General features: G+C 45.1%; 1 protein-coding gene across 1 annotated transcript; it reads right to left on the reverse strand.

Moving 5' to 3' along the window:
- Positions 1-42,800: 42,800 nt before the first annotated feature.
- On the reverse strand, positions 42,801-60,133 carry DIABLO (diablo IAP-binding mitochondrial protein). Its single transcript, XM_077293143.1, has 6 exons — positions 59,978-60,133; positions 58,640-58,754; positions 57,810-57,938; positions 50,418-50,528; positions 46,321-46,417; positions 42,801-43,087 (listed from the first exon to the last, which is right to left on the reverse strand). The coding sequence occupies exons 1-6, from the start codon at positions 60,025-60,027 to the stop codon at positions 42,873-42,875; spliced, it is 717 nt and encodes a 238-aa protein (XP_077149258.1). The 5' UTR covers positions 60,028-60,133; the 3' UTR covers positions 42,801-42,872.
- Positions 60,134-72,089: the final 11,956 nt, after the last annotated feature.

Consider the following 72,089-nt stretch of genomic DNA (forward strand, 5'->3'; position numbering starts at 1 on the left):
GTAGGACATTATTGCAAGAAAGCTTGGCTGAGTAGATTACACAAGAAGGAAAGCACACAGCAAGTCAGCAGGATCTGGGAGCAACATGGCAGATGTGACAACCTACATGGTGAGCTGCAGCGTGTGCTACATGTTCGCAGATCGACCAGAAGAAGAATCCAATTTCACCTGTCAGAAGTGTAGACTAGTGGCCCTTTTAGAAGAAAAGGTGCGGGATCTGGAAGAAAGAATAGCAACTTTGAAACTCATCAAAGAGAATGAAGACTTCCTAGACAGAACAGAAGCATCTCTACTGGTCACAGAAGGTGAAAAAAGTGTCAGAGGACCTCCAAAAGCAGATGAGTGGAAGCATGTGACCAAAAGAAGCAAGAAGACCATGGAGAAATCACCAACCACACAACTGAAGAACCGATATCAAATCTTTGTAGAGGTTGAAGATGGCACACCTAAGGATGAAGCACTACCAGCAAGCAAAAAAGAAAAAGGTACACAGCAACAAGTGACAGCAAAAAGTACAGCCAAGAAGCAACGAAGAGTGGTGGTGGTGGGAGACTCACTACTGAGAGGCACAGAAGCAGCCATCTGCAGACCGGACATAACCGCAAGAGAAGTATGCTGCCTTCCAGGTGCGATGATCAAGGATGTGACTGATAGGATACCAAAGCTCTTCAGCTCCAAGGACGTCCACCCATTTCTTCTGATACATGTTGGCACCAATTACACCGCAAGGAAGGACCTACCGACAATCTGCAAGGACTTTGAAGAGTTGGGGAAAAAAGTAAAGGAACTGGATGCTCAGGTAGTTTTTTCTTCTATCCTTCCAGTAGACGGGCATGGCACCAGGAGATGGAACAGGATCCTTGATGCGAACAACTGGCTAAAACGATGGTGCAGACAACAAGGATTCGGATTCCTGGACCACGGTGTGAATTACTTGTACGATGGACTCCTCGCCAGAGACGGACTACATCTCAACAAACCTGGGAAACACACATTCGCCAGAAGACTCGCTACACTCATCAGGAGGGCGTTAAACTAGAAGAAGAGGGGACGGGAAGAAAAACATTAGACTCGAACAAAGAAGACCCAGGAAAACATACTCAGAAGGGAGGTAAGAACATTTCTAAAACAATCCACAGCGAGGAGATTGGAACAAAACAAAATCCTCTAAACTGCATGCTCGCAAATGCCAGAAGCCTGACAAACAAGATGGAAGAACTAGAAGCAGAAATATCTACAGGTAACTTTGACATAGTGGGAATAACCGAGACATGGTTAGATGAAAGCTATGACTGGGCAGTTAACTTACAGGGTTACAGTCTGTTTAGAAAGGATCGTAAAAATCGGAGAGGAGGAGGGGTTTGTCTCTATGTAAAGTCTTGTCTAAAGTCCACTTTAAGGGAGGATATTAGCGAAGGGAATGAGGATGTCGAGTCCATATGGGTCGAAATTCATGGAGGGAAAAATGGTAACAAAATTCTCATTGGGGTCTGTTACAAACCCCCAAATATAACAGAAATCATGGAAAGTCTACTTCTAAAGCAGATAGATGAAGCTGCAACCCATAATGAGGTCCTGGTTATGGGGGACTTTAACTACCCGGATATTAACTGGGAAACAGAAACCTGTGAAACCCATAAAGGCAACAGGTTTCTGCTAATAACCAAGAAAAATTATCTTTCACAATTGGTGCAGAATCCAACCAGAGGAGCAGCACTTTTAGACCTAATACTATCTAATAGACCTGACAGAATAACAAATCTGCAGGTGGTCGGGCATCTAGGAAATAGCGACCACAATATTGTACAGTTTCACCTGTCTTTCACTAGGGGGACTTGTCAGGGAGTCACAAAAACACTGAACTTTAGGAAGGCAAAGTTTGACCAGCTTAGAGATGCCCTTAATCTGGTAGACTGGGACAATATCCTCAGAAATAAGAATACAGATAATAAATGGAAAATGTTTAAGAACATCCTAAATAGGCACTGTAAGCGGTTTATACCTTGTGGGAATAAAAGGACTAGAAATAGGAAAAACCCAATGTGGCTAAACAAAGAAGTAAGACAGGCAATTAACAGTAAAAAGAAAGCATTTGCACTACTAAAGCAGGATGGCACCATTGAAGCTCTAAAAAACTATAGGGAGAAAAATACTTTATCTAAAAAACTAATTAAAGCTGCCAAAAAGCAAACAGAGAAGCACATTGCTAAGGAGAGTAAAACTAATCCCAAACTGTTCTTCAACTATATCAATAGTAAAAGAATAAAAACTGAAAATGTAGGCCCCTTAAAAAACAGTGAGGAAAGAATGGTTGTAGATGACGAGGAAAAGGCTAACATATTAAACACCTTCTTCTCCACGGTATTCACGGTGGAAAATGAAATGCTAGGTGAAATCCCAAGAAACAATGAAAACCCTATATTAAGGGTCACCAATCTAACCCAAGAAGAGGTGCGAAACCGGCTAAATAAGATTAAAATAGATAAATCTCCGGGTCCGGATGGCATACACCCACGAGTACTAAGAGAACTAAGTAATGTAATAGATAAACCATTATTTCTTATTTTTAGGGACTCTATAGCGACGGGGTCTGTTCCGCAGGACTGGCGCATAGCAAATGTGGTGCCAATATTCAAAAAGGGCTCTAAAAGTGAACCTGGAAATTATAGGCCAGTAAGTCTAACCTCTACTGTTGGTAAAATATTTGAAGGGTTTCTGAAGGATGTTATTCTGGATTATCTCAATGAGAATAACTGTTTAACTCCATATCAGCATGGGTTTATGAGAAATCGCTCATGTCAAACCAATCTAATCAGTTTTTATGAAGAGGTAAGCTATAGGCTAGACCACGGTGAGTCATTGGACGTGGTATATCTCGATTTTTCCAAAGCGTTTGATACCGTGCCGCACAAGAGGTTGGTACACAAAATGAGAATGCTTGGTCTGGGGGAAAATGTGTGTAAATGGGTTAGTAACTGGCTTAGTGATAGAAAGCAGAGGGTGGTTATAAATGGTATAGTCTCTAACTGGGTCACTGTGACCAGTGGGGTACCGCAGGGGTCGGTATTGGGACCTGTTCTCTTCAACATATTCATTAATGATCTGGTAGAAGGTTTACACAGTAAAATATTGATATTTGCAGATGATACAAAACTATGTAAAGCAGTTAATACAAGAGAAGATAGTATTCTGCTACAGATGGATCTGGATAAGTTGGAAACTTGGGCTGAAAGGTGGCAGATGAGGTTTAACAATGATAAATGTAAGGTTATACACATGGGAAGAAGGAATCAATATCACCATTACACACTGAACGGGAAACCACTGGGTAAATCTGACAGGGAGAAGGACTTGGGGATCCTAGTTAATGATAAACTTACCTGGAGCAGCCAGTGCCAGGCAGCAGCTGCCAAGGCAAACAGGATCATGGGGTGCATTAAAAGAGGTCTGGATACACATGATGAGAGCATTATACTGCCTCTGTACAAATCCCTAGTTAGACCGCACATGGAGTACTGTGTCCAGTTTTGGGCACCGGTGCTCAGGAAGGATATAATGGAACTAGAGAGAGTACAAAGGAGGGCAACAAAGTTAATAAAGGGGATGGGAGAACTACAATACCCAGATAGATTAGCGAAATTAGGATTATTTAGTCTAGAAAAAAGACGACTGAGGGGCGATCTAATAACCATGTATAAGTATATAAGGGGACAATACAAATATCTCGCTGAGGATCTGTTTATACCAAGGAAGGTGACGGGCACAAGGGGGCATTCTTTGCGTCTGGAGGAGAGAAGGTTTTTCCACCAACATAGAAGAGGATTCTTTACTGTTAGGGCAGTGAGAATCTGGAATTGCTTGCCTGAGGAGGTGGTGATGGCGAACTCAGTCGAGGGGTTCAAGAGAGGCCTGGATGTCTTCCTGGAGCAGAACAATATTGTATCATACAATTATTAGGTTCTGTAGAAGGATGTAGATCTGGGGATTTATTATGATGGAATATAGGAATATAGGCTGAATGGATGGACAAATGTCTTTTTTCGGCCTTACTAACTATGTTACTATGTTACTATGTTACTATGTATGGATAGTGTAGGGTGCGTGTCCCCTGTCCGGATTAGGCTACTTTCACATTTCCGTCTCCTGGGCTCCGTCGCAATCCATCGTTATGGGCAAAAAAACGGATCCTGCAAATGTGCTCGCAGGATGCGTTCTTTGCCCATAGACTTGTATTATTGACGGATCGCAACGGATGGGCACACGTCGCATCCGTCATGCGATGGATCTGTCGTGTTTTGGCGGACGCGACGCACAAAAAAAGTTCAATGTAACGTTTTTTTGTGCGACGTGTCCGCCATTTCCGACCGCGCATGCGCGGCCGGAACTTTGCCCCCTCCTCCCCGCTCATCACAATGGGCAGCGGATGCGTTGTAAAACTGCATCCGCTGCCCACGTTATGCTAAATTTAGCACAACGTCCGTCTGGCCGACGGTTTGCGACGGCCCCGTACCGACGGAAGTGTGAAAGTAGCCTTACATCCGAATTAGCTGCAGATTGGATGCTGCGTATTTGTAGTCCCATCGGACGATGCCTGCACACACACCCCAAAAGACCCCCTGCACAGCCCCGCACACACCCGAACAGTCCCGCACACACCCGAACAGCCCGCAGACCCCGCCCGCACACATATACACGCATACAGTCACCGCCCACACAATTCCCTCCTCCCGAACTGCAGCATTTCTCGGACCCACATCCGCAGCAAAACTGCAGATCTTTTTTACATCTGTGGTTTTGCTGCGGATGTGCCCGACTCAATGAAAGTCTAAGGCCGGAGTCACATTACAGCGAGATACGGCTGAGTCTCGCAGGTTAAAAACAAGCTCTGGCACTGGCACTCCGGAGCGGAGCGTGTAGCTCCATGTATTGCTGTGCGGCTGCACGCTCCGCTCTGGAGTGCCGGTGCCAGAGCTTGTTTTTAACCTGCGAGACTTGCACATATCTTGCTGTGTGTGATCCCGGCCTAAGGGTGCAGAAACGCTGCAGTTCGGCACAAAAGAAGTGACATGCTGCGGAAAAAAAAAAGCTGCGTTTCGGTGCGGCTTTATCCGCAGCATGTGCACAACAAGTCTGCGGCTCCCATAGACTTACATTGGTTGTGCACTACACTGCGGATTTGATGCAATTCTGTGCAGCAAAAAACCCTGTGGATCTGCAATCAAATCCACAACGTGTGCACACAGCCTTAGCATTTAGTGAACCTAGCAAAAAAGCCAAGCAAAAAACAAGTGTGGGATTGCACTTTTTTTGCAATTTCATCGCACTTTGAATTTTTTTCTCACATTTTCTGTTACGCGACATGGTAAAACCAATGGTGTCGTTCAAAAGTAGAACTTGTCCCGCATAAGATAAGCCCTCACATTTCCATATTGACGGAAAAATTATGGCTCTGGAAAGAAGGGGAGCGATAAACGAAAAAAGCTCCAGGGGTGAAGGGGTTTAGAAACATGGATATGGACATATCTATGGAAATAGACGTAGATAGATAGATATATCTGTATGTATCTATCTATCCCATATCTATCTATCTATCTATCTATCTATCTATCTATCTATCTATCTATCTATCTATCTATCTATCTGTGTGTGTAATGGAGTGTGGGTTGGACAAATGTAAAAGAGGAGGTTGGACAGAAATGACATCACAAATCTTTTTGAAGATAGAGGGTGGAGAGGAGGGAGGGGTTTGGGTGTGTTTTGGAGTGGGTGTGGTAGGTTCGTGCTTAGTAGCAGTGCAATGCATCATGGAACTTGTAGTATTAGAGCACAATAACTCAGGAGAAAGGAAATTGTCGATTAACCCCATGAGAGCTGGATCCAGCACTGAAGATGTGCTGCTACAGCATGATAAAAGGTAATATTGCTAAAATAAAGACAGTGGATGTTTTCAGTGGCACATAATAGCAAGATTTATGAAAAAATTTTTTTTATTGTAGTGGACAACTTCTTTAAGGCTGGTTTCACACTTGCGTTTTGATCTGCAGCGTTTTAGCGCTAAAAAACGCATGCTTTTTTTTCTATACTAAACATTAAAAAACGCATGTGTTTTTTTGCATGCGATTTGACGCATTTTCGGCAACGCATGCGTTTTTTGACGCGTGCGTTTAGTTGCAGAAATACAACCTGTAGTAATTTCTAGCGGCGTTTTTTTGCCGCAAAAAAAACGCATGCATTTATTCGCGGCAAAAAAATGTATTGCTGTCTATGTAAACGCATGCGTTTTTAAGCACATTTGCTTGCGTTAAAAACGCATGCGTTTTTATAGAAAAACACAAGAAAACACAAGAAAAAACAAGAAAACCCTAACCCTAATCACAAAAAAAAACAAGAAACCATAACCCTACCCCTAACCCTACCCCTAACCCTGACAAGCCACCCCCCACCATCAAGGTGATAAAGGGATACAAACTCTAACCCTAACCCTACCAATAACCCTACCCCTAACCCTATATGACAGTCAATACTCTACGAGTGTATATTTTTAGTACTCTATAGCAATACCATATATCTTGGGGTGTCCACATTGAACAAAGCTTTTTATTAGAAGAATGTCCTGGTCACCAGGTCAACATAATAGCCAATTCCTATGGATCCCTAGGGTTAGGGTTAGGGTTAGGATCCCTTTATCACCTTGATGGTGGGGGGTGGCTTGTCAGGGTTAGGGTTAGGGTTTGGATCCCTTTATCACCTTGATGGTGGGGGGTGGCTTGTCAGGGTTAGGGTACCATTACACAAAACGATTTACCAACGATCACGACCAGCGATACGACCTGGCCGTGATCGTTGGTAAGTCGTTGTGTGGTCGCTGGAGAGCTGTCACACAGACAGCTCTCCAGCGACCAACGATGCCGAAGTCCCCGGGTAACCAGGGTAAACATCGGGTTACTAAGCGCAGGGCCATGCTTAGTAACCCAATGTTTACCCTGGTTACCAGCGTAAACGTAAAATTAAAAAAACACATACTCACATTCCGGTGCCTGCGTCCGCTTCCCTGCACTCCTCCTGCATCCTGTGTAAGCGCCGGCCAAAGCAGAGCGGTGACGTCACCGCTGTGCTCTGCTTTCACTTTACGGCCAGCGCTCACAGTCAGTGCGGGAAGCAGACGGCTAGGGACCTGACAGACACCGGAATGTAAGTATGTACTGTTTGGTTTTTTTTACATTTACGATGGTAACCAGGGTAAACATCGGGTTACTAAGCGTGGCCCTGCGCTTAGTAACCCGATGTTTACCCTGGTTACAAGCGAACGCATCGCTGGATCGGTGTCACACACACCGATCCAGCGATGACAGCGGGAGATCCAGCGACGAAATAAAGTTTCAAACGATCTGCTACGACGTACGATTCTCAGCGGGGTCCCTGATCGCCACTGCGTGTCAGACACAGCGATATCGTATGGATATCGCTAAAACGTCACGGATCGTGCCGTCGTAGCGATCAAAGTGCCAATGTGAGACGGTACCCTTAGGGGTAGGGTTTGTATCCCTTTATCACCTTGATGGTGGGGGGGTGGCTTGTCAGGGTTAGGGGTAGGGTTAGGGTTTGGATCCCTTTATCACCTTGATGGTGGGGGGTGGCTTGTCAGGGTTAGGGGTAGGGTTTGGATCCCTTTATCACCTTGATGGTGGGGGGTGGCTTGTCAGGGTTAGGGTTAGGGTTTGTATCCCTTTATCACCTTGATGGTGGGGGGTGGCTTGTCAGGGTTAGGGTTAAGGTTTGGATCCCTGTTATGACCCCAATGGCGAGGGTCTCAGAGGAACGTGGAAGTCTGCAGAATACAAAAATCCAGCTCATAGGGCAGTGGTAACTGGGTTGACCATATATCTACTCCTAACGCCAACACTAGAAGTAGCCGGGGATCATTCCTACGTTGATTCTAGATGACACGCGCCAGCCGGAGAATCTAGCTACCCCTAGTAGAGGAAAACAAAGACCTTTCTTGCCTCCAGAGAAGGGGACCCCAAAGCTGGATAGAAGCCCCCCACAAATAATGACGGTGAGGTAAGAGGAAATGACAAACACAGAAATGAACCAGGTTTAGCACAGAGAGGCCCGCTTACTGATAGCAGAATAAAGAAAGGTAACTTATATGGTCAACAAAAACCCTATCAAAATCCACACTGGAAATTCAAGAACCCCCGAACCGTCTAACGGTCCGGGGGGAGAACACCAGCCCCCTAGAGCTTCCAGCAAAGGTCAGGATATAGATTTGGAACAAGCTGGACAAAAATACAAAACCAAAACAAATAGCAAAAAGCAAAAGGCAGACTTAGCTGAGATAACTGGAACCAGGATCAGTAGACAAGAGCACAGCAGACTAGCTCTGATAACTACGTTGCCAGGCATTGAACTGAAGGTCCAGGGAGCTTATATAGCAACACCCCTAACTAACGACCCAGGTGCGGATAAAAGGAATGACAGAAAAACCAGAGTCAAAAAACTAGTAACCACTAGAGGGAGCAAAAAGCAAATTCACAACAGTACCCCCCCCTTAGTGAGGGGTCACCGAACCCTCACCACGACCACCAGGGCGATCAGGATGAGCGGCATGAAAGGCACGAACTAAATCGGCCGCATGAACATCAGAGGCGACCACCCAGGAATTATCCTCCTGACCATAGCCCTTCCACTTGACCAGGTACTGAAGCCTCCGCCTGGAGAGGCGAGAATCCAAGATCTTCTCCACCACGTACTCCAACTCGCCCTCAACCAACACCGGAGCAGGAGGCTCAGCAGAAGGAACTACAGGCACAATGTACCGCCGCAACAAGGACCTATGAAATACATTGTGAATAGCAAACGACACAGGAAGATCCAGACGAAAAGATACAGGATTAAGGATTTCCAATATCTTGTAAGGCCCAATAAAACGAGGTTTAAATTTGGGAGAGGAGACCTTCATAGGAACAAAGCGGGAAGAAAGCCACACCAAATCCCCAACGCGTAGTCGGGGACCCACACCGCGGCGGCGGTTGGCAAAGCGCTGAGCCTTCTCCTGTGACAACTTCAAGTTGTCCACCACATGATTCCAGATCTGCTGCAACCTATCCACCACAGAATCCACCCCAGGACAGTCAGAAGGCTCCACATGACCCGAAGAAAAGCGAGGATGGAAACCAGAGTTGCAGAAAAAAGGCGAAACCAAGGTGGCGGAACTAGCCCGATTATTAAGGGCAAACTCAGCCAACGGCAAGAATGTCACCCAATCGTCCTGATCAGCAGAGACAAAACACCTCAAATAAGCCTCCAAAGTCTGATTGGTTCGCTCCGTCTGTCCATTAGTCTGAGGATGGAAAGCAGACGAAAACGACAAATCAATGCCCATCCTACTACAAAAGGATCGCCAGAACCTGGAAACGAACTGGGATCCTCTGTCTGACACAATATTCTCAGGGATGCCGTGCAAACGAACCACGTTCTGGAAAAACACAGGAACCAGATCGGAAGAGGAAGGCAGCTTAGGCAAAGGAACCAAATGGACCATCTTGGAGAAGCGATCACATATCACCCAGATAACGGACATGCCCTGAGATAGCGGAAGATCAGAAATGAAATCCATGGAGATATGTGTCCAAGGTCTCTTCGGGACAGGCAAGGGCAAGAGCAAACCGCTGGCACGAGAACAGCAAGGCTTAGCTCGAGCACAAGTCCCACAGGACTGCACAAATGACCGCACATCCTTTGACAAGGAAGGCCACCAAAAGGACCTGGCCACCAGATCTCTGGTGCCAAAAATTCCCGGGTGACCTGCCAACACCGAGGAATGAACCTCGGAAATGACTCTGCTGGTCCACTTATCCGGGACAAACAGTCTGTCAGGTGGACAAGACTCAGGCCTATCAGCCTGAAATCTCTGCAACACACGTCGCAGATCCGGAGAAATAGCTGACAAGATAACTCCATCTTTAAGAATACCAACAGGATCAGCGACTCCAGGAGCATCAGGCACAAAGCTCCTAGAAAGAGCATCGGCCTTCACATTCTTTGAACCTGGTAAATACGAGACAACAAAATCAAAGCGGGAGAAAAACAATGACCAGCGGGCCTGTCTCGGATTAAGGCGTTTAGCAGACTCGAGATACATCAGATTTTTGTGATCAGTCAAGACCACCACACGATGCTTAGCACCCTCGAGCCAATGACGCCACTCCTCAAATGCCCACTTCATGGCCAACAACTCCCGATTGCCCACATCATAATTTCGCTCGGCAGGCGAAAACTTCCTAGAGAAAAAGGCACAAGGTTTCATAACAGAGCAACCAGGGCCTCTCTGCGACAAAACGGCCCCTGCCCCAATCTCCGAAGCATCCACCTCAACCTGAAAGGGAAGTGAGACGTCAGGCTGGCACAAAACAGGCGCCGAAGTAAACCGGCGTTTCAACTCCTGGAAAGCCTCCACGGCAGCAGGAGCCCAGTTAGCTACATCGGAGCCCTTCTTGGTCATATCCGTCAAAGGTTTCACAATGCTAGAAAAATTAGCGATAAAACGACGGTAGAAGTTAGCGAAGCCCAAGAACTTCTGAAGACTCTTAACTGACGAGGGCTGAGTCCAATCAAGAATAGCTCGGACCTTGACTGGGTCCATCTCCACAGCAGAAGGGGAAAAAATGAACCCCAAAAAGGGAACCTTCTGTACACCAAAGAGACACTTTGAGCCCTTGACAAACAAAGAATTTTCACGCAAAATTTTAAAGACCAACCTGACCTGCTCCACATGCGAATTCCAATTATCAGAAAAAAACAAAATATCATCCAGATAAACAATCAAAAATTTATCCAGATACTTCCGGAAAATGTCATGCATAAAGGACTGAAAAACTGAAGGCGCATTGGAGAGCCCAAAAGGCATCACCAAGTACTCAAAATGACCTTCGGGCGTATTGAATGCGGTTTTCCATTCATCACCTTGCTTAATGCGCACAAGGTTGTACGCACCACGAAGGTCTATCTTGGTGAACCACTTGGCACCCTTAATCCGGGCAAACAAGTCAGACAACAGCGGTAAAGGATACTGAAATTTGACAGTGATCTTATTCAAAAGCCGATAATCAATACAAGGTCTCAAAGATCCGTCCTTTTTTGCCACAAAAAAGAATCCCGCACCAAGAGGGGAAGAAGACGGACGAATATGTCCTTTTTCCAGAGACTCCTTGATATATGAACGCATAGCGGTATGTTCAGGTACCGACAGATTAAACAGTCTTCCCTTAGGAAATTTACTGCCTGGGATCAAATCTATAGCACAGTCACAGTCCCTATGAGGAGGCAGTGCACTGGACTCAGACTCACTGAAGACATCCTGATAATCAGACAAATACTCCGGAACTTCCGAAGGCGTAGAAGAAGCAATAGACACAGGCAGGGAATCCTCATGAATACCACGACAGCCCCAACTTGAGACTGACATAGCCTTCCAGTCCAGGACTGGATTATGGGTCTGTAACCATGGCAGCCCTAAAACAACCAAATCATGCATTTTATGTAAAACCAGGAAACGTATCACCTCGCGGTGTTCAGGAGTCATGCACATGGTAACCTGAGTCCAATACTGCGGTTTATTTGCTGCCAATGGTGTAGCATCAATACCCCTAAGAGGAATAGGATTTTCTAATGGTTCAAGAGTAAATCCACAGCGCTTAGCAAATGAGAGATCCATGAGACTCAGGGCAGCACCTGAATCTACAAACGCCATGACAGGATAAGATGACAGTGAGCAAATCAAAGTTACAGACAGAATAAATTTAGGTTGCAAATTACCAACGGTGACAGGACTAACAACCTTAGCTATACGTTTAGAGCATGCTGAGATAACATGTGTAGAATCACCACAGTAGTAGCACAAGCCATTCCGGCGTCTATGAATTTTCCGCTCATTTCTAGTCAGGATTCTATCACATTGCATTAAATCAGGTGTCTGTTCAGACAACACCATGAGGGAATTTGCGGTTTTTCTATCACATTGCACCGAATTAGGTGTCTGTTCAGACAACACCATGAGGGAATTTGCGGTTTTGCGCTCCCGCAACCGCCGGTCAATTTGAATAGCCAGTGCCATAGTATCATTCAGACCTGTGGGAATGGGAAAACCCACCATAACATTCTTAATGGCTTCAGAAAGGCCATTTCTAAAATTAGCGGCCAGTGCACACTCGTTCCAATGTGTCAGCACGGACCATTTCCGAAATTTTTGGCAATACACTTCAGCCTCGTCCTGCCCCTGAGACATAGCCAGCAAGGCCTTTTCTGCCTGAATCTCAAGATTGGGTTCCTCATAAAGTAAACCGAGCGCCAGAAAAAACGCATCAAGATCAGCCAATGCCGGATCTCCTGGCGCCAGCGAAAAAGCCCAATCCTGAGGGTCGCCCCGTAAGAACGAAATCACAATTTTAACTTGCTGAGCAGAATCTCCAGATGAACAGGGTCTCAGGGACAAAAACAATTTACAATTATTCACGAAATTCCTAAACTTAAACCTGTCTCCGGAAAACAGTTCAGGAATCGGTATTTTAGGTTCTGACCTAGGATTTCTGATAACATAGTCTTGTATGCCCTGCACACGAGTAGCCAGCTGGTCCACACTTGTAATCAAGGTCTGGACATTCATGTCTGCAGCAAGCATAGCCACTCTGAGGTAAAGGGGAAGGAGAAAAAAAAAAACTCAGAATCTTCTTTCTTATAATCCCTCTTCTGCAATGCATTAAACATTTAATACTGGCCTGGCAAACTGTTATGACCCCAATGGCGAGGGTCTCAGAGGAACGTGGAAGTCTGCAGAATACAAAAATCCAGCTCATAGGGCAGTGGTAACTGGGTTGACCATATATCTACTCCTAACGCCAACACTAGAAGTAGCCGGGGATCATTCCTACGTTGATTCTAGATGACACGCGCCAGCCGGAGAATCTAGCTACCCCTAGTAGAGGAAAACAAAGACCTTTCTTGCCTCCAGAGAAGGGGACCCCAAAGCTGGATAGAAGCCCCCCACAAATAATGACGGTGAGGTAAGAGGAAATGACAAACACAGAAATGAACCAGGTTTAGCACAGAGAGGCCCGCTTACTGATAGCAGAATAAAGAAAGGTAACTTATATGGTCAACAAAAACCCTATCAAAATCCACACTGGAAATTCAAGAACCCCCGAACCGTCTAACGGTCCGGGGGGAGAACACCAGCCCCCTAGAGCTTCCAGCAAAGGTCAGGATATAGATTTGGAACAAGCTGGACAAAAATACAAAACCAAAACAAATAGCAAAAAGCAAAAGGCAGACTTAGCTGAGATAACTGGAACCAGGATCAGTAGACAAGAGCACAGCAGACTAGCTCTGATAACTACGTTGCCAGGCATTGAACTGAAGGTCCAGGGAGCTTATATAGCAACACCCCTAACTAACGACCCAGGTGCGGATAAAAGGAATGACAGAAAAACCAGAGTCAAAAAACTAGTAACCACTAGAGGGAGCAAAAAGCAAATTCACAACAGATCCCTTTATTACCTTGATGGTGGGGGGTGGCTTATCAGTGACCTGGTGACCAGGACATTCTAATAAAAAGCTACCCCTAACCCTAACCCTAGGGATCCTAACCCTAACCCTATCCATAACCCTAACCCTAACCCTAGCTATTTCTATTTATAGTGGGTTTTCTAGTTGATTTTGATGATTGGCAGCTGTCACACACTTCTCAGCATGCGTTTAAAAAACGCAAACGCATGAAAAAACGCATGTAAACGCGGCAAAACGCCGTGTTTTTTTTTCTGCATGCAAAAACGCATGCGTCTAAAAAACGCGGCGTTTTGCCGCGTTTACATGCGTTTTTTCACCACATGCGTTTTTTTTTTAAAACGCTGCAGATCAAAACGCAAGTGTGAAACCAGCCTAAGAAAAAAGCAAAAAAAAGGAATAAGGGACCCGACTGCTCAGTTTCAGTATATATGGATATATATGGAGACGCTGTGTGGTTATAACCTACAAGAGTTAAAGTGGTACTATAAGTACTGGGTCTAATGGTATGAGATGTAGCTGGAATGTACATATGCGTGTACTATCTTAAAAAAGGAAATACCTGTTTGCAGTGTATAGAACCAGTATAGGAAAAATGCCCGTATTTGAGCTCACAGATATAAGATGCTGAAGTCACTAAAATTGCAATAAACCTTATATTACATGATATGGAGAAAGGACAAAAAAGGAAAGAAAAATGCTGCTGACCTCACTTACCAGAAAATGCCAAGTATTATGCCAATGGAAGAGGGGACAACAAACGGTGACGGCCGAAATGACCACCTTTAAATGTATAAAATCACTAGGTAAGTATGACAAAAACAGACCCTTGTGAAGTAACCACTAATCTGCTCACCTGTACAGTGGGAGCATAGGGAAATATACTCTATATTGTACTTGTAGGGTATCAGCCAGAAGGTGGGGTAGTCTGTAATGTAATAATATAGGTATAAAGAATATTGCGGTCTAAAATTAAGGGGTAAAATGAAGTAAAGGAAAAAATAAAAAAAATAAAAGTATTACCGGTGGTGGACAGTGGCAATAAGCCCAAATAAAACTGGATCTTGTTGTATGGATACGTCTGTATGACGTCTGAAAGAGATTTGGATATTATGTACAAAAATCCACACAATTGAGTTAAACAGTATGGTGGGAATTATAAAAAGAGGGTTCTTACCGGTGGTAGGTGGTGGCAGTTGTGCCCCTATCCAATACGGTATCCGCCGCTGTTGGGTGGAGGGCAGCGTGTGTGATAGCACCTAAAATGGTCAGGAGGCGGGATTAACGTCCACGCCGAAACCGGAAATTCATCACTGGAAGTGATGTTACTGTGCGTTCCACCGGGTAGCAATGATTCCTTTCCACTGAAAGGAAGTGGGCATAATGCGTTCCACCGGGTAGCGATATATGCATTCCACTGTGGAGTATAGGGTATGCAGTACTTATGATATAGTAGGACATGTAGAAGGGGAGCAAAATTAAAAGAAAAGGAGTATTTGGCTACTGATAGCTAAAGGAGTCCTATGGCAGTCGAGCAGGAGGGAGGATGCAGGGAAGTCCAAGGGAAAAAAACATTCGGGTAGTGAATTGCGAGACTTGATCAGTATAAACGGCTCTGTGGGAAGAAGACAAATTGATTAATAAAGGTAAAACGACCAAACAGGATTTATCAGACATAACTCTAAAGGGGATAATTAACCGTACATGGTCAACGAACCAGATTAATGGAATGTATGGACATGCCCATTTGTACACATAGTTATATGAATATCATTATAAGTTTGGATCTCATGAAGAAAAACGTTACTTCATAAGTGGAGGAGATGTAGGTAATAAGTAATGATACCATGTAGCAGTGATATCAAGTAGACATAAATAAAAGATAACATGTCGTATTCCCTATTGAGACCCCTTGGTGACAGGGTCTGCAATTCGTGGATCCAAAAGGCCTCTTTCCTCTTGAGGGAACGTATGCGGTCGCCCCCCCCCCCCAGGCTGGTTATTGGTACATGCTCGATGACTTGAAAGTTAAGCTGTGAGTTATTGTGTCCCATTGTAATAAAATGATATGGTAATGGCAATAGCATATTCTTGTACCTGATAATAGACTTGTGTTTGGAGATACGGTCCTTGATGGGTTGTCGTTTCGCCGACATATAGTAATATAGTAAATCACAAGGACACTTGATCAGGTGTACAAAGTATGTGGTGTCACAGGTGTAATAGTCCTTAATGTTGTACTTCTTGCCAGAATGTGGATGATGAAGGATATTGCCTTTCAGGATATTGTTGCATTGGTTGCAATGTAAACAAGGATAGGTTCCGGTTTTAGGGGCTTGAAGGAACCTTTTGCACTGTGGTGCATCGTCTGGTGCCAATGTCAGCTTTTATTAATGAATCACAAATATTGGGGGGACGTTTATAGCAACGTAAGAAGTGTTCATTAAATTTTGGAATATCAGGGTGTGCAATCTGTAAGAGACTCCAATGTTTTCTAATGGTTTTGTGTAATATGTGTACATAAGGGTGGTATGTGTGTACAAAAGGCACGCGTTTCTCCACTGAACGGCGGACATGTGTAGATGGCTTGGTAGCATCTGTTAATAGGTTGGGAGGATAGCCCGTTCCCTGAACTTTGTGTACATCTCGATAAACCTCATAGTATTGTTTGACGGATCAGTGATAATCCTTTCTAATCTTTTAAATTGTGACCTAGGGATCGATTTTTTTATGGATAAGGGATGAAGGCTTTGGAAGTGGAGAAGGCTATTGCGGTCTGTCGGCTTAGTATAGAGATCTGTACTTAGTATGCCATTCTCATCTTTAAGAACCATTGTATCAAGGAAATTGACCTGGTGAGTATTACTAGTGATCATAAAAGACAAGCCAGGCCATGCTGAATTGAGTTTTTGAAAAAAGAGGTCCAGAGTTTGGGATGTGCCCGTCCAAATACAGAATACATCGTCAATGTATCTTTTCCAAATTATGCAATGGGATTGAAAGAGAGGATTTGCATATACGATTTCTTCCTCAAATGTGAGCCACTATACTGCAAATATAAATCAATCCCGCCCGCCCACCACATTACCACACACAATCCCGCCCTCCCACCACATTACCACACACAATCCCGCCCCCCCACCACATTACCACACATAATCCCGCCCCCCCACATTACCACACGAGGCTCCGTCCCCACACATTACCATACAAGGCTCCGTCCTCACACATTACCACATGAGGCTCCGTACCCACACATTACCACAGGAGGTTCCATCCCCACACATTACCATACAAGGCTCCGTCCTCACACATTACCACACGAGGCTCTGTCCCCACACATTACCATACGAGGCTCCGTCCTCACACATTACCACACGAGGCTCTGTCCCCACACATTACCATACAAGGCTCCATCCCTCCACATTACCACACGAGGCTCCGTCCCCACACATTACCATACGAGGCTCCATCCCTCCACATTACCACACGAGGCTCCGTCCCCACACATTACCATACGAGGCTCCATCCCTCCACATTACCACACAAGGCTCTGTCCCCACACATTACCACACGAGGCTCCGTCCCCACACATTACCACACGAGGCTCCATCCCTCCACATTACCACACGAGGCTGCGTCCCCACACATTACCACACGAGGCTCCGTCCTCACACATTACCACATGAGGCTGCATACCCACACATTACTACACGAGGCTCCGTCCCCACACATTACCATACAAGGCTCCGTCCTCACACATTACCACATGAGGCTCCGTACCCACACATTACCACACGAGGTTCCATCCCCCCACATTACCACACGAGGCTCTGTCCTCACACATTACCACACGAGGCTCCGTCCCCACACATTACCATACAAGGCTCCGTCCTCACACATTATCACACGAGGCTCTGTCCCCACACATTACCATACGAGGCTCTGTCCTCACACATTACCACACGAGGCTCTGTCCCCACACATTACCATACGAGGCTCCATCCCTCCACATTACCACACAAGGCTCTGTCCCCACACATTACCACACGAGGCTCCGTCCCCACACATTACCACACGAGGCTCCATCCCTCCACATTACCACACGAGGCTGCGTCCCCACACATTACCACACGAGGCTCTGTCCTCACACATTACCACACGAGGCTCTGTCCCCACACATTACCATACGAGGCTCTATCCCTCCACATTACCACACAAGGCTCTGTCCCCACACATTACCACACGAGGCTCCGTCCCCACACATTACCACACGAGGCTCCGTCCTCACACATTACCACACAAGGCTCCGTCCTCACACATTACCACACGAATCCAGTTTGCTTTTGATTTTACTCTGTGAATAAAATGTATTAGTATTATTCTGATTTTTAATTATTATTACTGTTATTAACTTCATTTTAAGTTAATTTACCACCAGCGTAAGCGCTATTGAATGTTGTCATTATTTACTTTAGTTTAATCACTAGCAGCGTTAATTAGATAGCAATGAGCATGCCGAACGTTAGCTGGCTGGAAACAGCTAGTGTGATATATTACGCTAAATATACCTGCAATCTCATTTACATAGGACTGACCTCATGTGAACTATGTGTTAGGACACGGAAACACTTGAGATATATCTTAGCCGCCAGAGAGGAAAGTGATATAAAGGTTTTAAAAACTATACCAAGGCACTTCAAGGAGAAACACAATTGTAATCCTAAAGAACTTAGAATTTGTGGCATTGTTAGGGTTCATGCTGGAATAAGGGGCGGTGATTTGAAACGTCTACTATTTCATCGTGAATGTAGACGGATCACTATTCTGGACACATTAGTGCCTTATGGATTGAATGAACAACTCAGCTTTGCTTCATTCCTTTAGTCTCATTGTGTCTCTGGATTTTTTTTAATTTTTGTGTGTCTGTCATTTTAACTTATATTTATTGTTTATTTTTCTTTTTAGTTATCTTTGATGGGATATAGTGATTTATGTTGTGCCACATCACTTATATATCACATGAAAATTCTTCATGTTGTGGGGACCAAATTACCTCCTAATATATAGTGGTGAAGATATGGATCATCTCCAAATAACAGAAAAATGCCTATGATGAAAGGAACTGTATCTATTTCATTTGGGGTTGTTCACATACTTTTTCATATATATTATGTGTTCAGTGGCGTATCCAGGGGGGGGGGCAGCCTGGGCATGTGCCCTGGGCGCAGCCGACAGGGGGGCGCCAGCGGGCCACCTGATGATGCGGCGGTCCAAGGAGGCTCCTCGTCGGCGGCATTCTGCCGCCCCCACACTGAGATACTCACCTGCTCCTTGCGGCGCGGTCCCTGCAGGTCTCCGGTTCCCCGGCGCCCCAGCTTCTTCCTGTACTGAGCGGTCACATGGTACCACTCATTACAGTAATGAATATGCGGCTCCACCTCCCATAGGGGTGGAGCCGCATATTCATTACTGTAATGAGCGGTAACGGTGACCGCTCAGTACAGGGAGAAGCTGCAGCGCCGCCCCGGGGAAGCAGGGACTGCACCGCGCCAGGAGCAGGTGAGTATAACGGGGAGGGGAGCGCCGCGCTGCACGATATTCACCTGCTCCTCGTTCCGACGCTGCTCCGTCTTCAGCAGTGACACTGAGGTCAGAGGGTGCGGTGACGTGGTTAGTGCACGCCCTCTGCCTGAGCGTCAGTGCTGAAGACGGAGCAGCGCTGGAATGAGGAGCAGCCGAGCAGGTGAATATTGAAAGTGCCGGGGGCCTGAGCGACGGAGAGGTGAGTATGTGATTTTTTTTTTATCGCAGCAACAGCAAATGGGGCAAGTGTCTGTATGGGGCATCTTATGGGGCCATAATCAAAGTTTCCGCAGCACTGTATGAGGCAAATATATTTATGGAGCATCTTATGGGGCATAATCAACGTTTCTGCAGCACTATATGGGGCAAACATTTATGGAGCATCTTATGGGCCATAATCAACGTTTCTGCAGCACTATATGGGGCAAATATATTTATGGAGCATCTTATGGGGCATAATCAACGTTTCTGCAGCACTATACGGGGCAAACATTTATGGAGCATCTTATGGGGCATAATCAACGTTTCTGCAGCACTATATGGGGCAAATATATTTATGGAGCATCTTATGGGCCATAATCAACGTTTCTGCAGCACTATATGGGCAAATATATTTATGGAGCATCTTATGGGGCATAATCAACGTTTCTGCAGCACTATATGGGGCAAACATATTTATGGAGCATCTTATGGGGCCATAATTAACGTTTGTGGAGCACTATATTGGGCAAATGTGTCTATGGAGGATCTTATGGGGCCATTATTAACCTTTATGCAGGATTATATGGGGCTCTTGATTCAATATGGATATTCAAAAACACTTAACCTACTGATGTCTTAAATACTTTTACTTTTATTGGTATCTATTTTAACATTATGGGGATTCAGGAATGTACCTTGGCTTGGTCATACAGTTTCAATAGAGTTAAGGTTCAAATGGGGGAGGTTGGGGAAGGGGGCGCCAAACTGATCCTTTGCCCCGGGTGCAGGAAAGGCTAGATACACCTCTGTATGTGTTTGTTATTGATATATATGCAATTGTTTGGAATGAGCGGAGGAATGTATTCATACACTTTTCCTCACTTCAATTTTGTCCTTATTGGATTATATATAATCATTTGTCTGTAATGGATAATCCTATGTGATTTAATTATTTATTTCATTTTTATATTATCCTGCCCATTGCTCTACTTATAGTTATGCACTTTATCATACATGTTGCACTTTCTTCACTCATGTCTTTATTGGATTAATTCTACCCGTTCTGGGTAGTTGGTGTCTTTATACTCACGTCTCTATTTAGATTCCTCTGCAGTGGACATGTGCGCATGCCCGTGATGCTTGCGTTCCCGGAGCATCGCCGCTGGTGCCAGACATATGATGCTTGCGGGTCACGGTTGCTAGGGGAATGGCTCCCTGACCCCTCGCGTCACGGGGAAGCCTAGCGGTGATGCAATTTCCGGCACTCGTGTCGCGTGCACATGCGCCGCCTCATTTGTCCCGCAATTGACATTAGGTGATGCTGGCATATAAAAAACCTGTTGTGACACACTCTGCTACGGCCCCTCAAAGAAGCCAACACGAAACGCGCGTAGGGGCTGGCAGTCCGCTTCCACACTGCGACCATTATGGATGAGGATCACTCTTTGGCTAACCTCTTTGATTAGTTGTTCTTAAAGACATATATACACCTTATTACATGGCTTATTAGTCAAAAGAACTTGATTCCTCAGGTTGGATTTTACTCTATTAGTGTGGTTTCTGGACTTTTTACCTGTGCCCTCTCTGCTTTAGATACCCATGTAATGGTTATGTGTGTCTAATTGTACTTCTGTAATTTTTATTCTGTTACATGAACTGATATTTAATAAATGTCATTTTGTATTCATTCTTGAAGACAGTAGTCTTGGCTCCAAATTTTTCAAATTTTGCATGCGTTATGGAGTTTTGCTGTCAATACTTCTAGATTTTGTACAATACTTTTATTGCTCTGATCTATATATTTAATAAGTAAGCTTGTAGATATCAAACATTAATGATGAACTACATCCTGTCTCATACTTCACATTATAGCATTAATCTTGTTAGTGATTGTGTGTGTGTGTGTGTGTTGCTTCTTCATATTATTGGTACTAAGCTTGTTTTTGTGGCAACTTCTAAAATTAGGCTTCAAATTATGACCACAGAGAGCAGATAGTTGAAAAAGTGCTCTATAGATGTAATCATTGCTTTTTTATACTGCAATTATAATTTTCTTCAGGCTTCATTTTATCCCCGAGGAGCAGTAGGTTGTACTCAGCTTTTTGCTGAAATAGTTACCTTATTAGAGTTCTCAAATACGAAAGGAAAAACCTATAATACAAATTTTAGTTTTCATTTTTCAAGTGTACCAGCAAAAAAAAAAAATTATATATAGATCTACTGTATAATTGTCTAAGGGTCAATTCCGTCTGTCTGTCCTTCTGTCTGTCACGGATATTCATTGGTCGCGGCCTCTGTCTGTCATGGAAATCGGCCACGACCAATCAGCGACGGGCACAGTCCGGCGGCAAAATGGCAGCTCCATACTCCCCTCCAGTCACCGCTCACACAGGGTTAATGGCAGCGGTAACGGACCGCGTGATGCCGCTGGTAATGCACTCCGTTACCGCTGCTATTAACCCTGTGTGACCAACTTTTTACTATTGATGCTGCCTATGCGGCATCAATAGTAAAAAGATCTATTGTTAAAAATAATTAAAAAATAAAAAATAGTTATATACTCACCGTTTGTCGGCCCCTCGGATCCAGAACCGGCCTTTCCCGCTCCTCGCGATGCTCCGGTGACCGCTCCATGCATTGCGGTCTCGTGAGATGACGACGTAGCGGTCTCGCGAGACCGCACGTCATCATCTCACGAGACCACAATGCACTCTTGGGACCGGAGCGCGCGAGGAGCATCGGTAAACGCTTCGCCTGGATCCGGGGCCAACGGAAGGTGAGTATATAACTATTTTTTATTTTAATTCTTTTTTTTTTTTTTAACAGGGATATGATGCCCATATTGCTATATACTGCGTGGGCTGTGCAATATACTACGTGGGCTGTGCAATGTACTACGTGGGCTGTGCAATGTACTACGTGGGCTGTGCAATGTACTGCGTGGGCTGTGCTATATCCTACGTGGGCTGTGCAATATACTACGTGGGCTGTGCAATATACTACGTGGCTGTACAATATACTGCTTGGTCTGTGCAATATACTGCGTGGGCTGTGCTATATACTGCGTGGGCTGTGCTATATACTGCATGGGCTGTGCTATATACTGCGTGGGCTGTGCTATATACTGCGTGGGCTGTGCAATGAACATCGTGGGCTGTGCAATGTACTACGTGGGCTGTGCAATGTACTATGTGGGCTGTGCAATGTACTACGTGGGCTGTGCAATGTACTACGTGGGCTGTGCAATATACTACGTGGGCTGTGCAATGTATTACATGGGCTGTGCAATGTACTGCGTGGGCTGTGCAATGTACTGCGTGGGCTGTGCAATGTACTGCGTGGGCTGTGCTATACACTACGTGGGCTGTGTTATACACTACATGGGCTGTTATACACTTCGTGGCCTGTGTTATACACTACGTGGGGCTGTTATATACTGCGTACGTGGGCTGTTATAAACTACGTGGCTGTGTTATATGCTATGTGGGCTGTTATACACTCCGTGGGCTGTGCTATATACTACGTGGCTGTGCTATATACTCCGTGGGCTGTGTTATATACTACGTGGCTGTGTTATATACTACGTGGCTGTGCTATATACTACGTGGCTGTGCAATATACTACGTGGCTGTGCAATATACTACGTGGGCTGTTATATACTACATGGCCGGCCCCGAACAATCAGCGACAGGTGCAGTCCGGCCGCGAATTGGCGCAGGATTTGAACCACGCTTCGCTAATTGGTTGCGGCCAGCCGAATCGTGTGTATTCAATGTATTATTCTAAAATCTTCATAAATAAACTACATACATATTCTAGAATACCCGATGCGTTAGAATCGGGCTACCATCTAGTATATATAATATATATATACATGCGCACACACACACACACACACACACACACACACACACACACACGCAGGTGCTTCTCCTATTATATAGGTGAAACTCATATATAGAGTCCTTACAGAGTGATGTATTTCAAGTGTTTATTTCTGTTAATGTTGATGATTATGGCTTACAGCCAATGAAAGCCTAAAAGTTAATATATCAGTAAATTATGATAATTAACAAAAAACACATGCAAAGGCTTCCTAAGCGTATAAAAAGGTCCCTTAGTCTGTTTCAGTAGGCTCCACAATCATGGGGAAGACTGCTGACTTGAAATATGTCCAGAAGGCAGTCATTGACACACTCCACAAGGAAGGTAAGCCACAAAAGGTAATTGCTAAATAAGCTAGCTGTTCACAGAGTGCTGTATCCAACACATCCCTTTCTTTTCCAATGAGATAATTTTCCAGCTCTGAGGCCACGTGCACACGTTCAGTATTTTTAGCGTTTTTTTGCTATAAAAACGTGATAAAAATGCGAAAAAAATGCTTACATATGCCTCCCATTATTTTAAGTGTATTCCGCATTTCTTGTGCAAATGTTGCATTTTTTTCCGCGAAAAAAATCGCATCGCGGAAAAAAAGCAACATGTTCATTACATTTGCGGAATTGCGGTGATTCCGCACACCTAGGAATGCATTGATCTGCTTACTTCCCGCACGGGGCTATGCCCACCATGCGGGAAGTAAGCGGATCATGTGCGGTTGGTACCCAGGGTGGAGGAGAGGAGACTCTCCTCCCGGACTGGGCACCGTATAATTGGTAAAAAAAAAAAAAAAGAATTAAAATAAAAAAATAGTCATATACTCACCTTCGATGGCCCCGGAGTCTTCCTGCCTCTCAGCGGTGCATGCTGCCGCTTCCGTTCCTATAGATGGTGTGTGTGAAGGACCTGCGATGACGTCGCGGTCACGTGACCGCGACGTCATCGAAGGTCCTGCACACACCATCTATAAGAACGGACGCCGCTGAGGTGATCGGCTGTCAGCAGAGGGTGAGTATAACCATTTTTTTTATTATTTTTAACATGATATCTTTTTACTATTCATCATACTATAGCATCTATAGTAAAAAGTTGGTCACACTTGTCAAACACTATGTTTGACAAGTGTGACCAACCTGTCAGTCAGTTTTCCAAGCGATGCTACAGATCGCTTGGAAAACTTTAGCATTCTGCAAGCTAATTTCGCTTGCAAAATGCTAAAAAAACCGCGAAACAAAACGCAAAAAAAAATGCGGATTTCTTGCAGAAAATTTCCGGTTTGCTTCAGGAAATTTCTGCAAGAAATCCTGACGTGTGCACATACCCTAAAGTTCAGGGCCCCTTTGATTTCTATGGGATTCAGGTTCAAGTATGGGTATATTTCTGGACTACAGTGACCTGCAAAAATATATTGCACAGAATACTATAAGTCACAAGTAGCATGGATTCATGAAAGCTAAGTCATATGTTACCAACATGCTGAGTTTCTATGAGATGACTGCAAATCTGGATATTGGTTATGTGGCTGATTTATCTGAACTTTGCAAGGGCATTTTATACAGTGGGTACGGAAAGTATTCAGTCCCCTTTAAATTTGTCACTCTTTGTTTCATTGCAGCCATTTGGTAAATTCAAAAAAGTTCACTTTTTCACATTAATGTGCACTCTGCATCCCATCTTGACTAAAAAACCCCCCAGAAATGTAGACATTTTTGCTAATTTGTTAAAAAAGAAAAACTGAAATATCACATGGTCATAAGTATTCAGACCCTCTGCTCAGACACTCATATTTAAGTCACATGCTGTCCATTTCCTTGTGATCCTCCTTGAGGTGGTTCTAATCCTTCATTGGAGTCCAGCTGTGTTTAATTAAACTGATATGACTTGAAACACACACACCTGTTTATATAAGACCTGTCATGTCGGACGCTGTTCAGACCAGGTCGTTCGACAGACAGCGGTAATTCCGCTTTTGACCACTATTTGCTCATTGGCGTCGGCTAGATTTTATCTAGCTGTTCCGGGGTTAATTTACCTGATCCTCGGATTGGAAGCTGAGCCATGCCCATTGCCTTTAAATAGTTCTCCTGATCATTGGGCGTCGCCGATTATAGCTTCTGTCTTGTGCGTTGTTATCTCGGTCTGGAGTGGAGAGCTGGTTGTTGGAGATTCGTTGCTGGTGGTGTATTTTCCTTAGTCTTATTTACTCCTTCCTATATTTGTATTTATTTTGCCCTGCACATTTATAGTGTATTCCTGAATGACTGCGGCGTGGTGTATATTTTCCTTTATCCTTGTCTGTGCTAACTGTGGGTATTGGTGTATTACCTCTTCACTGAGTGGTGGGCGGAGGTTTCAGCCTAGGGTTGAAACAAGAGACAGGGTGAGGTTCGAGGCCTGGACATGCACACCATCAGTGTAAACTCCAGGTAGAGGGTCAGTCAGGATTTCCCTAGTCTGAGGGAAATTGCAGGGGCCCGGGTTATTAGCTCTCGCTCACCTAGTCTCCCCGTGACAAGACCTCACAGCACACAGTGCATGTCAGACCAAATGAGAATCATGAGGTCAAAGCAACTGGCCAAGGAGATCAGAGACAGAATTGTAGAAAGGCACAGATCTGGCCAAGGTTACTAAAGAATTTCTGCAGTACTCAAAGTTCCTAAGAGCACAGTGGAAGAAGTTTGTGACTACCCGAAGTCTTCCTAGACTTGGCCGTCCAGCCAAACTGAACAATCGTGGGAGAAGAGCCTTGGTGAGAGAGGTAAAGTAGAACCCCAAGATCACTGTGGCTGAGCTCCACCAGAGATGTAGTAGGAAGATAGGAGAAAGTTCCACAAAGTCAACTATCACTGCAGCCCTCCACCAGTCGGGCCTTTATGGCAGAGTGGCCCGACGGAAGCCTCTCCTCAGTGCAAGACATATGAAAGCCCACATAGAGTTTGCTAAAAAAAAAACCATGAAGGACGCCTAGACTGTGAGAAATAATATTCTCTGATCTGATGAGACGAAGATAGACCTTTTTGGTAATAATTTTAAGTGGTATGTGTGGAGAAAACCAGGCACTGCTTATCACCTGCCCAATACAATCCCAACAGTGAAACATGGTGGTGGCAGCATCATGCTACATGAGTGTTTTTATGCTGCAGGAACAGGACGACTGGTTTTCATTGAAAGAAACATGAATGCGGCCGAGTACAGAGATATGCTGGATGAAAACCTTTTCCAGAGTGCTCTGGACATCAGACTTGGCCGAAGATTCACCTTCCAGTAAGACAATGACCCTAAGAACACAGCTAAAAATAACAAAGGAGTGGCTTCAGAACAACTCTGTGACCATTCTTGACTGGCCCAGCCAGAGCCCTGACCTAAACCCAATTGAGCATCTCTGGAGAGACCTAAAAATGGCTGTCCACCAACGTTCACCATCCAACCTGACGGAACTGGAGAGGATCGGCAAGGAAGGATGGCAGAGGATCCCCAAATCCAGGTGTGAAAAACTTGTTGCATCATTCCCAAGAAGACTCTTGGCTGTACTAGCTCAAAAGGGTGCTTCTACTCCATACTGAGCAAAGGGTCTGAATATTTATGACCACGTGATTTTTCAGCTTTTCTTTTTTTAAAAATATGCAAAAATTTCTACATTTGTTTTTTTTCAGTCAAGATGGGGTAGAGAGTGAACATTAATGAGAAAAAAAATGAACTTTTTTGAATTTACCAAATGGCTGCAATGAAACAAAGGGTGAAAATTTTAACCTCTTCCGGACATGAGTTCCCGCAATCCGCAGTACTAGTACGGCGGCACGATCGCGCGGTCTCAGTGAGAACCGTGGCAATCGCCTGCGGGTGTCAGCTGTATGTGACAGCTGACATCCCGCAGCAATACCCACGATCGGCGCTAGCGCCGATTGTGGGCATTTAACCCCTCTGATGCCCCTGTAATATCAGTAGGATCTGACACAGGATCTGGCGCCGGAAAGCCTCCTGCACTGCCTGTCAGATCACTGATCTGACACAGTGCTTTGCAAAGTGTCAGATCAGCGATCTGATAAAATATAGTGATGTCCCAACCTGGGACAATGTTATAAAGTGTAAAAAAAATAATATTAATAAATATATATATATAATGTATAAAGAAAAGTAAAAAAATCCTCAAATAAAGAAAAAAATATATATATTTTCCAAAAAATCCAATTTATGTAAATAAAAAAAACCAATAAAAGTACACATATTCGGTATCGCCGCGTTCATAACGACCTGCTCTATAAAACTATCCCACTAGTTAACTCCTTCAGTGAACAGCGCAAAAAAAAAAAAAAAACAGGCTAAAAATGCTTTCTTATCATACCGCGAACAAAAAGTGCAATAAAATGTGATCAAAAGACAGACATAAATAACCATGGTACCGCTGAAAACATCATCTTGTCCCGCAAAAAAAAAAAGCTGCCATACAGCATCATCAGCAGAAAAATAAAAAAGTGATAGCTCTCAGAATAAAGCGATGCAAAAACAATTATTTTTTTATATAATAGTTTTTATTGTGTAAAAAGCGCCAAAACATAAGAAAAAAAATATATAAATGAGGTATCGCTGTAATCATACTAACCCGAAGAATAAAGCTGCTTTATCAATTTTACCACACGCGGAACAGTATAAACGCCCCCCCTAAAAGAAATTCAGGAATTGCTGGTTTTTGTTCATTCTGCCTCCCAAAGATCAAAATAAAAAGCGATGAAAAAATGTTATGTGCCCGAAAACAGTACCAATAAAAACGTCAACTCGTCCTGCAAAAAACAAGACCTCACATGACTCTGCGGGCCAAAATATGGATAAATTATAGCTCTCAAAATGTGGTGATGCAAAAACTATTTTTTGCAATAAAAAGAGTCTTTTAGTGTGTGACGGCTGCCAATCATAAAATTCCGCAAAAACCCCCAAACTTTATAAAAGTAAATCAAACCCCCCTTCATCATCCCCTTAGTTAGGGAAAAATAATAAAATTTTAAAAAATGTATTTATTTCTATTTTCCCATTAGGGTTAGGGTTGGGGCTAAAGTTAGGGTTTGGATTACATTTACGGTTGGGATTAGGGTTAGGGTTATGGTTGGGATTAGGGTTGGAGGTGTGTTTGGGTTAGGGTTTCAGTTAGAATTGGGAGGTTTCCATTGTTTAGGCACATCAGGGGCTCTCCAAATGCGACATGGCGTCCGATCTCAATTCCAGCCAATTCTGCGTTGAAAAAGTAAAACAGTGCTCCTTCCCTTCCGAGCTCTCCCGTGCGCCCAACCAGGGGTTTACCCCAACATATGGGGTATCAGCGTACTCAGGACAAATTGACAACAACTTTTGGGGTCCAATTTCTCCTGTTACCCTTGGGAAAATACAAAACCGGGGGCTAAAAAATAATTTTTGTGGAAAATTTTTTTTTATTATTTTCACGGCTCTGTGTTATAAACTGTAGTGAAACACTTGGGGGGGTTCAAAGTTCTCACAACACATCTAGATAAGTTCCTTGGGGGGTCTAGTTTCCAATATGGGGTCACTTGTGGGGGGGTTTCTACTGTTTAGGTACATCAGGGGCTCTACAAATGCAACGTGACACCTGCAGACCAATCCATCTAAGTCTGCATTCCAAATGGCGCTCCTTCCCTTCTGAGCTCTGCCGTGCGCCCAAACAGTGGTTCCTCCCCACATATGGGGTATCAGCGTACTCAGGACAAATTGGACAACAACTTTTGTGGTCCAATTTGAACTGTTACCCTTGGGAAAATAAAAATTTGGGGGATAAAATATCATTTTTGTGGAAGAGAATATATTTTTTATTTTCACGGCTCTGCGTTATAAAGTTTAGCGAAACACTTGGGGTTCAAAGTTCTCACAACACATCTAGATAAGTTCCTAGGGGGTCTAGTTTCCAATATGGGGTCACTTGTGGGAGTTTCTACTGTTTAGGTACATCAGGGGCTCTGCAAACGCAATCTGACGCCCGCAGACCATTTCATCAAAGGCTGCATTCCAAAACAGCGCTCCTTCCCTTCCGAGCTCTGCCATGCGCCCAAACGGTGGTCTCCCCCCCCACAGCCATTCTAAACTTCTGTGAAGCACTTGGAGGTTCAAAGTGCTCACCACACACCTAGATTAGTTCCTTAGGGGGTCTACTTTCCAAAATGGTGTCATTTGTGGGGGGTTTCCACTGTTTAGGTACATCAGGGGCTCTCCAAACGTGACATGGTATCTGATCTCAATTCCAGCTAATTTTGCATTGAAAAGTCAAATGGCGCTCCTTCCCTTCAGAGCTCTGCCATGTGTCCAAACAGTGGTTTACCCCCACATATGGGGTATCGGCATACTCAGGACAAATTGTACAACTTTTGTGGTCCAATTTCTCCTGTTACCCTTAGTAAAATAAAACAAATTGGATCTGAAGTAACAATTTTGTGAAAAAAGGTAAATGTTCAATTTTTTTAAACATTCCAAACATTCCTGTGAAGCACCTGAAGGGTTAATAAACGTTTTAAATGTGGTTTTGAGTACCTTGAGGGGTGCAGTTTTTAGAATGGTGTCACTTTTGGGCATTTTCTGTAATATAGACCCCTCAAAGTGACTTCAAGTGTGAGGTGGTCCCTAAAACAAATGGTTTTGCAAATTTTGCTGTAAAAATGAGAAATCGCTGGTCAACTTTTCACCCTTATAACTTCCTAACAAAAAAACTATGTTTCCAAAATTGTGCTAATGTAAAGCAGACATGTGGGTAATGTTATTTATTAACTATTTTGTATGATATGACTAATTTAAGGGCATAAAAACAAAAAGTTTAAAAATTGCAAAATTTTCAAAATTTTCGCCAAATTTCTGTTTTTTTCACAAATAAAAGTCAAATCGAAGAAATTTTACCACTATCATAAAGTACAATATTTCACGAAAAAACAGCCTCAGAATCACCAGGATCCGTTGAAGCATTTCAGAGTTATGACCTCAAAGTGACAGTGGTCAGAATTGAAAAAAATGGCCTGGTCAGGAAGTTGAAAACAGGCTTCGGGGTGAAGGGGTTTGAATACTGTCCCACTGTAATGTACCACACAACAGACTTACACTGAGGCTCCAGAAGCAGGGACGAGGGGACACTATAAGCATGTGTATAAAAAAAAGAAAGAAATAGATAAGGCTATGTACACACTTTGCATTTTTGCAGCATTTTCATGCAAATTTTCAGCTGTGTTTCACAGTACCAGCAAAGTCTATGAGATTTCAGAAATTTCATACACACATTGGTTTTATTTTCTTGACGGTTTTGTCAAAGAGCTTGGTTTTTGCAAAATTAAGAATGTCACTTCTTTCAGCGTTTCTGCAGCCTTTTTCACCCATTGAAAGCAATGGGTAGTGCAAAAAACGCAGGTATCAGGTTTTGTTGCATATTTGCTGCCAAAACCTAATGAAGTTGAATCAGATTTTTTTAGAACTCTCCATAGCACGCTGCATCTGTCAGTCTTCTCAACAAACCTCTCTGTCCTAATCCGTGTGATCTCTGATTAGGGTAGCTGTAATGCAGGTTGGCATGGAATTTTTATAGAAAGTTGGCAATTTGCATACCATGCATGTGGCATCTTGTGGCATGCAAATCACTTTAAAAACATACATCTTTTTAAATTTATTTTATTTAGCATTGTACATGTATGAAAATAAAAAGGAGAGCACATATGCAGATTAGTGTTGAGCATTCCGATACTGAAATATCGGGTATCGACCGATATTCGCTGTATCGGAGTTCCGATACTGAGTTCCGATACCTTTAGAGTATCGAATACCGGAATCGGAAGTTCCCATAATGCAGTGAGCAGTTTGATTTTATTCAGCCAATGAGGATCTTAAGAAGTGTGGGCACATCCTGTTAGGCATGTTAACTAATGGCATGGCTGTGATTGGCTGCTGAAATGATGTCATGATGCACTATAATGGAGTGTGGGCGGAGAATGCGTGTCTGTGTGTGCGGGCGGGGTCTGTGCGTGACTGTCAGGGGTCTGTGTGGGCCTGCCGGGGGTCTTTGTGTGTGTGTGCAGGCATCGTCCGATGGGACTACAAGTCCCATCGGGCTATGCCTACTACAATGACAGTGATTGACACATTAGCCAATGATGGGACAGTAGTAGTCCCATCATCCGGCTAATGTGTTGAATGTAAAAAAAAACAAAAAAACACAAACATACATACTATATACAACATACCATACATACATACTACGTACATACATGCTACATACATACTACATACAACATACTACATACATACATAATACATACAGTGGGGCAAAAAAGTATTTAGTCATTCAGCAATAGTGCAAGTTCCACCACTTAAAAAGATGAGAGGCGTCTGTAATTTACATCATAGGTAGACCTCAACTATGGGAGACAAACTGAGACAAAAAAATCCAGAAAATCACATTGTCTGTTTTTTTTATCATTTTATTTGCATATTATGGTGGAAAATAAGTATTTGGTCAGAAACAAACAATCAAGATTTCTGGCTCTCACAGACCTGTAACTTCTTCTTTAAGAGTCTCCTCTTTCCTCCACTCATTACCTGTAGTAATGGCACCTGTTTAAACTTGTTATCAGTATAAAAAGACACCTGTGCACACCCTCAAACAGTCTGACTCCAAACTCCACTATGGTGAAGACCAAAGAGCTGTCAAAGGACACCAGAAACAAAATTGTAGCCCTGCACCAGGCTGGGAAGACTGAATCTGCAATAGCCAACCAGCTTGGAGTGAAGAAATCAACAGTGGGAGCAATAATTAGAAAATGGAAGACATTCAAGACCACTGATAATCTCCCTCGATCTGGGGCTCCACGCAAAATCCCACCCCGTGGGGTCAGAATGATCACAAGAACGGTGAGCAAATATCCCAGAACCACGCGGGGGGACCTAGTGAATGAACTGCAGAGAGCTGGGACCAATGTAACAAGGCCTACCATAAGTAACACACTACGCCACCATGGACTCAGGTCCTGCAGTGCCAGACGTGTCCCACTGCTTAAGCCAGTACATGTCCGGGCCCGTCTGAAGTTTGCTAGAGAGCATTTGGATGATCCAGAGGAGTTTTGGGAGAATGTCCTATGGTCTGATGAAACCAAACTGGAACTGTTTGGTAGAAAACACAACTTGTCGTGTTTGGAGGAAAAAGAATACTGAGTTGCATCCATCAAACACCATACCTACTGTAAAGCATGGTGGTGGAAACATCATGCTTTGGGGCTGTTTCTCTGCAAAGGGGCCAGGACGACTGATCCGGGTACATGAAAGAATGAATGGGGCCATGTATCGTGAGATTTTGAGTGCAAACCTCCTTCCATCAGCAAGGGCATTGAAGATGAAACGTGGCTGGGTCTTTCAACATGACAATGATCCAAAGCACACCGCCAGGGCAACGAAGGAGTGGCTTCGTAAGAAGCATTTCAAGGTCCTGGAGTGGCCTAGCCAGTCTCCAGATCTCAACCCTATAGAAAACCTTTGGAGGGAGTTGAAAGTCCGTGTTACCAAGCGAAAAGCCAAAAACATCACTGCTCTAGAGGAGATCTGCATGGAGTAATGGGCCAACATACCAACAACAGTGTGTGGCAACCTTGTGAAGACTTACAGAAAAAGTTTGACCTCTGTCATTGCCAACAAAGGATATATTACAAAGTATTGAGATGAAATTTTGTTTCTAACCAAATACTTATTTTCCACCATAATATGCAAATAAAATGATAAAAAAAACAGACAATGTGATTTTCTGGATTTTTTTTTCTGTTTGTCTCCCATAGTTGAGGTCTACCTATGATGTAAATTACAGACGCCTCTCATCTTTTTAAGTGGTGGAACTTGCACTATTGCTGAATGACTAAATACTTTTTTGCCCCACTGTACATACATGCTACATACTGTACATACATGCAACATACATACATGCTACATACATACTACATACATACAACATACTACATACACACTATATACATACAACATACCACATACATACAACATACTACATACATACATACATACTACATACAACATACATACAACATACTACATACATACTACATACCACATACATACTACATACATACATACTACATACCACATACATACAACATACATACAACATACATACATACTACATTCATACATACAGTACATTCATACATTACATACAAAGAGACATACAGTACATGTAACAGAGTACATACTCACCATCACTTGTCACTTTGATCCCCGAAGCCAGTGTCACCTGTAAAAAATATTAAAATAACAAACAATATACTCCCTGATCCACAGAAATCCACGAGTGTCCCACGACGATCTCCCGTGGAGAGCAGCATCAACTGATGCAACCGCTCTCTAGGGGCTCCAGGAATACAGTGACGGGAGGAAGGTATCCTTCCGCACTGTATTCCTCAGCCACTGTTAAAAATAGTCCCTAGTCTCACTTTTGGCACTGCTGTGTGAGAAAGTTCCCATGCAGCAATTGCCATAAAGTGAGACCAGTGAACTACAGTAACCTCTCAGTGATGCACTGCAGGAGCCATCGTGTCCTGTGTGTGTCACTGGAGGTCCTATAGAGCAGTGACATCACCAGATGTCACTGTTCTATAGGGGAGATCGTCGTGGGACACTCGTTATTAACCCCTTCATGACCTTGGGATTTTTCGTTTTTCCGTTTTCGTTTTTCACTCCCCTCCTTCACAGAGCCTTAACTTTTTTATTTTTCCGTCAATTTGGCCATGTGAGGGCTTATTTTTTGCGGGACGAGTTGTACTTTTGAACGACATCATTGGTTTTACCATGTCGTGTACTAGAAAACGGGAAAAAAATTCCAAGTGCAGTGAAATTGCAAAAAAAGTGCAATCCCACACTTGTTTTTTGCTTGCCTATTTTGCTAGGTTCACTAAATGCTAAAACTGACCTGCCATTATGATTCTCCAGGTCAGTACGAGTTCAGAGACACCTCACATGTCTAGGTTATGTTTTACCTAAGTGGTGAAAAAAAATTCCAAACTTTGCAAAAAAAAAAAAATTTGCGCCATTTTCCGATACTCGTAGCGTCTCCATTTTTCGTGATCTGGGGTCAGGTGAGGGCTTATTTTTTGCGTGCCGAGCTGGCGTTTTTAATTATAGCATTTTGGTGCAGATACGTTCTTTTGATCGCCCGTTATTGCATTTTAATGCAATGTCGCAGCGACCAAAAAAACGTATTTCTGGCGTTTCGATTTTTTTTCTCATTACGCCATTTAGCGATCAGGTTAATGCTTTTTTTTTATTGATAGATCGGGCGATTCTGAACGCGGCGATACCAAATATGTGTAGGTTTGATTTTTTTTTTATTGATTTATTTTGATTGGGGCGAAAGGGGGGTGATTTAAACTTTTATGGTTTTTTTATTTTTTTCACATTTTTAAAAACTTTTTTTTTTTCACTTTTGCCATGCTTCTATAGCCTCCATGGGAGGCTAGAAGCAGGCACAGCCCGATCGGCTCTGCTACATAACAGCGATCATCAGATCGCTGTTATGTAGGAGAATTGCAGGTGTGCTGTGAGCGCCGACCACAGGGTGGCGCTCACAGCCACCGGCGATCAGTAACCATAGAGGTCTCAAGGACCTCTATGGTTACCATTCAGAAGCATCGCCGACCCCCGATCATGTGACGGGGTCGGCGATGACGTCATATCCGGCCGCACGGCCAGATGCGGTAGTTAAATGCCGCTGTCTGCGTTTGACAGCGGCATTTAACTAGTTAATAGGCACGGGCAGATCGCGATTCTGCCCGCGCCTATTGCGGGCACATGTCAGCTGTTCAAAACAGCTGACATGTCCCGGCTTTGATGCGGGCTCACCGCGGAGCCCTGCATCAAAGCAGGGGAGCTGACCTCGGACGGTATAGTACGTCCGAGGTCAGTAAGGGGTTAATTGGACTGTGTCGGACAGGGAGTATACGGTTTATTATTTTACGTTTTTTGCAGGCGCTGATGTATGGTAAGTATGGTTAAATTAAGAATAATAAAATACTTTTTTCTGGCTGTGTCTTTATTTTGTTTTTAACTCTTTCACTACTCTAGGATTAATAATGGATAGGCGTCTTATTGACGCCTCTCCATTATTAACCCAGCTTTATGTCACCTTACAATAGCAAGGTGACATTAACCCCTTATTACCCCATATCCCACCACTACACGGGAGTGGGAAGAGAGGGGCTAAGTGCCGGAATTGGTGCATCTTACAGATGCGCCATTTCTGGGGCGGCTGCGGGCTGGTATTTGTAGCCGGGGGGGGGGGGAGGGACAATATCCATGGCCCCTCTCTAGGCTATGAATATCAGCCCGCAGCTGTCTGCGTAGCCTTTCTGGCTGTAAAATATAGGGGGACCCCACGTCATTTTTTTTGGGGGGCGAGTTTTGAAGAAAACCGATCCGTTTTTTTTCTGCTGGATCCGTTTTTTCTCATAGAGTTGTATTAGCGCCGGATTGTGCCTGATGGCCAAACTTTTCATCCGTTTTTTGCCGGATCCGTCAAAAAAGCTGTTTCTGCCAGACGGAAAACACATACAGAGGAACAGAATGTGGTCCGGGCTGGGTGGCAGGGTTGGTCCGGCGGGTGTGCAAGTAGGCAGGTGGGCGAGCAGGGAAAAGCAGCTGCCAGGCGGCGTGTGTTGTGAGGGCTGCGTAGAGCCAGGGACGGCTCCGGCCGGTAGCGTCCCTGGATACGAGCGGGAGAGAACAGGGGGCGGAGCTCGCTGGCATCAACCCTGATGAAGAAGGTCGTTGTCCCTTCGAAACGCGTCGGTTTTTTGGTCCCTCTGTCTCCCCGTACCTTTCTCCAGCTCAGTGACGTCACACGCTGAGCCTTGTGCCAGCGAGCTCCGCCCCCTGTTCTCTCCCGCTCGTATCCAGGGACGCTACCGGCCGGAGCCGTCCCTGGCTCTACGCAGCCCTCACAACACACGCCGCCTGGCAGCTGCTTTTCCCTGCTCGCCCACCTGCCTACTTGCACACCCGCCGGACCAACCCTGCCACCCAGCCCGGACCACATTCCTTTCTGCACGCCGAGTCCTCAGTACAGCACGGTTGGTTTATGGTGGTTCATTGACGGGGGTGGGGAACCTCCCGCTGACACACTGTGCATCTATACGGCGCAACACCGCTTGGGCATCCCTATATACACTAATCTGCATCCTTGGTCACTTCCACACCACTGTAGCGCGGATCCATTTTCTTTTATACGTTGGCATTTCCCTTTTTGACAGTACCAGCTCCTCTGTCTTGGCTCCTGCAGCACAGTGACTCCAGTCAGGTAGCGCTGGTGTATTTTCTTTTATCACATACAGAGGAACGGTTTTTCTGTCCAGCGAAAAAACGCACAGCGACGGATCTGGCCAAAAATGTATGAAACCGAGATGTGAAATGATGAATCCGGCCTCCGAATTTGTTTTTTCATGCATGTTTCCATTCAAATCATGCACGTTTTCCATTTATTTCCAAAAATGCATCAAAACTGCACCAAAAACGGCTCAAAACCTGCATCAAAAACTGCATCATAACTGCACCCAAAATTGCAGCAAAAACTGCATCATAAACCGCACCAAAAGTACATCAAAACTGCACCAAAACTGCAAAAACCTGATGTGTGAAATTAGCCAGATAGATATATGGATAGAAACATCTATGTATCTATAGATATACAGGGGTTGGACAAAATAATGGAAACACCTGCAAAGATCAACAAAAGTTAGTTTAATATGGTGTAGGTCTACCTTTTGCGGCGATTACAGCCTCAATTCTCCGAGGTATGGATTCATACAAGGTGTGAATTGTTTCCAAAGGAATTTTAGCCCATTCTGCAGTTAAAACACCCTCCAGTTCTTTGAGCGACGATGGCGGCGGAAATCGACGTCTAACTTGAATCACTAAAATCGACCATAAATGCTCAATAATGTTGAGGTCCGGGGATTGTGGGGTCCAGATGAGATGCTCAACTTCATTAGAATGTTCCTCGTGCCATGCTTTAACGATTCTAGCTGTATGAATTGGTGCATTATCATCCTGAAAGATGACGTTCCCTTTCGGGAACAGTGCTTGAACCATTGGATGCACCTGGCTGCCCAAAATGCCTAAATAATCTCGGCCGTTAATTCTTCCATGAAGGGACATCATTGGTCCTGCGGATCTCCAAGAAATAGCACCCCAGATCATCACAGAACCTCCACCATATTTTACGGTTGGGGGAAGGCAGTCTGGATGGAATGTTTCTTTCGGCTGTCTTCAAATGTACACTCGGCTTGAGGTCGGAAATAGGGTAAACGATGATTCGTCTGAGAATATCACGTTTCCACTGCTTGAGGGACCAATTCTGGAGGTTTCTACACAACTCTAAATACTTGGAAACATTTGTCATTGAGAGCAGCGGTTTTCTAATTGCAGCTCTTGCGTGGAATCCAGATTTGTGCAGCTCCCGATGAACAGTTTTCGTGGAAACTGGGTTCTGTAGGTGTTCATTGAGCTCAGCAGTGATTTTTGGAGCCGTGGTCTTGCGATCCTCTCTCACAATTCTCTTTAGAGTCAGACGGTCTCTCTCAGTCAACTTTGACTTTCGGCCGGACCTGTGCTTTGCTGCTGACGTTTTTCCTTCTCCTTCAAACGCAGTCATTACTTTGGAGACAGTACCTCTTGACACGCCAAGCATTCGGGCACTTTCTGTTACACTAGCGCCTGCCATACGAGCACCAATTTGGCCTCTTTGAAAATCCGAGAGGTCTGCCATTGGTATCAGGTTCTCATCAATGTTCTTACAATTATGCAAAACAAACAGTTAATTTACATACACATATCACAAATAATCAACTACAAAACATTACCATATGTCACGTTTGCATGTTTATCACGTTTGAAGATTATGATGCCAAAACGTTAGGCGTTTCCATTATTTTGTCCAACCCCTGTATCTATAGATAGATATATCCATAGATAGGCCCATGTTGATTAATGAACACAAGGAAAAAGGACGGGAAAAAAAAATGGTGTGGGTTCCCTCGCAATTTTCTGCGCCAGAGGGGGAAAGCCGACGGCCGGGAGCCAATATTTGTAGTCTGGGAAGGGGGGGGGGGGGGGGGGGGAATACCCATGGCCCCTCCCAGGCTATGAATATCAGCCCACAGCTGTCTGCGTAGCCTTTACTGGCTATTAAAATAGGGGACCCCCCACAAAAAAAAAATGACGTGGGGTCCCCCTATATTTTACAGCCAGAAAGGCTACTAAGACAGCTGCGGGCTGATATTCATAGCCCAGAGAGGGGCCATGGATATTGCCCCACCCCGGCTACAAATACCAGTTCGCAGCCACCCCAGAAATGGCGCATCTGTAAGATGCGCCAATTCCGGCACTTAGCCCCTCTCTTCCCACTCCCGAGTAGCGGTGGGATATGGGGTAATAAGGGGTTAATGTCACCTTGCTATTGTAAGGTGACATTAAGCCGGGTTAATAATGGAGAGGTGTCAATAACACGCCTATACATTATTACTCCTAGAGTAATGAAAGTTAAAAACAAAATAAAGACACAGCCAGAAAAAGTATTTTATTATTCTTAATTTAACCATACTTAAGCGCCTGCAAAAAAAATGTAAAATAATAAACCGTATACTCCCTGTCCGACGCAGTCCAATTAATAACGAGTGTCCCACGACGATCTCCCCTATAGAACAGTGACATCGGGTGATGTCACTGCTCTATAGGACCTTCAGTGACACACTGACAGGAGACAATGGCTCCTGCAGTGTATCACTGAGAGGTTACTGTAGTTCACTGGTCTCACTTTATGGCATTTGCTGTGTGGGAACTTTCTCACACAGCAGTGCCAAAAGTGAGACTAGGGACTATTTTTAACAGTGGCGGAGGAATACAGTGCGGAAGGATACCTTCCTCCCGTCATTGTATTCCTGGAGCCCCTAGAGAGCGGTCGCATCAGCTGATGCTGCTGCTCTCCACTGGAGAGACACTCGTGGATTTCTGCGGATCAGGAAGTATATTGTTTGTTTGTTATTTTAATATTTTTTTTACAGGTGACACTGGCTTCGGAGAACAAAGTGACAAGTGATGGTGAGTATGTAATCTATGTTATATGTACTGTATGTTACATGTATGTATTGTATGAATGTACTGTATGCATGTCATATGTCGTATGTACTGTCATATGTCGTATGTACTGTCATATGTCGTATGTACTGTTGTATGTTCGTATGTTCGCAGTAGTCAAGGCGGGAGATGATGAGGGCATGCACAAACATTTTAGTAGATTGACGGTTGAGGAAAGGACGGATTCTGGAGATATTTTTGAGCTGGAGGCGACAGGAGGTGGAAAGAGCTTGGATGTGCGGTTCGGAGGACAGGGCAGAGTCAAGGGTTACTCCGAGGCAGCGGACTTCCGGTACGGGGGAAAGCGTGATGTTGTTAATTGCGATAGATAGGTCAGGTAAGGAAGATCTATGAGATGGAGGAAAGATGATGAGTTCAGATTTGTCCACATTGAGTTTGAGGAAGCGAGAGGAGAAGAAGGAGGATATGGCTGATAAGACACTCCGGGATTCTGGACAGCAGAGAGGTAGATCTGAGTATCATCAGCATAAAGGTGGTACTGGAATCCATGAGACTTTGAGTTGTCCCAGGCCAAGTGCATAGATTGAGAAGAGTAGGGGTCCTAGAACAGAGCCTTGGGGGACTCCAACAGAGAGAGGGTGGGATGAGGAGGTAGTGTGGGAGTGGGAGACGCTGAATGTGCGATTGGAAAGGTATGAGGAGATCCAGGATAGGTCTTTGATGCCAAAGGAGGAGAGGATCTGTAGTAGGAGGCAGTGGTCAACTGTGGGTCGAAAGCAGAGGATAGGCCTAGAAGGAGGAGTACAGAGTATTGTCCGTTAGCTTTGGCTGTAAGTAGGTCATTAGTAATTTTGGTCAAGGCTGTCTCAGTTGAGTGATGGGGACGGAAACCAGATTGTAGATTGTCAAAGAGCAAGTTAGATGAGATGTGAGAGGAAAGTTCAAGGATCATTAAAAGTAAAAAGAAAAAAAGTGACTTTTTCTCACGGTGCTGAGGTCACCGCAGTTCAGCCTGGCTGGGAACATATCAGAGACCGGCGGTAACCTCGATGATGTCACAGCTAGTCACTGAGCAGCTCATTCATCAGTGGTTCTCAGCCTGGATGTTCTCGCATCTCAGCACCGTCCAGGTTGAAAACTATTTATCCGCAGACACCGAGTACGGCGTGGGACAGAACATCAGACAAGTGAGGGATATTGTTTTTTTTATTTTTGTTTTATTACAGGAGACAAGGGTGTCAATGGAATGGGCGTTAGGTGAGTATAAGAGTGCGTGAAAAATTGGATTACACTCAGATGTCATTCGAATGTGGACTTACGGTACTTTTTTTCACAGACCCACTGACTTGCATTGCCGATATTGATTGGATCCTGGGATCAAAATCGGACCCGTCAACGTGATTTTCAGCAGACCTCTGTCTGCAAAAAAAATCACCAACTTGTGAAAGGCCCCATAGACTATCACGGGTTGTATAGCTATCAGTAAAAAAAAGGGATAGCACTCGTGCGTGAAAATGGGATGACTGAATGAGCTCGTAATTAATGCTCAATGCCACATCACAAGTACTTGAGACCGTGACTTTTTTTGTTGGGCGGGTGGGGAAAAGGTCACCCCACTGTTGTTGGCTTTTGTTTTAATAAATTGTCTGAGATGAGGAAATCACCTTAGCATGCTTCTACTTAAATACCCTACTTTTATGATAAATTTTCAATGTACCGTAAACTTTACATTTTCCATTTCACCCAAAATCAAATGACCCTAACTTTTTATGAATAGTGTACGTTAATGATATATACTGTTTTACTTTATTTTTTATTAAAATGACAATTCTGTCACACAAAATTACTGTACACTTTATACAAACTGAACATTGCATTTGTATTAACCTGCATGCACTTACTCAAAATCACAGGCTCCAACAGCCAGAATCTCTAAATGCTGTTAACTTTATGCAGTTTCCTGTAACCCTAAATACAGGCAAGAATTATGTGGACTGCTCAGTTCTGCCGCCTAGTGTTGATGAAGTATATTGCACTGTTTTTCATTGACGTATGATAAAATCACATATGTGCAGTATAAGGTTAAATCACAGCTCAAAGATGGAATGAAATACAATATAATTTTAATAAAATTATCAAAATCTCAAGCAGTTGGCATTCAGGTCACTTATGTTTTTATGAAACCAACAAAACTGCCAAAGTTATTGAAAACTCAAATCTTGAGAATAAATGCAAACCATGAGTTGAAGGACTACAAATGTTAAAGGGAACCTACCACCCCGTTTTTTAAAAATTAGATAAAAATAGTGTGAAATAGGGGCAGAGCTGGGCTTTACATTAGGGCCTTTTCGGTGCCTTTACACCCCCGTTAGGCTGCCCAAATACCTTTGTGAAGTGGCCGTTTTCTGCTGTCACTCAAGTGGGTCAGGTCGGATGGGCGTGGTCACAGCGCTGTTTGTCCCCCAGGATCCTGCTCATCATTACGTTGGTGGCGTAGTGGTGTGCGCATGTCCAGCAGGCGAATCCACTGCCCAGGAGATGAATAACGGCGCGGTCTTCGCTATTCAGCCGTTTACCGGTGGGCGCGGCCATCTTTCCTGTGGCCGCGCCTGCGCAGATGGAGCGCTCTGCTGCCCGGGGCTTCAGGAAAATGGCCGCGGGATTCCGCGCGTGCGCAGATGGAGATCGCGGCGGCCATTTTCCTGAAGCCCCGGGCAGCAGAGCACTCCATCTGCGCAGGCGCGGCCACAGGAAAGATGGCCGCGCCCACCGGTAAACGGCTGAATAGCGAAGACCGCGCCGTTATTCATCTCCTGGGCAGTGGATTCGCCTGCTGGACATGCGCACACCACTACGCCACCAACGTAATGATGAGCAGGATCCTGGGGGACAAACAGCGCTGTGACCACGCCCATCCGACCTGACCCACTTGAGTGACAGCAGAAAACGGCCACTTCACAAAGGTATTTGGGCAGCCTAACGGGGGTGTAAAGGCACCAAAAAGGCAGTAATGTAAAGCCCAGCTCTGCCCCTATTTCACACTATTTTTATCTAATTTTTAAAAAACGGGGTGGTAGGTTCCCTTTAAGTGCTTGTCAGCTCATAATTTCACAGAATCCAGTCTGTTAGGTAAGGTTGTTGTATGAGCGGACACAATGCTGTACCATACTGGTTAGCGCTGGTGCCCATTGTCTTCAGGACACCCACACTTTGTATTGGTTTGTGCCGTGGGTGAACAAAGCAAGTACAAAAGGCAAGGAAAATTGTTACAGTGTCACAATATTAATACTCTATAGAGATTATTAGAAAATATCATATTTATAGCTTCAGCACCAGGGCCCACAGCACATTACTCCAGGGACTGTTTCTATGTATATACCACAGCGCAGGGATTCTCCAAGGCAGATATTTTGATGATGTTTTGAGGCAGGGAATCCAGCAGAGGCTCGGCGCTCATGATTAGTAATAGCCCGTCAGTAGTACACATAGTAGTTTGCTTCTCTCTTACAATAGAACAAATAACACAAGATTCAATCTTCACGCAGGTAAGCTTCAGGGACTTCCTCAGTCGGACTGCCTCCATCGGGTGGATTAGGTTTGTCCTCTGTAATGGTCTTCAGAATTTCTTCTGATTGAGAAGCCGCCAGCAGTGACTCTGCTTTTACAGCAAGCTCCCGGGTCTCTTGTACTTGTATTTGCACCAACTGTATGTGATTTCTTACAGTTACAGAGACATGGTCTGCACCTGCACATAAGAAAAAGCTGTGAAAATACACGAGCCAAGAAATACCGTTCATACATTACTAATGGCTTAGGCTGAAGTCACACTGAAAGATAATCGTGAATGAGCATTCATAAAAACGCAGGTTTCATAATATGTTAACAGGCTTCCGATCACCCAATGAATGAGCAAACCACTCGATCATCAGGTGAACTGATCTTAAGTGCAGCGCAAACGAACATTGTTCCCAGTGGTGCATCGCCTTCCGAGAACCACATCAGCTTATGTGCACTGAGCCATCGACTACAGATCATTCAGTGCTCATCATTCACTTTGGTCTGCCTGAGTAAACAGACTAGTAAACGTCCGCCAATCAGTAAATGTTACCGATCTGCAGTCATATCATGCCGCCAATCAGTCCGTGTAAATGGATCCTTACCTAGCGGAATTGTATCACTGCATATGAGAGATGGCAGAAGAGCATAAAAGGTTCTTCTTGGCAAGAGGCAAGAATTATGTAAAATTTAGGGTTGTTAACTCTGTCCCTTCACACTTGATTTAGATAAATCTAGTAAATGATGATACACTGACCCGAGGGCCATGATCACAAATGGATCTTCTCTTTGGTGACCCAGCCACGTGAAGCCTTGTGGTACATGTTGTACATTCTATTTTGAGGCATGTATATGTTTGCATCAATTTTTTATTATCTTAAATTTAAAGGCTTAAATAATATATTTAACTTTGCTCATCTGTGACCTAAATGAAGGGAATATACTTAATGCATACACATGGGAACATGATTTTTTTTTTTTAAATAATTTTTACATTTTATTTAACCCCTTAGTGACCACCAATATACGGTAACTTAAAACTGACTCGAGATATACGTGAATAGCATTTCCCGACTAATGAAACTGCAGCAACACTATAGCAGACAACCTGCTGGGTCAGTTACGATTAGTGTTGGCACCGACCATGGCCGTTTAACCCCTTAGATGCTGCTGTCAATAGTGACTATGGCATCTAGATGGTTAACAGAGTGTGCCTCCTCTTTAACCCCATCAGCACCCTAAGGTCATGACTGTGTGTCATGTCATGACTGATGTTTACTTACCATGGCAATTCATGGCTAAATAACAGACTTAGAATTTGCCAGCTATAGACCTGTTCAGAAATTAGCAACATTTAGGTGGTAAAAACATTTCTTTCCTGTCATACCACTTTTCATTAATTCCTGAAAGGCACCTGAAGGGTTAACAACTATGTTGAGAGTGGGCCGTTTTTCTTAGATTCCATCACTTTTGAGGTTTTTCTAATTTATAGGTGTGCCAAAGTCACTTCAAAACTGAATAGGTTCCATAAAAACAAATTGTAAATTTTCTTGAAAAAAGAAAAATTACTGCTACACTTTTAAAGGGAACGTGTCACCTGAATTTGGCGGGACCGGTTTTCGGTCCGATGGGCGGTGTTTTCGGGTGTTTGATTCACCCTTTCCTTTCCCGCTGGCTGCATGCTGGCTGCAATATTGGCATGAAGTTAATTCGCTGTCCTCCGTAGTACACGCCTGCGCAAGGCAATCTTGCCTTGCGCAGTATGCTTTGCCCAACTGCGGGCAAAACCGAAAAGCATTAGTGCGCATGCACCGGCGCACTATGTCCCGGAACACAGCAAAATACTTCCGGGACATAGTGCGCCGGCGCATGCGCACTAATGCTTTTCGGCTTTGCCCGCAGATGGGCAAAGCATACTGCGCAAGGCAAGATTGCCTTGCGCAGGCGTGTACTACGGAGGACAGCGAATGAACTTCAAGCCAATATTGCGGCCAGCATGCAGCCAGCGGGTAAGGAAAGGGTGAATCAAACACCCGAAAACACCGCCCATCGGACCGAAAACCGGTCCCGCCAAATTCAGGTGACAGGTTCCCTTTATAGCTTCTAACATCCTAACAAAATAAAAGAACATTTTACAGATGGTGCTAATGTAAAGCAGACATGAGCAAAATGTTATTTTTTATTTTGTGTGGAAGAACTTTCTGGATTAAAGGGATAATCATTCAAAGTTTGAAAATTGCTAACATTTTTAGAGTTTATCAAATTTCTGATATTTTTTTTTATAAACAAACAGACCTAGATTTACCATGATCATAAAATATAACGTGTCATGAGAGAACAGTCACAAAATCACTGGGATATGTTGAAATATTTCAGAGTTATTACCACATAAAGTGGAACTGGTCAGATTTGAAAAATTAGGCCTGGTCACTGCGGCTAAGTTCACATTTGCGTTTGAGGGCTTTGCGGAGGGCTGCGTACGTCCTACGTTAAGCGCCGTCTACGTCCACATACTTATGCATACGTCCTGCGCACCTATCTTTAACATTGGGTACGCAGGACATGCGGATGTATGCAAATGCGTTGTTTTGACGTGCCCGCCGACCGCATGTCCTGCGTACCCAATGTTAAAGATGGGTACGCAGGACGCATGCATATGTATGCAGAAGTAGGTGGGGGTTTAACGGAGGACGTACGCAGCCCTCCGCAGAGCCCCTGAACGCAAATGTGAACCCGGCCTAAAAGGATAAAAAAAATTAAAAAAATTAAAAAAAATTGTCGCTTGTACTTATTTTTCACTTTATTCTCCCGTTTAGATAGTTAACTTTCCTTTTTCAACAATGACGTGCTTAAATTCTTATGCATGAAATCTTATTACTGTACGTGAGCGGAGAAATGTGCACAGGCACAGATTAGGTGATAATCAGGCACAGAAATGACACCTCCCCTTTATTACACCCATGTCAGTCCAAGCAATTAAGCCATTATTCACTTTTACAAACTGCGATAAATAGATCCTTCATGTACCAACCACGGACTTGCTAACAAATGTGTTATGAACACATTATATGAATATATTACTAATATGGCCTTCCTCATATTGCACAGCTCTTCTGTCCATAGAATGCCCTCCAGTGGATGAGCAGGTGACCAGACCTCTCCATTCGTCTCATCCAAATGAAAAGCTCTCCATACAGGACAGATGTTTTACAATTGGAGGAGGCTGACGGACAGGTCTGCTCCTCCACCTGCAGTCACTATATGGAGCAGAGAGCCTGCAGTCTGTGGGGAAGGCTGCAGTAACCAGTGGAATGGAAGAAGATCCTGTAATACAAAATCATGTCCCCAGCACATTTACGAAAATAACAATAAAAGGGACAACTATAACTGAGCTTTTCTTGTTAATGTGCATTGAACACTCACCAGCCTGGTAGGCAGCTTCGGCTGCCAGCTCTGACAGACTGACAGCACGTGACCAGCTGGCCTCATACTTCTGGTATTCTTCGCGCAGCTTTTTCATCTTCACATGTAAGGAAACATTGAAATCACAAGTCTAGCCAGCTTAACATTGATACGCAATTTAAATACAATGTAAAAATAGAGGCTTATGGGAAAATATAAAAAGGAAGATGGTTTTTAGTACTTGATCATTTTCCAGTTCCAATTACCAGCTGCAAGATTTAAAGGGAACCTATCACCCCGTTTTTTAAAGATTAGATAAAAATAGTGTGAAATAGGGGCAGAGCTGGGCTTTACATTACTGCCTTTTTGGTGCCTTTACACCCCCGTTAGGCTGCCGAAATACCTTTGTGAAGTGGCCGTTTTGTCCTGTCACTCAAGTTGGTCAGGTCGGATGGGCATGGTCTCCCCCAGATCAGGCTCATCATTACGTTGGTGGCGTAGTGGTGTGCGCATGTCCAAGGTCCCGAATCCTGCACAGGGGTGTGAAAATAGCAGCGATGTCCGTTATTCCATTGGTGGTCGGTGGGCGCGGCCATCTTGCTTTGGCCGCGCGTGCGCAGAAGTGGCGCTCTGCTGGCCGCGGCTTCAGGAAAATGGCCGCGGGCATCCGCGCGTGCGAAGATGGCTATCGCGGCGGCCATTTTCGTGAAGCAGAGTTCGCATCTCGGCTTCACGAAAATGGCCGCCGCGATAGCCATCTGCGCACGCGCGGATGCCCGCGGCCATTTTCCTGAAGCCGCGGCCAGCAGAGCGCCGCTTCTGCGAACGCGCGGCCAAAGCAAGATGGCCGCGCCCACCGACCACCAATGGAATAACGGACATCGCTGCTATTTTCACTCCCCTGTGCAGGATTCGGGACCTTGGACATGCGCACACCACTACGCCACCAACGTAATGATGAGCCTGATCTGGGGGAGAAACAGCGCTGTGACCACGCCCATCCGACCTGACCAACTTGAGTGACAGGACAAAACGGCCACTTCACAAAGGTATTTCGGCAGCCTAACGGTGGTGTAAAGGCACCAAAAAGGCAGTAATGTAAAGCCCAGCTCTGCCCCTATTTCACACTATTTTTATCTAATCTTTAAAAAACGGGGTGATAACCCCTTTAAAGGGAACCTGTCTGGGGCTTTAACAATGACCAATGTCTGATCGGTGGGGGTGCAACATTCAGCACTCATGCTGATGAGCTGGTCCCGTTGTCCGCAGTGGTGCACAGCACAGCTCCGTCAGTTGCACAGTGGCTGCAGATGTACTTCATATCCGAGGGGTGGATCTGCCGCACTCGTCCACTTCTGTGGACACAGTTTTGATGTGCAGCTCCACAACTGAGCACTCCTGACTCTGGCCGCCATCGGGAACAGTTGATCAGCGGCAGTGCCTGGTGTTGAACGACTACCAACCAGATATTAATGACATATCCAAAAAAGAGGACATCAATGCTAAAATCCCAGATAACCTTTTTAAGAAATATTGTCCTACTTTTGAATCTCACCTACATGCGTACAGTCCGCCTCACCAGCAGCAGCCCTCCACATGTGTGTATTAGGCTAAGTTCACATTAGCGCATCTGTGCGCAGCGTACCATCTGCATGCGCAAACGCATGCTTACGCTGCATTTTTTATCCGCATCAGCTTACACATGATGCAAAAAAAAAACGCTACATGTACATGCGTTTTTTGCCTGTGTTTGTGTTGTTTATGCGCATGCATTCGATATTTCCAGGAGAGCGTGTCTCAATGGGCGTGTTCCTGGACATGTGCAGTCCGAAGTACGCAAGCACATCGAACGCATGCATACACATGTCCTTGGGTACCAATGCGTTCCCACAGACAGTAATGTATTGTTTTGACGCACTCATCTGCATGCGTACAGTACAGAACAAAAGTTTGGACACACCTTCTCATTTAAAGATTTTTCTGTATTTTCATGACTATGAAAATTGTACATTCACACTGAAGGCATCAAAACTATGAATTAACACATGTGGAATTATATACTTAAAGTGTGAAACAACTGAAATTATGTCTTATATTCTAAGTTCTTCAAAGTAGCCACCTTTTGCTTTGATGACTGCTTTGCACACTCTTGGCATTCTCTTGATGAGCTTCATGAGGTAGTCACCAGGAATGGTCTTCCAACAATCTTGAAGGAGTTCCCAGAGATGCTTAGCACTTCTTGGCCCTTTTGCCTTCACTCTGGGGTCCAGCTCACCCCAAACCCTCTCGATTGGGTTCAGGTCTGGTGACTGTGGAGGCCAGGTCATCTGGCGTAGCACCCCATCACTCTCCTTCTTGATCAAATAGCCCTTACACCGCCTGGAGGTGTGTTTTGGGTCATTGTCCTGTTGAAAAATAAATGATGGTCCAACTAAACGCAAACCGGATGGAATAGTATGCCGCTGCAAGATGCTGTGGTAGCCATGCTGGTTCAGTATGCCTTCAATTTTGAATAAATCCCCAACAGTGTCACCAGCAAAGCACCCCCACACCATCACATCTCCTCCTCAATGCTTCACGGTGGGAACCAGGCATGTAGAGTCCATCCGTTCACCTTTTCTGCGTCGCACAAAGACACGGTGGTTGGAACCAAAGATCTCAAATTTGGACTCATCAGACCAAAGCACAGATTTCCACTGGTCTAATGTCCATTCCTTGTGTTCTTTAGCCCAAACAAGTCTCTTCTGCTTGTTGCCTGTCCTTAGCAGTGGTTTCCTAGCAGCTATTTTACCATGAAGGCCTGCTGCACAAAGTCTCCTCTTAACAGTTGTTGTAGAGATGTGTCTGCTGCTAGAACTTTGTATGAAAACCAAAAAAACAACAACTAGGCCCAAGAGCTATATAAATATAATGTAGACTTTATTGTAAACAAATTAAAAACAGCATAAAAATATTAAGTGGCATGATGACATATAGAAAAGATAAGACAACATCCTAGTGCCGCAAACAGGTCTTGATTAGCTGGGCAGTATTAAGTATTGCATTTTTCTGTATTTTTCTACACACATCTTCGATGTGTATTTAATTATTGTTCACATTTTGTGTATACTCTGCCTGAGGTTATTATCTTATTGCTATACCCTGTTTCCTATTTGCGGAACTAGGATGTTGTCTTATCTTTTCTATATTGTGTCATCATGCCACTTAATATTTTTATGCGGTTTTTAATTTGTGTACAATAAAGTTTACATTATATTTATATAGCTCTTGGGCCTACTTGTTTTTTTTGGTTTTCACATATACATATATGGCCGAACGTTTGTATTACTTGAGTAATAATGGCCACCTGTTTTTCTTTACTTAGCTGCTTTTTTCTTGCCATAATACAAATTCTAAGTCTATTCAGTAGGACTATCAGCTGTGTATCCACCAGACTTCTGCACAACACAACTGATGGTCCCAACTCCATTTATAAGGCAAGAAATCCCACTTATTAAACCTGACAGGGCACACCTGTGAAGTGAAAACCATTCCCGGTGACTACCTCTTGAAGCTCATCAAGAGAATGCCAAGAGTGTGCAAAGCAGTCATCAAAGCAAAAGGTGGCTACTTTGAAGAACCTAGGATATAAGACATAACAAAAAAGTGTGAAACAACTGAAATTAAGTATATAATTCCACATGTGTTAATTCATAGTTTTGATGCCTTCAGTGTGAATGTACAATTTTCATAGTCATGAAAATACAGAAAAATCTTTAAATGAGAAGGTGTGTCCAAACTTTTGGTCTGTTCTGTATGTCTGCGCATAATTTATGCCTCAAAAAATGCAACATGTTGCGTTCGCCGCACACCGCGAAACGACGCATGCGTACCCATCCGCACGCATCCGCATGTGAACTGATGCAAACGCATGTCCCTGCGTACACAATGTTAAATATATAAACGCAAGACGCATGTGGATCGGTACGCAGGTATACACTGCACACACATATGTGAACCCGGACTTACACCCAGTGCATTCAGGCACTTCAACCCAGATTATTCAGGACTGACTGGATCTCCAAGGAAAAGTTGTCAAAATATCTAGCTATAACATGACAGCCTTCACACCAACTTACTTGCACACGTGCCCCAATGATCACCTGACATATTGCACTGTCTTCACTTGAGCTAATCTTGTCAAGAAGGGAAGTATATTTTTTCTGTAGGGATAGAAGGGTGTACACGGCCTATATACAAAAAGAAAAATGTTATTGTCATATGGTGTACAGGCCAATTAATTCTCTGAAGGAAATACAAATCTCCTGTGATTACACAAACTACGGCCTTGATGTCCTTACCTTATAATATGAATTAGGAAATAAGGGAAAGTTCACCCACATTAAATCCACACCATTTTGAAGTCATTCTGTTGCGGCAAATCTATGTCATTTTCTGCAGTTTTCCTGTGAATTTTGTTGTGGATATGCAGCATAGCCACGAAAGGCACAGCACTAATGTTTTATACCTACGGATTTTGATCTTACGATGCATGCCAATGGAAGATTTCCACAGGCAATTTGCAAAAAAAAAATTACATACCTGAAAAAACTTGTTGCCAAACCTAAAATTTGAAAAAAAGGACCACTCAAAACGAATATTAGTGGAATCCTAGAAACAACCAAAAAAACCAAAAAACAAGGATCCCTAAAATATAACCTTTATTGATTATAAAAGCTAAAAACAGTTTGCTCCAATATGAGAGACAATAATATTAGAGAAAATACTCAAAAAATATCTTACCCTATCAGGTGTCCTATTTCTACTCCCTACCTGACAGCGGAGGTTGGCACCCTAAGTTTCTGCGGTAGGCGCCCCTACTCCTCGACGACTGGCCCTAATAGCCCTAATTACACCCTATATTCCCTGATTTAGACCTACTAATTACCAGAAATAATGAAACAATTATAAAAAATCAAAAAAATGCACAAAATAAGAATAGAAAAAAGCAAAAAAATAAACTCAGCAAAAAAACCCACAATTGTTATTTAGTATTAGACAAAAAGGTCCCTAATAGGGCGTAACAAATCACGATTATTGGATAACAATATCAATGTCTCGTTTATCCAACAAATATACAAGCGGGCCACTTCATCCCACATTACTATATATAGTCATGTCTATCCAGAGTTTTTCAACAGTCAAAAGACACCAAAAAATGTGGTGTCCTTAATAGGACTACAGCCCACATAAACAAAGACATCCCCACAGGGGACCACCAGAGCAGGTTAAACAGTCAAAGAAATAATAACACCCCATAGTATGATACTAAAAAGTACGCTTCTACTCATCTGCATCCCAGAAGCGTTGTGGGTCATGAAATCATACAGCTCCGCTAGTCTTCTGCCGGGATATCCTCCCTAAATTGCCCGACGCGTTTCCCCCCCGTGGGAATCCTGGGGGTTCATCAGGGGACATGGAACAATGCCACAAAAAGGATAGAGATGCAAGACAGATGCAGAAATCTTCCCAAAATAGTGATCCGTATGTCATCCGTAGGCAGGGTGTGGCAGCGTATTTTGCGCATGGCATCCTCCGTATGTAATCCGTATGGCATCCGTACTGCGATATTTTCTCGCAGGCTTGCAAAACCGACATCTAATGGATTTATGGGCTCAAATGTTCGGTAAGCTATATATATTTATATATATTTAATTCAGCGCGATATAGCAGAAAAGCCGGTAATTCAATTGCCGGCTTTTCATTTCTCCTTCACAAACCCGACAGGATATGAGACATGGTTTACATACAGTAAACCATCTCGTATCCCTTTTTTTTTGCATATTCCACACTACTAATGTTAGTAGTGTGTATGTGCAAAATTTGGGCGCTGTAGCTGGTAAAATAAAGGGTTAAATGGCGGAAAAAATTGGCGTGGGCTCCCGCGCAATTTTCTACGCCAGAGTGGTAAAGCCAGTGACTGAGGGCACATATTAATAGCCTAGAGAGGGTCCATGGTTCTTGGCCCCCCCTGGCTACAAACATCTGCCCCCAGCCACCCCAGAAAAGGCACATCTGGAAGATGCGCCTATTCTGGCACTTGGCCACTCTCTTCCCACTCCCGTGTAGCGGTGGGATATGGGTAAATGAAGGGTTAATGTCACCTTGCTATTGTAAGGTGACATTAAGCCAGATTAATAATGGAGAGGAGTCAATTCTGACACCTATCCATTATTAATACAATAGTATGAAATGGTTAAGAAAACACACACACATTATTACAAAGTATTTTAACCCCTTCACCCCCGGAGCTTTTTCCGTTTTTTCGTTTTCGGTTTTTGCTCCCCTCCTTCCTAGAGCCATAACTTTTTTATTTTTCTGTCAATATGGCCATGTGAGGGCTTATTTTTTGCGGGACGAGATGTACTTTTGAACGATACCATTGATTTTACCATGCCGTGTAACAGAAAACGGGAAAAAAATTCCAAGTGTGATGAAATTGCAAAAAAAGTGCAATCTCACACTTGTTTTTTGTTTGGCTTTTTTACTAGATTCATCAAATGCTAAAACTGACCTGCCATTATGATTCTCCAGGTCATTACGAGTTCATAGACACCTAACATGTCTAGGTTATTTTTTATCTAAGTGGTGAAAAAAAATTCCAAAGTCTGCTAAAAAAAAAAAAAAAATTGCGCGATTTTCCGATACCCGTAGCGTCTCCAATTTTCGTGATCTGGGGTCGGGTGAGGGCTTATTTTTTGCATGCCAAGCTGGCGTTTTTAATGATACCATTTTGGTGCAGATACATTTTTTTGATCGCCCATTATTACATTTTAATGCAATGTCGCGGCGACCAAAAAAACGTAATTTTGGCGTTTTGATTTTTTTTCTCATTACGCCATTTAGCGATCAGGTTAATCCTTTGTTTTTATTGATAGATCGTGCGATTCTGAACGCGGCAATACCAAATATGTGTAGGTTTGATTTTTTTTTATGGTTTTATTTTGATTGGGGCGAAAGGGGGGTGATTTGAACTTTTATATTTTTTTTATATTTTTAAACACTTTTTTTTTTTAATTTTGGCATGCTTCAATAGCCTCCATAGGAGGCTAGAAGCATGCACTACACGATCGCCTCTGCTACATAGAGGTGAAGCACAGATCACCTCTATGTAGCAGAAATGCAGGGTTGCTTTGAACGCCGACCACAGGGTGGCGCTCAAAGCAATCGGCCATCAACAACCATAGAGGTCTCAATGAGACCTCTGGTTGTTATGGCAATGCACCGCTGACCCCCGATTATGTGACGGGGGTCAGCGGTGCGAGCACTTCCAGCCGTGCGGCTGGGAGCGCTAGTTAAATGCCGCTGTCAGCGCTTGACGGCGGCATTTAACTAGTTAATGGGCGCGGGCGGATCGCGATTCCGCTCGCGCTCATTGCGCGCACATGTCAGCTGTACAAAACAGCTGACATGTCGCGGCTTTGAGGTGGGTTCACCGCCGGAGCCCACCTCAAAGCGGGGGATCTGCCAGCTGACGTACTATTCCGTCAGCTGGCAGAAAGGGGTTAATGAAATAAAGACATGTTGTTGTAATATTTTATTAGACTCTTAATCCACCTGAAGACCCTTGTCACCTGAAACAAAGTAAAAAGAAACCAAACAACAATATTCCATACCCTCCGTCGTTCTGTCCCACGTTGTAAATCCATCTGAATGGGTTAACTAATTTCACAATGCCGCCCCTGCCTGTAAAAACCCGGGGAATGAATGGATTGCAGGGGAATGACCTGTAGTTACCTTGAGTTGCGGAGATGCGCCCTCTGCTGTCACACATATATATATATATGGACATTTATTCTACCTATTCTATTCTGTCAGTGTGATTTTACTGTACACCACACTGAATTGCCGGCTTTTCTCTCTAACACCGCTGCGTATTTCTCGCAAGTCACACTGCTGGTCCGTGTGTAATCCGTATTTTTCTCGCCCCCATAGACCTTCATTGGCGATTTTTTTTTTGCGCAATACGGTGACAAACGCAGCATGCTGTGATTTTCTACGGCCGTAGAAGACCGTATAATACGGATCCGTAAAATACGGCTGATGGGAGCTGGGCCATAGAGAATAATTGGGCCGTGTGTTATGCGCATTTTACGGACGTATTTTCTGCGCTCATACGTCCGTAAAACTCGCTAGTGTGACGCCGGCCTTAGCTCTGCTTCAGTCTAAATCTAAAAAGCTCCGATTGCGTCAGAACCTGCTGACAAATTGTAGCCAGTTTGAGTATAGTAAGGGGAGATTAAAGTATATTTACAGCCACATTATTTAAAAAACTATAGACTAATATCCATATTACTGTTCTCAGTTTACACTTGTACACTTGTGTTTTTAAAACTACTCACTATGACACAGACACTGCACCCAAGTGCTCCTCCTTTCTTCTGGGCCCACTATGGCACAGATTAAAGGATGTGGCTTGTTAATTCATCCTTAATAAGTAGAGGTGAGCGAATTTGGTCCCTGCTTATTCGGCAAGCTATAGCACTTGCCAAGTAAGCTGCAGAGGGGCTGATCAGCTGTCCGGTGCCTAAGCTGCATGCGTCGCGGCTGTGTCACTGTCACAGCACATGCATGGAGAGCCTGTGTGTTGGGCTCTCCATCCATGTGTCGTGACTGTCACACAGCTGCAACACATGCAGCTGCGGCGCCGGACAGCTGATGCGCTCCGTGTATTCGGGTTCCCTCTGAAGCTTATTCAGCAAGCGCTACAGCTTGCCGAATAAGCAGGGACCCGATCAAATTCGCTCAACTCTACTTACTAAGGATTCCTTATATAAGCTAGCCCCGAGAGGCTCCTATCCTGCAGCCTTTTTACTGTCATGGCTTGTCCTGCACTGCCTTTTCACTCCCTGCATGCTCCTCCACAGCTTGTATGTAGCATTTCATCGCTACCTTCTGAGCTACTTTACAGGTTACATAAAAGCTGCGAGGGTGCAGGCAGGAATAGTGAACAGGCCATAGCAATACAAAGAAACAAGTACACACTGGAGTTGGGGCTTGGTTAGGGAGCTAGCTTGCATGGAAGCAAGCCAAGTCCCTTTATCTGTGATTGCACAGAAGGAGGCTTTTGTCAGGGGGCTGTCTTGCAAAAGGATCAACATGCAAGCTACAGTCCTTGATCTGTGCCAGTGTCACAAAAGGAAAGGGACGTTCTCAGGAGCAGCATCACAAGCAACTACAAAACCACATGAAGTGTCAACTGATACCATGTGGATGTAAATACTATTAATTGGGTGCAAAAAAAACAAAACAAAGAAATTCAATTTTTGACTTGCATTCACTGTATAACATGCTAAAGGGTAAATGTCATTTTAATTTGTATTTCATAAATCAATAGTACATTTGAAAATAAGCAATTTTGTAATATTTCTTATCAAATAAACCTGCTGCTTTTTCCTCCAGGACTGATTATTCATTTTCAAAATTCCTGGGTAAAATCTGTTTAGTGAGGAGAGCTTTTTACATTACAGAGATATGTCAGGTCCCCATGTATGATGCAGACTTCTGAGCCGAGCCCACATCATATGCGTCAGATGCCAGCTGTTATAGATGGCTGGAATTTGCCTGCAACTACAATCATAGTAGTTTAACCACTTAAATGCCAGTATCAATCTCAGACTGCAGCACTTAAATGGAACAATCGCCATTGAGCACGGTGAACAGCTTCCACTGGCTTCACAAGACACGATTGTGGGTAAACGATGGTTTGTCATGGTAGCAATGGGCTTGTTAATGACCCTCGTCAAGGCCATTCGGGTCCTCCTATGAAGCACAGCCTGTGCGAGGATGCCTTTTTAAATATATACTCCAATACTGTGCTATTTCACAGGTTGAAGTCCCCTCACACATAGTAAAAATTGAAATAACCCCCCCTTTTCTCCCATTAGAATTAAATGTAAAAAAACCCACAAATGTACAAAAGAAGCATGTTTGCTATCATCGGGTCTGTAAAAGTACGATCAATTGCTACAATCATACTGGCCTGACCTGTAGAATCAAGCTACCAGATCATTTTCTCCGAACAATGAACACCATAAAAAAAACAGTTGGGTAATTGCGGGGGGGGGGGGGGGGGAAGAGGGTTTGTGTGCATTTTATATCATTTGGAATTTTTTATTCATGCTTTTCGTAAAATGGATGTTGTGTTTCAAAAAGACAACTTGTCCCACAAAAATCAAGCCCTCAAATGGCTATGTGGAAGGTAAAATAAAAAAACAAGTGTAAAAATAGAAAAAGAGTTCCATATCAGGAAGGGGTTAACAATTTTTGAAAACTTCTTTTTTCATTTTTTCACTGATGTCCATTGGAGCACTGCTTCCAGTCTATTTTTAACCCTAGAACGCATACCCATAGAAATCTACACATTCACGCACCTGGGGCCTTTTAGGCCTGTGTGCAAATAACACGGAATAACTCAAATAAAAATACTTTTCAAAATGTATTTTACAATTGCAAGGTAAGGATGCATTCCAACTAGCGCTGGGGTCCGCCAGGAGGGGATCCGTAATGGATCTGACCTCCTGGTGACCCCAGCTAAGGCTGGCGGAATCCCGCCATTCCGGCAGCCTTAGCTGGAGTTACCAGGAGGTCAGATCCATTATGGATCCCCTTCTGGCGAACCCCAGCGCTACTGGGAACATAGCCTAAGATGTGTATATTTCAAAACATAATTATGTGCATAAAACAACAAAAAAGTAAGTAAACGGGCACGCCAAATATAGGCATTCTATATGCAATTTTTTTATGAAAACATTTTTTGGTTGTAGCAAACTTGGTGCAGGAATATTTATTTGTAACTTTACATATTCCCCCGACAATTCTCGCATATTATTTATTCGGCTGAATGTTCCTTGCATACATTTTGTCCGCAAGTAGAACAGAAACGCTCCGATTTTCTTTCCTTCTTTGCTGGACAAATATAGCAGCGCTTTCTTTTTTTTTTTCTCTTTGCTCTGGATGTTCCAGAAAGCGTATTCCACATCGGATCATTGCCTCCGTAATTTGCCTTGATAAGCAAATCTGTGTATCACATGTAAACCTAGTACAGGCCTAAAAGGCCCCAGGTGCGTGAATATGGGGTAATCCCAAAAAAAGGTTGTTATACCGAAATGTCTGTAACATAAAAACATATGAGTAACTGGAAATTACTAACAACTATATACCTGAGGATTACCTAGATTTTCAAAATTCTAACTAAAGTACTTTTACTGAAAATAGAAAACAAGTAACCTGGCAGGCCTGCGAGGCCCCAGGTATGCGTTCTAGGGTTAATACATTTGGAGGTTTCTTGGCAGGTTGCTTGCAAAAGTATTGCACCCACAACCCTAGGACGGTGCTGCCATTTGTCCTTCTTATTACATACCATGTAGATACATGAACATAGTAAAACGGCATCAAATTAAAAAGTTAAAATTTGGGAAAAAATACATAAACTGAACTGGCAGAGGTAACATTATTTGCTGTTTTCTTACCGTAGTGTATTCTGTGATGGATTCAAGAAGAGCATATGTCGTTTGGGACAGGAGGGTCTGCGTACTGTCTGCTACCAGAGATGCCGCCCTTTTTATCAGCGACTCGTTTGATAGTGCCGGCTCTGATCTCTTCAGGAATATGAAGGAAGGAAGCACAACCAGCCTCTTATTAGAAATCATTAGCTGTCAGTCAGAAATTACAATTAAAAAGTAACTATCACATTACAGTTCTTCACACAACAAGAACGCAACAAGCACTTTTAGGGTGACCATCTGATTGTGACACATGAATAATATTTAGAGGGCTAGTCTGGACAAAACAAAACCCTATTCAGGGGACTGAATGTGTGAAAAATAATAAACTTCAGAATACTCAGCTACCAACACTCATCTGATTGTGTGCAGGCGGCTCCAGGATCGGAGCACGGACAGGAAACAGAGGTGTCACTGCCGGACTTCTGTGGTCTGTGATTGGCTGGAGGAGTCAAGTTACTTTGATCAGCCAATCAAAAGCCCAGCTAATTAAACAGTGAGGTTTTCTTTTCCTGTCCTAAACTGTCCTATGTGGGATCCACATGGGTGTCAGTAGGGGAGTATAATGGAGTTTATATATTTTACATATCCAGTCCACAGGGTAAGGTTTTATTCTGACCGTTAAATCCCTTTAAGCCCTGTAGAATGCTTATATTACAGATTCACAAGGCTATAAATAAGATATTGGAAATCCATCCCGTGTGCATGTACGGAAATCTACCCAGACTGTCAACTAGTTTAGTTCAGTGATTAAATTCTACAATCAAATTTCATTAAAAAAAAAAAAGCCACATTACCTGTCCCACTGGAATAGCACAGAGGCTGGTTCCCAATCCCACCGACAGCACTTGACGCCATGACCCTTTAAAGATGTTACAAACGTGTCTTCTGTACAAGTTGGGATTAGACTGCCTGCCAACAAGAAACTTCTGATTATTAGTGGCCGTATGCCCCACTTATAATGTAGTCACTATAGTGGCACTACAATCCCCAGCACCCTTCATCTAGTGCCGCAGGGGATTCAGTGGCAACACTAATGCCACGATTAACTGGGGTGATTTATACAAACTGGCCTTCTTCCTTAGAGCAACCAATCAGAGGTCAGCTATCTAAAAGGGGTTGTCCAATATTAAAAAAAAAAAAATGAAGAAAATTGTTATCTTTAGAACAACGTATTCCTAAGACAAGCAGATGGCCACCTGTTTTCACCCCCATGGATCCAGCACAGGCCGCTCTGCTGGTTGGATGCAATTATTGCACCGTCCATATGGCATAGAACCGCTGAAGCTTGTGATTGTCTGCAGCAGTCATGTGACAAACAGTGCGTCAGAGGAGTTTGACTGTTGACGCACTGTAGTCAGTCACTGGCCGCAGCGGTCCTGTGACATCCAGAAGGGACAGTCATTGCTTCCACAGGCGGTGCAGACCACCGCAGCAGCCTGTACTCAGGCAGGGGAGTCCCAATACATAAACTGCTTCAATTGCAAATTAACGGAATGAAGTATATAACATAAAATCATAACTTTGCAATGTTTGGAGAATAATAATAATAATAATAATAATAATAAAGAAGAGTTATTCTTTAAAGGGAACCTGTCATTAGATTCATGCTCTGAACCCCGGCAGCCTGAATCAGAGCCTGAAACACTTCAGAGGAAATCCAGTGTAAAGATCTGAGCCGCTGACTACAGGGAGAGACACCACTAGTCCGGCGAGGACCAAAATGGGATCTGCTGTTTTTTCTGAAACGCCGACAAGTCATAGTAGAACACACCGGTCTGCAATCAGTCAGGATCTGACTCCTGCTGGCTGATGTTCAGTGAGCAGTAATCTAATGACACGTTCCCTTTAATGGTGGACACCCCCTTTAAGCAGATCTGGAAATATGACAGCTGGGCTGTGAGCGATGTGTGACTATGGCCGCCTTCATGTTTACACTGTAGAAGTCGGTCACTCTGAGGAGACGCTTTACAGCTCCACAAGAAGCTCCTTCACAACAGACAGAAAGCAGGACGCGCACACAATGAGCGGGGTCTGGGGCTGACACACAGTAACGCACGCTCAGCTCTGTCACAAGGATTGAGCACGGTACACTGTACACGGCAGAGAACATGGCGGTCACCGGCTGCACGTACCTGAGGAGACAGGAGAAACTCCACAAGACTCTTCTACTGAATGACGCCATCTTACGGGAGGCAACAGGAAGTATGAGTAACTTCCGTCCAGGAAGGAACGTGTCACCGCAGGAAGTGAGGGAAGGACATAGAGAGCGGAGGACCGGAAGTCGCTTGTGTTCAGTACAGTATGGGCGGAGATATTTAGGCTGACCTGTGGGTACCTGACTAATCAGTGACTGATATTACATCCTGTCTTCCGTGCGTCGCCTGACTAACAGGACAGCCTGACCTCCGTGTGCCGCCTGACTAACAGGACAGCCTGACCTCCGTGTGCCGCCTGACTGTCAGGACAGCCTGACCTCCGTGTGCTGTCTGACGGGACAGCCTGACATCCGTGACACCTGACAGGACAGCCTCACCTCCGTGTGTCACCTTACAGGACAGCCTGACCTCCGTGCGCCGCCTGACTGGCAGGACAGCCTGACGTCAATGTGCTGCCTGACAGGACAGCCTGACCTCCGTGACACCTGACTGACAGGACAGCCTCACCTCCTTGTGTTGCCTAACAGGACAGCCTGACCTCTGTGTGCCGCCTGACTGACTGGACAGCCTGACCTCCTATCGCCGCCTGACTGGCAGGACAGCCAGACCTCCATGTGCTGCCTGACAGGACAGCCTGACCTCCGTGACACCTGACTGGACAGCCTGACCTCCGTGTGCCGCCTGACTGTCAGGACAGCCTGACCTCCGTGTGCTGCCTGACAGGACAGCCTTACGTCCGTGACACCTGACTGATAGGACAGCTTCACCTCCGTGTGTCGCCTAACAGGACAGGCTGACACCTTGCGCCGCCTGACTGACAGAACAATAAACAAAAAAAGTTGCACTCTGTAGTGTTACAGCATGGCAATATGAAATATGAATAGCAATACTGCTTCTGTATACCAGGGACAAAAATGCACCTGTTCACACAAGCTTGGAAGTGCCAGTCAGTCTTTTGTCATTTGACTGACAGGACAGCCTCACCGCTGTGCCTGACTGGCAGGACAGCCTGATGCCATGTTTCGCCTGACTGACAGTATAGCTTGACCTCCGTGCGCTTCCTGACTGACAGGACAGCCTGATACTGTGCACTGCCTTACTGACAGGACAGCTTGACCTCCGTGCACTGCCCGACTGACGGGACTGCCTGACCACCGTGCGCCGCTTGACCTCAGTGTGCTGCGCTGTGTGAATGCCCCGGGATCCCCCACACAGAGGCCTCAGAATATTGCAGCCTGCCTCTGGTTGTATTGACTGCTCTGGTCATCCTCACCAGAACTTGTCAGCAGCGCTGGTCATGGTTGCAAGGCGATATTAGCAGCAGCTCATCCGAAAATGCCAGTGATGTCATTTATATGTGGGAGAGCCCCAAATCATGTCACCTGACTGGACAGCCTGACCTCCGTGTGCCGCCTGACTGTCAGGACAGCCTGACCTCCGTGCGCCACTTGACTAGCAGGACAGCCTGCCCTCCGTGTGCTGCCTGACAGGACAGCCTTACGTCCGTGACACCTGACTGACAGGACAGCTTCACCTCCGTGTGTCACCTGACTGGACAGCCTGACCTCCGTGTGCCGCCTGACTGTCAGGACAGCCTGACCTCCGTGTGCTGTCTGACGGGACAGCCTGACATCCGTGACACCTGACAGGACAGCCTCACCTCCGTGTGTCACCTTACAGGACAGCCTGACCTCTGTGTGCCGCCTGACTGACTGGACAGCCTGACCTCCTATCGCCGCCTGACTGGCAGGACAGCCTGACCTCCATGTGCTGCCTGACCTCCGTGACACCTGACTGGACAGCCTCACCTCCGTGTGTCACCTGACTGGACAGCCTGACCTCCGTGTGCCGCCTGACTGTCAGGACAGCCTGACCTCCGTGTGCCGCCTGACTGTCAGGACAGCCTGACGGGACAGCCTGACATCCGTGACACCTGACAGGACAGCCTCACCCCCGTGTGTCAACTTACAGGACAGCCTGACCTCCGTGTGCCGCCTGACTGACTGGACAGCCTGACCTCCGTGCGCCGCCTGACTGGCAGGACAGCCTGACGTCAATGTGCTGCCTGACAGGACAGCCTGACCTCCGTGACACCTGACTGACAGGACAGCCTCACCTCCTTGTGTTGCCTAACAGGACAGCCTGACCTCCGTGCGCCGCCTGACTGGCAGGACAGCCTGACGTCAATGTGCTGCCTGACAGGACAGCCTGACCTCCGTGACACCTGACTGACAGGACAGCCTCACCTCCTTGTGTTGCCTAACAGGACAGCCTGACCTCTGTGTGCCGCCTGACTGACTGGACAGCCTGACCTCCTATCGCCGCCTGACTGGCAGGACAGCCAGACCTCCATGTGCTGCCTGACAGGACAGCCTGACCTCCGTGTGTCACCTGACTGGACAGCTTCACCTCCGTGTGTCACCTGACTGGACAGCCTGACCTCCGTGTGCCGCCTGACTGTCAGGACAGCCTGACCTCCGTGCGCCACCTGACTAGCAGGACAGCCTGCCCTCCGTGTGCTGCCTGACAGGACAGCCTTACGTCCGTGACACCTGACTGACAGGACAGCTTCACCTCCGTGTGTCGCCTAACAGGACAGGCTGACACCTTGCGCCGCCTGACTGACAGAACAATAAACAAAAAAAGTTGCACTCTGTAGTGTTAAAGCATGGCAATATGAAATATGAATAGCAATACTGCTTCTGTATACCAGGGACAAAAATGCACCTGTTCACACAAGCTTGGAAGTGCCAGTCAGTCTTTTGTCATTTGACTGACAGGACAGCCTCACCGCTGTGCCTGACTGGCAGGACAGCCTGATGCCATGTTTCGCCTGACTGACAGTATAGCTTGACCTCCGTGCGCTTCCTGACTGACAGGACAGCCTGATACTGTGCACTGCCTTACTGACAGGACAGCTTGACCTCCGTGCACTGCACGACTGACGGGACTGCCTGACCACCGTGCGCCGCTTGACCTCAGTGTGCTGCGCTGTGTGAATGCCCCGGGATCCCCCACACAGAGGCCTCAGAATATTGCAGCCTGCCTCTGGTTGTATTGACTGCTCTGGTCATCCTCACCAGAACTTGTCAGCAGCGCTGGTCATGGTTGCAAGGCGATATTAGCAGCAGCTCATCAGAAAATGCCAGTGATGTCATTTATATGTGGGAGAGCCCCAAATCACGTCCCGTGGAGGCAGCTGTGGCCCAGACATCCACCTGGATTCCTCTTTTCCTGCCTCGGTGACAGGGTCTCTAAAGAGGAACTTCACTTTGAACCTGTTTTATCACATTTGGCAGGCACTATAATTACCTGGTGAGGGTCCTGGTTTTGAGACCCCCACTGATCACCCAACAGACCCCCAGGCAGTGCAGCCACAGAGAGCAGTACGGATTGAATAGATAGCATAGGCTCAGTGTGCGCCCCTGTCTGCTGAGCTGCGCACTATTCGGGGTCTATTGGGCTCAAGACCTAGATTCCCACTAATTTTCAGGCAATTAAAGGGAATCTGTCACCAGGTTTGCACCATATGAGATACGGCCACCACCTTGCAGCCCTCATATACAGCATTCTAATATGCTGTGTATATGCCCCCTATCCGGCTCGCAACAAAAGAAAAATCTCGCAACAAAAGAAAAAGCTCGCAACAAAAGAAAAACACTTTTCTTATACTCACCTGAGGGGCAGTCGGGTCCGACAAGTGTCGCTGGTCCTGGTCCAGCGCCTCCCTTCTTAATTTCAATGCCATCCTCCTGTGTTTTGGTTGGATGACTATTGCTACGTCATTCACAGTGTTCCCAAGAATCCTGTTCAGTCATACTTCTCTGCCCGGACTAGGGCAGAGAAAAGTAATGCAGAGCTCATGCATTGGGAAGGGTCAAAGAACCCCAGCGCATACACACTGCAGTACTTCAGAGAGAAGTGCGCCTGCTCAGGAGTGCGATGCTGGAGAATACTGGATGATGTAGCACTCATCATCCACACAACGCACAGAAGGAGGACTGCAGTGGAATATTCCCTTGGTAACAGGATTTCTGCAACAGAGAGGAGCCAGAAGACCGTGGCATCTGATTGCTCCTACTTCTGCGCTGAGAAGCACTTCTTCATTTTATTGGTGTTTATTTCTTTTTGCAGAACAGGGGTTAATCGGCCATGTTGGAAAACCCTGAGCTCAGCCACTCCCCTTCCCTTTATAATATGGCTTCTGATTCAGATCCATGTCAGAGCTAGTATTTGCTGTATGGCTTAGGAGGAGAGGAGTTCATATGAGAAGGAGTTCTGGAGGAGTTATATGTGACTGTTGCGTGGATTGTAAGTGTGGTAATTCCCTTCCCTCCTCTACTTTGGTTTATTCCCCTTCCTCCACTCCCCGATGCATTCCTCTGTTATATGTGAGTGAATATTTTGTATGCCTGGTGTTTTCTGTTAACCCTTGTTTGTGTTGCCTTGTTTGTCGGGTTGGTGTACTGTGGTGCACAGTAGTGCTCCTCTTCCCTGGAAGAGAACAGACGGAGGGCTAACTCAGGAGATAAGACAAGGTGGCGGTCGCGGCATCTTCACCTTCAGAAGTATCCCAAGAAATAGGGCGAGCAAGGGCGCCCCTAGTGTCAGGGACAGGGAAGGAGCCCCTGGTCTCAGGTCACTCGACAGCTGTGTCATGACAGTGTCAAGGATAACAGCAGAAGGAATTGCGCAGATCCCACTGATGTCACCATTTTGTCAGGGGACGCAATTCTGCTGCGTCCAGTCGTCAGGACAATTATGCAATTGACTGACAAGTGATGAATGAGGTCACGGCTGTTTCCACTACTAGGCAAGTTATTGGGAAACTCACAGTGAGCGTATGGTATATACGCCTATGATTCCAACACAGGGAATATACACTGCTCAAAAAAATAAAGGGAACACTTAACAGAATATAACTCCCAAGTAAATCAAACTTCTGTGAAATGAAACTGTCCACTTAGGAAGCAACACTGTTTGACAATCAATTTCACATGCTGTGCAAATGGAATAGACAACAGATGGAAGTTATTGGCAGTTATGAAGACACACTCAATAAAGGAGTGGTTCTGCAGGTGGGGACCACAGACCACAGCTCAGTACCAATGCTTTGTGGCTGATGTTTTGGTCACTTTTGAATGTTGGTTGTGCTTTCACATTCGTGGTAGCATGAGACAGACTCTACAACCAACACAAGTGGTTCAGGAAGTGCAGCTCTTCCAGGATGGCACATCAATGTGAGCTGTGGCAAGAAGGTTTGCTGTATCTGTCAGCGTATTGTCCAGAGGCTGCAGGCGCTACCAGGAGACATGGAGGGGGCCGTAGGAGGGCAACAACCCAGCAGCAGGACTGCTACATCAGCCTTTGTGCAAGGAGCAACAGGAGGAGCACTACTAGAGCCCTGCAAAATGACCTCCAGCAGGCCACAAATGTGCATGTGTCTGCACAAACGGTTAGAAACCGACTCCATGAGGATGGTTTGAGTGCCCAACGTCCACAGATGGGGGTTGTGCTCACAGCCCAACACCGTGCAGGACGATCGGCATTTGCCACAGAACACCAGGATTGGCAAATTCGCCACTGGCGTCCTGTGCTCTTCACAGATGAAAGCAGGTTCACACTGAGCACGTGACAGAGTCTGGAGACGCCGTTGAGAGCGATCTGCCTGCAACATCCTTCAGCATGATCGGTTTGGCAGTGGGTCAGTAATGGTGTGGGGTGGCATTTCTTTGGAGGGCCGCACGGCCCTCCGTGTGCTCGCCAGAGGTAGCCTGACTACCATTATGTACCGAGATCCTCAGACCCCTTGTGAGACCATATCCTGGTGCGGTTGGCCCTGGGTTCCACCTAATGCAGGACAATGCCAGACCTCGTGGCTGGAGTGTGTCAGCAGTTCCTGCAAGATGAAGGCACTGAAGATATGGACTGGCCCGCCAGTTCCCCAGACCTGAATCCGATTGAACACATTTGGGACATCATGTCTCGCACCATCCACCAACGTCACGTTGCACCACAGACTCTCCAGGAGTTGGCGGATGCTTTAGGCCAGATCTGGGAGGAGATCCCTCAGGAGACCATCCACCGCCTCATCAGGTTCATGCCCAGGCATTGTAGGGAGGTCATACAGGCACGTGGACGCCACACACACTACTGATCATCATTTCCTTGTCTTGAGGCATTTCCACTGAAGTTGGATCAGCCTGTAATTTGATTTTCCACTTTGATTTTGAGCATCATTCCAACTCCAGACCTCCATGGGATATTCATTTTGATTTACATTGATAATTTTTATGTTTTATTGTTCCCAACACATTCCACTATGTAATGAACAAAGATTTGCAACTGAAATATTTCAGTGATATCTAGGATGTGGTATTTTAGTGTTCCCTTTATTTTTTTGAGCAGTGTATATACACCCTGTTATGATCACTGCCAAATTCCCTATAACAAAAGGACCTACTAGCTGCCACCACGAATCGTTTATACAGGCCGATTGAACACCTGTTACAGGTAGCATATAGTTTCAGGAGTGCGGTTTACAGAGCAAGCGGTACCGAGCCGTTAAATTTTATACATTTATTCTGGAAAAGTAGTCTTTATAAAAAAAAAATAAATATATATATATATATATATATATATATATATATATATATACTAGATGGCAGCCCGATTCTAAAGAATCGGGAGTCTAGACTCCATATATACTTTATTTATTCAAATGTAAGAATAATACAATTAATAAATAATGGTAAGAAAGAACAAAAAATGGCTGCACTCACCAGCTCTTGACAATTCTTGACAGTACGGCACATTTCTGATTGGTCGCTCGCGGCAGGCGGCAACCAATCAGAAAAGTGCCGCGCACCACGAAGGCATATATCTTTGTCCACCCTGAGCGGGTGTAGGACGCTGGTGACGTCACTTATCTCCGGACATTATCTCCGGACAAAGCCACGGAAGTTGGCACAAATTGCCGGAAGTAGTATTCTAGGCAATTATATATTAGATTTTAATGTTATCAGTGTTTACCTTTGAACGTTTATATTGTATTGTCCTGTCACCAGCCATGTGTACGATTATCGGCCGAAAGCCTCTCTGGAACCAATAATCACCCCATGTAAAGGTATCTTTATAAGTTAAAGATTCAGAATACTATGACTTTTATCATATCCTGAACAGTCAAGTGTTTTATGAACCGTTAAGGTTTTCTGGTTGAAGTAAAAAAAACTCTTGAGTGTTTACAGTTTGAAACCATAAAATGTTGAAAAATTATGTCATTCTTGAGTATATCACTCAATGGTGCTCATAAACGTGTCAAATTTGATCTATAATATACTTTAATATACGTTACTTTAATCTTTAATATACTTAAGAACAGGGCCCCAGACATCACACAGGGGGTCTGAAACACCGCACAGTGGTCCAAAATATCGCTGTGCTCTGCCTGGGGCCCCATATGCTGCCTGGGGCCCCTGTGCTCTGCCTGGGGCCCCATATGCTGCCTGTGGCCCCTGTGCTCTGCCTGGGGCCCCATGTTCTGCCTGGGGCCCCTGTGCTCTGCCTGGGGCCACTGTGCTCTGCCTGGGGCCCCATATGCTGCCTGGGGCCCCTGTGCTCTGCCTGGGGCCCCATATGCTGCCTGGGGCCCCTGTGCTCTGCCTGGGGCCCCATAGGCTGCCTGGGGCCCCTGTGCTCTACCTGGGACCACTGTGCTCTGCCTGGGGCCCCATATGCTGCCTGGGGCCCCTGTGCTCTGCCTGGGGCCCCATGTTCTGCCTGGGGCCACTGTGCTCTGCCTGGGGCCCCATAGGCTGCCTAGGGCCCCTGTGCTCTGCCTGGGGCCCCATATGCTGCCTGGGGCCCCTGTGCTCTGCCTGGGGCCACTGTGCTCTGCCTGGGGCCCCATATGCTGCCTGAGGCCCCTGTGCTCTGCCTGGGGCCCCATATGCTGCCTGGGGCCCCTGTGCTCTGCCTGGGGCCCCTGTGCTCTGCCTGGGGCCCCATGTTCTGCCTGGGGCCCCTGTGCTCTGCCTGGGGCCACTGTGCTCTGCCTGGGGCCCCATGTTCTGCCTGGGGCCACTGTGCTCTGCCTGGGGCCCCATAAGCTGCCTGGGGCCCCTGTGCTCTGCCTGGGACCACTGTGCTCTGCCTGGGGCCCCATATGCTGCCTGGGGCCCCTGTGCTCTGCCTGGGGCCACTGTGCTCTGCCTGGGGCCCCATATGCTGCCTGGGGCCACTGTGCTCTGCCTGGGGCCCCATATGCTGCCTGGGGCCCCTGTGCTCTGCCTGGGGCCCCATATGCTGCCTGGGGCCCCTGTGCTCTGCCTGGGGCCCCATGTTCTGCCTGGGGCCCCTGTGCTCTGCCTGGGGCCACTGTGCTCTGCCTGGGGCCCCATATGCTGCCTGGGGCCCCTGTGCTCTGCCTGGGGCCCCATATGCTGCCTGGGGCCCCTGTGCTCTGCCTGGGGCCCCTGTGCTCTGCCTGCGGCCCCATATGCTGCCTGGGGCCCCTGTGCTCTGCCTGGGGCCACTGTGCTCTGCCTGGGGCCCCATATGCTGCCTGGGGCCCCTGTGCTCTGCCTGGGGCCACTGTGCTCTGCCTGGGGCCCCATAGGCTGCCTGGGGCCCCTGTGCTCTGCCTGGGACCACTGTGCTCTGCCTGGGGCCCCATATGCTGCCTGGGGCCCCTGTGCTCTGCCTGGGGCCACTGTGCTCTGCCTGGGGCCCCATATGCTGCCTGGGGCCCCTGTGCTCTGCCTGGGTGTAGGACACTGGTGACGTCACTTATCTCCGGACATTATCTCCGGACATTAGCTCCGGACATTATCTCCGGACATTAGCTCCGGACATTATCTCCGGACATTAGCTCCGGACAAAGCCACGGAAGTTGGCACAAATTGCAGGAAGTAGTATTCTAGGCAATTATATATTAGATATATATAACGATGTTACAAAATGAGAACAAAATATTATGGTATATGCAATCACATGAAATAACAAGGATAACATGAAAAAGTACTAAACCTGTGTCACAGAAATGGCTCAGATCTTGAGCTGAGAGAAATACTTCTTAGAGCAACTCCTTAGAGCAACAGACAGAACCACAGGGTTCTGTGTTTTCCAGGAATGATAGATATCCAAGCTCTGATTTTTTGAATGTGTCACGACTCAGCTGCTGGGTGACCCGAGACCAGAGGCTCCTTCCCTGTCCATAACACTAAGGGGCACCCTAGCTTGCTGTATTCCCCAGGATACTTTCGAAGGTGAAGATGCCAAGGCCGCCACCCTTGCCTTATCTCCTGAGTTAGCGCTCCGTCTGTTCTCTTCCCCCACCCACGGAAGAGGGGTGCTACTGCGCACCACAGTACACCAAACTGACAAAAAAGGCTACACAAACCAGGGTAAACTGAAAACACCAGGCATACAAATATTCACTCACATATAACAGAGGAATGCATCGGGTAGTGGAGGATGGGGGAAAACCAAAGTAGAGGAGGGAAAGGAATTGTCACACAAACCACACAACAGTCACAGTTAACTCCATCAAAACGTCTTCTCATAAGAACACCTCCTAAGCCATGTAGCAAATACTAGTTCTGACATGGGTTTGAATCAGGACCCAGATTATATAGGGATGCTAGTGGCTAACTGAGCTCAGCTAAAAGCTCATATTTCAAACATAACCGATTAACACCTTTTCTGCCAAAAGAAATAAACATTAAAACAAAGGCGAAGTGCTTCTCAACGCAGAAGTACGAGCAATCAGACGCTGCGGTCTTCTGGCTCCTCTATGTTACGGTAACCCTGTGGCACAATGTTTATCACTGCCCATTGCCTCCAGAGAGTCAAAGATAATTCCTTTGAACAGAGGAAGCTCTTGCCTCGGGACTGTACTTTGCCTCTGAGTATGCGAATCCAAGACTTGGCCTTTTCTTAGAGATCCCGTGTTGTAATTACCTGTTCATGGCAAGAGGTCTTGTGTCAATGGAGATTGAAGTGTCAGCTCTTTCTCACTTCCCCAGCTATTAATCCCATATGTTCAGTATGAGGCTGATATGTCCACTCTCTGGAGATATCTTTATGGATTTTACAATTTTTCTCTGACACCCTTCCTCTCGGTCAGATGGTTAGGGGACATATTTTAAATAGAAGAATTATCCTTTCAAGACTTGGGCTACTGTTGTGAATTGACTTTTTGGCTCCCTCTTGTGGTCACTAGTGGTATGACTCTGGGATTGTCTTTCTTCAGTTTGGAACTCACCTGGGTCGTTAGTCCAGGGGTGTCGCTATATTAACTTCCTGGATCCTTAGTCCAGTGCCTGGCATCGTTGTAATCAGATCCTTCTGTTGCTCCAGTCTGCTGGTCCTGGCTCTTGCAAAATTAAGCTAAGTCGTGCTTCTTTGTTTTTTTAGCTATTTACTTGCTCCTATTTTTGTCCAGCTTGTACTAAATGTGATTTCTGACCTTGCTGGAAGCTCTAGGGGGCTGGTGTTCTCCCCCCGGCCGTTAGTCGGTTCGGGGGTTCTTGAATATCCAGCGTGGATATTTTAATAGGGTTTTTGCTGACCATATAAGTCATCTTACTATATTCTGCTATTAGCTAGTGGGCCTCTCTTTGCTAAATACCTAGCTCATGCTTATGTTTGTCTTTTCCTCTTACCTCACCGTTATTATTTGTTGGGGGCTTGTATCCAACTTTTGGGGTCTTTTCTCTGGAGGCAAGTTAGGTCTTTCTTTTCCCTTTTAGGGTTAGTTAGTTCTCCGGCTGGCGCGAGACGTCTAGAACCAACGTAGGCACGTTCCCCAGCTGCTTCTATTTGTGGTGCTAGGATTAGATATATGGTCAGCCCAGTTACCACTGCCCTATGAGCTGGTTTTTTGTGTTTGCAGACTTGGTATTTATTCCTGAGACCCTCTGCCATTGGGGTCATAACAGGCTACACTCCTATTTGGGTGATAAATGGTTGCCATCAAATGCCTGGCAGGACACATGCATGGCCAGTATCTACAAGATCATCACTGGTTGGACAATGTCAGATTATGTCAGCAATGTATTAATTAATAACAGAGTAACAACATAATGCAGTTATAAGAAAAGATGCTCCACATTTGTTAGATTATCTAAAATACAATAATTTCTGTTTGAATTCAAACTTCGCATCTCTTATCTCCACTGACAAATGAAGAGATATTGGGGGGTGAGGGGTCCCTTTACACATTAGATAATTAGCCGTTATTACCGGGCTCAGCTAACTTTAGGCTTAGTTGTATATGGTCCAGACACAAACTAGGGTACGTAATCATAGCATATCTGTTCAAGGGAAATTTCCGGTTCAAAAATGTAAGTTTTAAAGTTTTTTCTTCACCTCTGCATTGTGAACATATAAGGATTGATACATATGTATAACTTTTGTTTATTCTGCTGTCATAAGCTAGAATAGATTAACCCCTTAAGCCCCAAGGGTGGTTTGCACGTTAATGACCGGGCCAATTTTTACAATTCTGACCACTGTCCCTTTATGAGGTTATAACTCTGGAACGCTTCAACGGATCTCGGTGATTCTGACACTGTTTTCTCGTGACATATTGTGCTTCATGATAGTGGTAAAATTTCTTTGATATTACCTGCGTTTATTTGTGAAAAAAACAAATTTGGCGAAAATTTCACAATTTTCCAACTTTGAATTTTTATGCCCTTAAATCACAGAGGTATGTCACACAAAATAAGTAACATTTCCCGCATGTCTACTTTACAGCAGCACAATTTTGGAACCAAAATTTTTTTTGTTAGGGAGTTATAAGGGTTAAAAGTTGACCAGCAATTTCTCATTTTTACAACACTGTTATGAACTGGTGGTTTAGGAGCAACATGGGACGTGCTCTGGAGGAGGTGGTACCTGTACTAACCGCAGTTCCTGAGCTTAACACAACACTAGAAGTAGCCGTGGGATGTTCCTGTCACTCCCTAGACACCTCGTCACAGCCGGAGAACTAACTACCCCTAAAGATAAAAACAGGAAAGCTATCTTGCCTCAGAGAAAATTCCCAAAGGACAGACAGCCCCCCACAAATATTGACTGTGAG

Source organism: Ranitomeya variabilis, chromosome 1 (genome assembly GCF_051348905.1).
Source record: "Ranitomeya variabilis isolate aRanVar5 chromosome 1, aRanVar5.hap1, whole genome shotgun sequence".
Classification (NCBI taxonomy): domain Eukaryota; kingdom Metazoa; phylum Chordata; class Amphibia; order Anura; family Dendrobatidae; genus Ranitomeya; species Ranitomeya variabilis.

What these genes read in the sequence shown, in the direction of transcription:
- DIABLO (XM_077293143.1), bottom strand. Translation starts at nt 60,027, where the DNA reads ATGGCGTCATTCAGTAGAAGAGTCTTGTGGAGTTTCTCCTGTCTCCTC. An exon ending in AGTTTCTCCTGTCTCCTCAG is followed by an intron (nt 58,755 to 59,977) that starts GTACGTGCAGCC and finishes TCTTGTTGGCAG; the next exon opens with GCAGTCTAATCCCAACTTGT. An exon ending in CGAAGCTGCCTACCAGGCTG is followed by an intron (nt 43,088 to 46,320) that starts GTGAGTGTTCAA and finishes TCTTATGTGCAG; the next exon opens with GTGCAGACCATGTCTCTGTA.